Below are 60,948 nucleotides of genomic sequence, written 5' to 3'. Positions count from 1 at the left end.
AGAATTCCTACTTTCATTGGCTTAGAATTATGGGAGTTGCATTCGGAGTGATAGGTTGGACAAGACACTTCTAGCTTACTGCTCAGGTAGAGAACCACCTAAATCCACTCTCTTCCCTTTTTTGATGACTTGAGAGTTCAAATGTTAGTGGAGACAAACCAAAGTCAGAGTGAGTGACCATTTAAATGTTGGATGCGATAATTTGGTTTTCCATCCTTTTCATATTTAATGTAAGGATATGCTGTTTAAAAATACACATTTTAAAAAACTTTTCACATTTGCTTTAACTAATTGACAAGGCAAGGACCATACTTTAAAAAATCAGGAAAGTTGTATGATTGCTGCTGTGGTAGACCTAAAAAGGAACAGGCAGGCAAGGGGGTTGAAATGCTTTTTTAAATGCAATTGTCCACACTGTTTTTATTGTATCTTTCTGAATGTAACAATCATAAAGAGTGTGTTTGCGTGATGTTTTAATCCTGGTTTCTGCTGGATTCTTGCCTCTGAAGAGATTCTACATGGGGTTTTGGGGTCCTGACATGAATTCTGAGAGTATCAAAGGATGCAGGATGAAGTAAGCAATAAATGTAAGTTTCTGGTTCATTCCATGGGAGGCAGATCTGCTCTTTAAAAAAAAAAAAAAAGTTGCTGTTTCAGAGGGGATGGATCCCCCATGTGATCTATTTGGCATTCCTATACCATTCCGTAAATTAATCTCCATGTTGTTTTGGCTCACATTCATGGTATAAAACACATTGACCAGGATTATGTTCCACTGGCTGAACTGACACTTTTCTCTTAAAATCTATTAAGCGCCTTTGTCAATGCCATCAAATATAAGTCATATTCCCACAATATCTTCAACTTGGGCCAACAAAGATCAACTGCAGCTTTCTACAGCATGGCACAAACAAACCATTGAGATTTGCCAATAAAGGAGAATAATCGTAATTCAGGGTTGAAATGGTGATTTGGTGATTTTCTTGCACGTTTCATTACCCAACTAGATAACATCAGTGTTAATCATCATCATGGCTAGTATGGATGATGTTACCTAGTTTGGGTAATGAAACGTCTGCAAGAAAAACTCAGAGAGCACCAAGGACTCCTCATGTTATGGCTTAATGTGGAAGTCTGATTCACAAAACTTGCTATAACAACCATTAAGGCTGGACCACAAACAACATTTTTCACCAAAATCTAGCATGTTGTGGGAACCTCACAGTGTCCTAGTATAGTTAGGACTCTTATGAAGAATTGAGAATCATATTACTTTTAGGCAGGCTAAAACTTTGCCCAACTGCAACTCCAAATGTTGACATTTTAGCCAAAAGCAGCCTTGACTTTGATTAATCTTCAAAACCAACATGAATCAGGAATTTTAAGCCAGTTTTCTAGCTCCAAACACAAGTCCTTCTTTGGAATAAACCAAGGGATTAATCGTCTATATTGCAGGTTTCTGCACCAGTTCAGCTGTGAATGGGTGGAGTAGATAGCTATTCACCTGGCCAGATGAAGTCAATTGCTTTCCCCAACCTTAATAAAGCGGTATTTCAGACAAGGAGGGCTGGAAAAAAGACGCAGGTTGCAGTTTAGGGCGCTTCTCCACCATGGCGTGGCCTCTGTCCAGAGCTCTCCTCTTGTTCTTCCTCCTAGGACACACCGCTGGGGCTGGCCGGAGCGACACGTGCCGGCTTGGGCCCTACGGGACGCCGCTGCTGGACGCCTCCGAGGAGTGTTCCTTACACCGAGCTCCAAGGTCCTCCACGAGCCCAGGAAAGACACGCGCTGCCAATCCGCCGGCGAAGGAAGGCAGCCGGTTCTGGATTCGCCTCTACGCCTCTGCGCAAGAAGTTAACCATTTTCCCACCGACCCACCAGGTCAGGAGGAGTATGGTCTACGGCGGTTGGGGAAGGGGCAGTGAGTAACGGAATAGCTGCAACCGGCCTCCTTGCTGCCTTTCGCTGCGCCGTCTTTTGACTGCGCAAAGTGCGCAAAGCTGTTTGAAGTGTTTGCTGCTGGGCCCGCGTTCTCCACCGCCGGATGAGGACACGCGTGGAGAACGTGGAGCTTTCGTGGAGTAAGTTTTCGGAACTGGCGTGGCACAAATGGTCAGCCTTCCGAGTCCACCGTCTTCCATTGCTGCGTTGAGCTAAGAATAGTGTTGGATGACCTTCTGCATACCATCACCTACGCTGTTTATAAAGTCCCTCTTTAAAAAAAAAAAGTTCTGTTAAATGTATTTAAGTACCGGTACTTAGTTTTTAGTTTGTAATCCCAAGTTATAAGGTAGCTAATCAAACTTATGAGGTACTGTTTTCCTTGCCCCTGCAACTTTGCCGTTATTCCTAAAGGCGATTGGGTCTGTGAATGTATGAGTATAGCAGGACTTATTCACATGTTCTTTTTTTCTCAATTAGATGCTGCGGTTCCTCTTATGGAAGGTGAGCAATGCAACAAATGGGTGCCCGGAAAGGCAAGTCCCATTGAGACCTTCCGCTGCCCCCCACAAGACAACCAAAAGGAGATGTTTTGCTGTGGCACCTGCACAGCCTCCTACTGCTGCTCATCCACAAAGGAGCGCCTAGACCAGGAAAGCTGTCCCCAGGTTAAGACAGAGGACCAAGAGCCTGAAGATTCTGTTGGTCCCGCAGTTCAGAAGCTCAGTAAGATAGTGGCATCCATCTCTCATTTTGGGGGCCATTTGTATATTGACTGTCAAACGGGGGTGTCTTCAACATAGACAATCTATCCCATGTGTGAGTGTAAGCCTTGGCTTACTCCAAAATAAAATTGGTGGTGTAACTTAATATTCTCAAACTTGGCACGTTTGACTTCGCCTCCTAGAATTCCTCAGTCTGCCATGCTTGTTGGAGAATTCTTGGAGTTGGTCAACATATCACAAAATTGCAAGCTTTTGAGGAACACTGGGTTAAGTAAAAAATCCATAGCAGGAGACTAGATATAACTAGATAATTGCCTAAAGCTAAGCAAGGCTGGACCAGGTTAATACTTGGATGAGAGATGGCTAGGAATTGAGAATAACAAATTGTGAAGAAACATGAAAGTGAAGCTCAAATTCTATATCATTCCCAAGAAAAATCATAAAAGTGTGTTCATAGGTATGCAGGTACATTAGTCAATCAAACTACCTCTTCCTAATATATATGCAAATACAGGTTGTCTTCAACTTATGACCACAATTGAGCCCAAAATTTATGTTAAGAAATGTAAGTGATTTTTGCCCCATTTTATGACTTTTCTTACTACATTTGTTAAGTGAATCACTGCAGTTCTTAAATTAGTAACATGGTTAAGTGAATCTGGCTTCCCCATTGACTTTGCTTGTCAGAAGTTTGCAAAAAAGGGATCGCATGACCCCAGGACACTGCAACAGTTGCCAAGCATCCAAATGTGAATCATGTGATCATGGGGATGCAACAATGGTCATAAGTGTGAAAAATGATCATAAGTCACTTTTTCAGTGCTGTTGTAACTTTGAATTAAATGAACTAAATTGAGGACTACCTGTACCTCTCTAGCAGTTGGCTGGCAAAGCCATCTTTACTGAATGTCCTGTTTGCAAAGCACATCATGGTTGTGCTTACCCTAATTATACTAAGCAGTCTCATTTGTGCAGCAGTGAATAGCTTAATTAAGTATTTTGGTAGCTAATTCTGCTGTTCTTGCCCAGAGATGGTTGTTGATTTGTATCTTTAGTCAGAATATGGATTAACCAAATTAAACCTGTTGTATGAGTGTAGCTGCTGCCTCTCAAACCAATATTGGAGTCTTTGGTATGCATCCAACCTGCACATTTTATGCATCTTGTAATTGCAGACCTAGGCAATTGTTTTATTTTAAATTTATTGGCTGCTCAACTTGGGGTAGCATATAAAACTAGAAAAAAAGTTAAAATATAAAGCAGGCAGCCAAGCTGAAATAATTTGGTAAATAACAAATTCAACAACAAAATAAGGGGAGGGGGGTTAAACTTCTAATCAACAAAGCATGACTGGTAACCATGGATAATTGTTAAGCAGATAATTTTGGATAGTTGTTTTAAAAGGTAACATGTTTATTGCTTAGCCTTAGTACCACTCAGAATCCAGGCAGGCCTTTGTGTTGTAACTAAATCCATGACTACTAAGGCTTTGATCTTCTGCAGATGTTGACTCTGGCTGGTAAATAACTTTTAGTGGCCAGAATCATATATCAAACTAAACTATCATGGTTGGCAATCTGGGAACCTAGCTTGTTACAGCTTATACATTGTGGCTTAGCATGTTATCCCCTTGTGAATTCAATAAGCCACAATGGCTAGGCATGAAACTCTGCAAATGGGCAAATTAATTCATGGTAGTGCAGGTTACTGGGAAGATGAAGAGGCCATAGTCTGTTATTAATGCAGAACAATTCTCTAGAAAGGGGAGGCATTTGAGCAAGGGTCTCCAAACTTACCCACTTTAAGACTTGTGGACTTCAATTCCCAAAATTCTCCAGCCAGGATGGCTGGCTGGGGAATTCTTGAAGTTGAAGTGCACATGTCTTAAAGTGGCCAGGTTTGAAGACCCCTGCATTTGAGGGTTTGCTGAAAGACTCAAAGAGGAAAAGAGTTCACGAGAGAGAGTGCATGGCACCCAAATCTTTAGGAGAACAAGTACAGGTAGGGTTCAACTTACAACCACAACTTTTGTTAAGTGAGACATTTTGTTAAGTGAGTTTTTCCCCATTTGGTAATCTTTCTTGACCATTGATTGTAAAGTGAATCACTGCAGTTAAGCTAGTAACAGGGTGGTTAAGTGAATCTGGCTTCCCCATTGACTTTGCTTGTCAGAAGGTCAAAAATGGGGATCATATGACCCCAGGACACCGTAACCATCACGAATGTGAATTTTGATCATGTGACCATGGGGATACTGCAGTGTGGTGGGAGGTTGAAAGACGGTCATAAGTCACTTTTTCCAGTGCCATTGTAACTTTGAACGATCACTAAATTGCGGCTTTGCTCCGCATATGGAAGGCTTCTCACTGGGTGGTCGAATGCATCAAGAAAGACACCAACGCAGGTTCTATCTTGGGTGAGCTGCCCCGATCAGGGTTGGGGGAACTCTTTTTATTGGGAACACACAAAAGGGGTGAGTTTCATCCAATCATTATGTTACATGCGTAGGAATGTTAGTGGATGCATCGCATCTCCCAATAACAATGCCATGGTAAATTTAAACTAGCAAACCAAACTGCATTTCAGTTAACTGCCCTTGTGACGTGTTTTATGGTCTTGTTCCTGGTGTCTGTTTTCAGCCTACGTGAGACCTGGCATGCACCGGAACCATTGAGGTTGATCACGTGAGGCTTGGCACACAATGGAATTGGCCCATTACAGCATCTCCTCTGTTTTAGTTTTATATGGAGGAAATTCTTCTGGATCTTCATCACTACCCATGCAAAAACTTGTGCGAGCGCACGCATCGGGGTCTTCTGAGGGTATGACTTTGTACAGAGGTTCTTTTTCCCAGAGGGCATTAACCTGTGCAATGGCTCGCTTTTCAGCTAATAAAGACAGACTATTGGAGATGGTACGAACAAATATTGGTAACACACATGGAAGAATAACGCATCCTGCAGCAATCATACCTATGAGAGCTACTATGGCTTGTAATCCTGGTAGTTTAGAGAACCAAGAACTAAAAATATTCTTAAAATCAATACCTTGCCATACTTGATTAGGATTGTAGGTTAATTGTCGCATCTCAGTTGTTAATTGTGCTACTACTTTGCCAACTTTGTCAATTTGAAGACAACAGTTCGTAAGATTGAACCTATGTATCATACACAGGGATGCCCAGTTCTTGCTTAATGGAGATCGGTAGGAGGAAAAAGGAAGGTCTTATCCACCCCAATACACATGACCCTTGCCAATCTGCTGGAGGGGACGGATAGGCTAGGTTACCACAAATCCAATACATGTTATTTGGAGCTGTCCAAATTTGAGAGGATGTTGTGTCATAGAGATAAGGTAGGAGGGAGGTGTTGAATTTGGCAGGTGTGGTGGTAGCATTGTCAGGTGCTGTCCAAGTCTGGTAGGAGTTATCCCATGTACCTAAGCAAAGGAGGTATCCTACTGGAGTGGATCCATTTCGGGAAAAACAGTTTCTACAAATTAAGTTAGTGGTAATTGTCCAGATAAGTGGATCGGAAACTATTCTAGCTGTTATGTTTCCTACAGAAGACATGTTATTAAACAGAGATGGCGAGGCTTCTAAGGCTTGCCATGGCCATTGTTCTCCTGTGGTGGTTCCCCCACAGACAAAACAATTGGTTACTGCAAGTTGTTTTGCAATTTTTTCTGCCATATCCATGAACAAGTTTTTTGCAATAATGCTGGTATCAGGGGCTTTTTCTAATTTCCTTAAATTATTATATACTGACCAGCCTAATGATGTTTCCTTGCCTTCATAAATTATTTCAGTTTTATGGTAATGTAAGTATTTGGGTCTATTCCTGTGCCATCAATCCCTATACCATAAGTTTCCAAGGCAGGGTGTTGCCTGGAGATAGTGATTTCTACCTTATTGTCTGTGGTAGACCCTGATATTCGTTTGAAATGTGACAGATGATTGCAACCTGAGTACCCTCCCCCGGTATAATCACAGACACAAGACCAACCCGAGCACTCAACGGAACCTCCACAAGGGGTCCAGTGGTTGGGGTTCCCCATGGCCCAGTTAATGGGCGCATGACACAAGTATTTATGATTGTGGGAGTACGTTGATTTCCAGTCATCCGACCCGCATGAATGTCCCCCTGGTTTAGAACAAGCAACACAAACATCAAAGATTAAAACAATTGGGTTAGTACCGTCCTTGAGCACGGTGGTGTGGTTTAGGTAATAAAGTTTTCCTTCCCCTTCAGGATCGGATCTGCCAGAGGTTTTTGGAAGTCCCGCCCATAAGGTGACGTTGAGACGTACAGCTGCCTTGGGATCGTAGCAGATGGTTTTTGAGTTCATTTTGCATAAATGGTACATGGTCCCATTGTTTTGGCAAGTTTTTCCCGTAGGAAGGCACTTCTGCGGTTGTTGGGTATGGTAAATGAGGGTTAGTTGAGTGGAGCCTGCCTGCGTGGTTTTGGTCAGGCAGGGGGTGCAACCATCTAATGCGCTGGCAGAGTTCTGCGATCTCTTAATCCGATGTAGAAAAGGGGTGGCCTGAGCATAAATGTCAGGCTGACTTGCAAATTGTCTGTGATAATGACGAGGTGAACGGGGTCTAAGGACTGTCCAGGATTCATAAATGTTGCTTATGGAATCATAGAGGCGTCGACCGGAGCAATAATAGGTGGTGGCAGTAGGGTGAAGTATGAGGAGTGTAGTTCGAGGGGGATGTTCAAAAGTGTTGATCTGGAAGGAAGCATTGCTGGAGATGTGGGGCCACGGCTTAGGGAGCGTTGACCATCTGAGATAGGGGGGAAAGATGTCCCCAGATGCGGTGCAGGTCAGCAGGAGGGGAGTACCTGGCGTGAAGTATGTCACTCGAGATGGAATGGAGACCTTGGAGGCATGTGCGGCAAGAAGGAGGAAGAGGGTCGGCAAGGCAACGGGACGAATCATGTTGATATGTCTGCAGGTGGTGACTTTTCTACCTTGGGGTGGTATGGTCTGATGTGCCGTCCAGGAACCCACAGGACATGATCTGGAAGCTGAATGGCTGCGTAGCCACGACCCCAGGTGAGGAGAGCAGCAGGACCCTTCCAAGTAGGGTCTGGCAGTTGGCGGTAGTATACCTGTGGTTTGGGAGAATCAGGGGAGGGGAGGAAAAATGTCGCTCCGCTGCTGTCATAGCAGGGGTGCCAGAGAGGTTGAGGAAGTTGAGTGTATAAAGACAGAGATTAAGGGTGTCTTGCATCGCCGGGAGGCCAAGGGTTCTTTTCCCTTTGATCAAATGTCGTTCTAACGCTGTTTTTAGCGTTAAGTTAGTTCTCTCTGCCAGGGCTTGTCCCTGGCTGTTATAAGGAATACCAAATTTGTGGGTAATTTGCCACTTAGCGCAAAATTCTGACATAGCTGTGCTAGTGTATGCAGGACCATTATCTGTTTTTATTTCATTTGGGCGTCCCAACGATGCAAAAGTGCGAATGCAATGATTGATGACATGTTTGGAGGCTTCTCCTCTTTGCGGAGTTGCCATTATGAACCCTGAATAAGTATCAATTGTAACATGTAGATACTTCCAGGGGGCAAATGAGGGAAATTGAGTAATGTCCATTTGCCATATTTCGCAGGCTTTCAACCCGCGGGGATTTACCCCTAAGGGAATGGAATGGGCTTGTTGACTACAGGTGGGGCACTGCTGTCTAATGGCTGAGGCTTCGGCCATAGTGAGGTTGAAATGTTTCATGAGAGCTTTGGTGTTTTGATGGAAATAAGAATGACTCTCCCAAGGAGTCAATGTGTGTGATGTCATGATGCCTGCAGCCGCTTGATCAGCCACATCATTGCCTTCCTGGAGGATTCCTGGGAAAGGTTGGTGGCTACGAATGTGTGCTACAACGAAAGGATGTTGACGCTGTGCAACAAGGTGTTGTAATGTAACAAAAAGAGAGATGAGGTTTTTATCAATAGCAGGAGAGAGGTAAGAGTCATGGATAGTAGAGACTATTTGAGTAACATATAGGCTGTCTAAAATCAAGTTGATGGGTTCGTTAAAATTCTGGAAGACTAATATGGTTGCAGCAAGCTCAGCCCTTTGTGGTGATGTTTGCACAGGGGTGGTTTTAGTGTGCCACACCCCATTCCTTTGCCATAGCGCATGCTCCTCTTTCCCTACTGCCATCAGCAAAAATTGTCAAGGCGTTGACCAAAGGCCTTTGCTGATGGGAGAGGAGAAAGAAATGGGTATTGTCCGAATGATTTGAAAACGTGGATCAGCGGGCGGGTGGCAGGAAACTAGTCCAGGCCAGTCAGCTAAGGCAAACTGGATTTCTTGGGAGTTCTGGAATAGAGGTTCCCATATTTGCAGTGAAAAAGGAATGAAAAGTGTGGAGACATCTATTCCCATAAGTAATTTTGCACGACTCCTACCTTTTATGATCAATTGAGCCAATTGAGCTGATTTGGAAGTGATGGAGCATCGTGGCGTATGGGAAAGATGGATCCACTCTATGATGTGGAGTTTTTGGTCCTTTTGAGTTACTGCCGCGGTCATAAGCCTCGGGGTGGCCAAAATGACCATATCTAAAGGAATATTGGCAGCAGCTCTGTCTACCCATATTTTTCGGATATTCTCTTCTATGAGAGTTATTGCTTGAAACTGAGGTTGCTGCAAGGATATTATGTCAGCAGGCTTTTTCCCCCAGGTAAGGGCTTCAAACAATGGAGAAAGAATATCAGTGGTTAAAGACAGGAAAGGTCGGGCCCAGTTTATGGTACCCAGATATTGCTGAAGTTGAACCAAGGTGGGTTGAGAAGGTAGAGACAAAGAGGGAAGTGAAGGATAGGCAGTAGCAGAAAGCATTTTATAGCCCAGATATGCGTATGGAGTTAGTACTTGCACCTTTTCAGGTGCTATGTACAAACCTCCTTCTGCAAGAACGGCTTTCAGGAAAGAGAATGAAGTGAACACCGTACCCGGTGGCCCAGGAGCTGCAACAAGGATATCATCCATGTAGTGATACACCAGAAATTGTGGAAAAGCTGAACGATAGGGTAGCAAGACATTGTTGACATAGTGTTGACACATGGTGGGACTATTAAGCATGCCTTGAGGTAGGACTTTCCACTGAAAGCGGGAGGAGGGAGAGGAGTTGTTTAAACGAGGTAGTGTAAAAGCGAATAAGGCACGATCTTGTTCATGCAGAGGGATAGAAAAAAAACAGTCTTTTAAATCAATGACCATTAAATCAAATTTCTCAGGGATGATGTTGGGATTTGGCAGACCACATTGTAATGCCCCCATTGGTTTTATAATTGCATTCACGGCTCTCAAATCACATAATAGCCTGAATTTTCCTGACTTTTTCTTTATAACAAATATGGGGGTGTTATATGGACTGACAGATGGTTCAACGTGCCCTTTGACAATTTGGTCCTGAACAAGTGAGTGCAGGGCCTCTAGTTTGTCTATAGTGAGGGGCCATTGATCTACCCACACAGGTTCTGTGGTTTTTAATTGCAACCGTAGTGGATTTCTAGCAAAAGATTCCATTAATCAATAATGAGTCTAGCATTAAGTTGAGACATAAGATCACGGCCCCACAGGTTAGTATGCAGTGGAAGGACCAAAGGTTGGAGGTAGGCAGTGCGAGAAATATCAGAAGAACTCACCGGTAGCCAGTGTTTGCTACGGTGGGCGTGCTGAACTCCTCCCACTCCCCGAACGGCTGGGGCAGTTTCCAAAGGCCAATCGTCCGGCCACTCAGCCGTTCGGATGACACTTACATCAGCTCCAGTATCTAAGAGACCCGAGAAGACTTTGTTATGGATTGTAAATTGTAACACAGGCCTGGCTTGTTCTACTGTCTGATGGACAGTAAATGCCCATGCATCATCTGTTTTAACAGGTACTGGAATAGCGGTTGCTACTAATTCTCCCTTGCTAATTTTTGTGGGAGTATTTCCAATTACTGCCATGGCTACTGAGGAAAAGTCATCGGAGTCTCTCAAAAACGGAGAAGCAATGATTCCCCTTGCCATGAGGTCTCGGATGGGATAGATTATGAGGGGTGTCATGGCAGGGGGGATCGTTTTCAGGCATGTGGGGAGAAAGTAAACAGTGCCTGGGATGTCAATTTCCATATCTTCGGAGGCAATTAGGTGGAAAGATATGGAGTCAGCCTTGGGAGTGGGGCTGGCTGATCGCCCCTCCTCTAGTTTCCCTGTGGCTGAGAATTGTTGTTGCGACACTGACTTGCCCAGTGGTACCCTTTCTTGCACCTGGGGCATATTGTCTTAGGCTTGGTGTTGTTTTGTGTATTGTCTCTGGCTCTGCATTGTGCCTTAAAATGGCCAGGTTTCCCACAATTGAAGCAGTTTCCGGCCGGCCTGTTCTGAGAGTTTGCTTGCTGCAAAGCCATAGCCAGATGCTCCATATTGTAGGAGACAGTCCCCACGATTCTGCAAGCCTTTAGATAGTCCGAGAGGGAAGCCCCCCCTCGGGCAGATAGAGGCTGCAGAATCCTTTTGCAATCCTCATTAGCATTTTCAACAGCCAGTTTTAACAGAAGCTCCCTACGGGCCTCTACATTAGAGATTTGCCTATGAATGGCTTTCTGAAGTTCCTCTACGAACTCGGCATACGGCTGATTTGAGCCTTGAATAACTTTTGAAAAGATCCTACGATGCCAGAGGTAGGATCATCAACTTTGTCAAGGGCTCTGATTGCAATAATACTGGCAAAGGTAAGGGTACGTTGTGGGAGTGTCGCCTGAGTTGCTAAGTCCCTAAATTGACCCATACCACAAATGTGATCTGCTCTCGCGACCCTACCATGATCGAGGGCAAATTTTTCAGCTTCGGTGCGAAAGTCTGATTCCCAAACAACGTACTGTGGTCCTGTCAGTATCATGCGAAAAAGATCCTTCCAATCTTAGGGTAACATGAAAAAGGAGGTGCTGATGGTGTTAATGAAGCCTCTGACATATGGTGCCTGGATGCCGTACATGGCCACGGCTTGTTTTAAATCTCTAATTAATTTCATGGATAAAGGTTCAAGTCTAGGCACCATATTTCCGGCTTCATCCCCTTCATATTCAACGGGACAGAGAGAGAGCTCCTCTAGAGTAAGAGAGCCTTCTCTGCGTCCCTGCATCATGGCTTGTGCGAATGCTCCCATGGGTGTCTGATCCCTCGCTGGATTTGAGTTAGGAGAACTCGTGGGTTCAGGAGCAGTGGGGGGGGGAGTTTCTAATGGGAAAGCGTCCTTTGTTTTGGTTTCAGCTGTATAGGGAGGAGGAGGATCCCCCTCAGAGGAGGGGGTCTTGGTCAGCGCTGAGCCATGGATTGTTAAGCATTCCATGACTGTCCTCCATGTGGTCAGAATTTTTGGTGGAGCCCTGGGATTGCTATGAAAATAGTCACCCAAACGCTGCCATGTGGAAACTTTCAAGGACCCTTTATCCGGATAAGCCGGGCATTGCGTGTGAATGTAAGTCAAAAGGGTAATAAGGTCCTTCTTAGTTGGAATCAGGAGCGTTTTGCCCTGACTCCCAAGAATACGAATTGAACTCCTCGTTAATTCCCCTAATTCCTGCAAATGTGCCATCTGCTCTTTGGAGAATTTTCCGCCCATACTCACCTGAAGGGAGGATGTCTTCTTTGCTGAAGATTCCTGGGGAGGGATCCGTGACACGAGACGGCTTCCCTGAGTTGCAACTGGCTCGTCCGGCCGGGTGAGATAGGCAGTCGAAGAGAGACGCACCCGTTTCTTTTAGCGGATCACGTCGGGGTCACCAAATGCGGCTTTGCTCCGCATATGGAAGGCTTCTCACTGGGTGGTCGAATGCATCAAGAAAGACACCAACGCAGGTTCTATCTTGGGTGAGCTGCCCCGATCAGGGTTGGGGGAACTCTTTTTATTGGGAACACACAAAAGGGGTGAGTTTCATCCAATCATTATGTTACATGCGTAGGAATGTTAGTGGATGCATCGCATCTCCCAATAACAATGCCATGGTAAATTTAAACTAGCAAACCAAACTGCATTTCAGTTAACTGCCCTTGTGACGTGTTTTATGGTCTTGTTCCTGGTGTCTGTTTTCAGCCTACGTGAGACCTGGCATGCACCGGAACCATTGAGGTTGCTCACGTGAGGCTTGGCACACAGTGGAATTGGCCCATTACAGCACTAAATGAACTGTTGTAAGTTGAGGACTCCCTGTAACAACCAGCTCCTTATTTTTCAGGTACCTTCAGCATCCTTGAGTTCATCTTTTTAGCAGTTGCGCTCAGCACAACTTTCACTGTGTTGTTCTGTGTTCTGCGCTGTTGGATCCAATGCATGGATGACCGGGTGGCGCAAAGGGTGGCCAATGCCCAGCTGGACTTGGTCCATGAGATTCCTGCCGCACCTGCCGCACCTGCCGCTGACAATCCTCAGCCTGGATGGGCTGCAGCTTCTGATCCTCCATCCTCTGTGCCCGAAGAATCCCAGAGCTCCTCTGAGTTGCCCGTGGCTGTGGCCCACGCACCTTGGGGCTCTGGAAGTGGCACCCATGAAGTGACCAAGCCACCAGTATTTGTCCTAGGAGGGCCACCGGGGGTTGTACCTGGAGAAGAGAAAGAGGAAGAGGAGACATTTTTTTAACCAGGGACTTGTTAGGGAGGAGAAATTAAGCAAGCTCCAAGCTCAGCCCTGAGCATTGGTGTCATTAACTTTTTTAGCATTAAGAATTGAACTAATCTTTTTTAATATCTTCTTTTTAGCAGGTGCTGCTCTGTTAGCTTAGACATGTCTTTCACTTGTGTGCCACCCATTCCCTGCCCCACATGGCCTTTGGTTTACATGGATTATCTTGCTTCTTCCCCTCCCTTCACACCACTGGGGCCCTATCTGAGATATTTGAATTGCTCTCTTTAATCTTTCCTTTGGAGATTGGGGTTAGAAGATACAGAGTTCTCCCAGCCATGACACTCAAAGGGGTAGTGAGACCTTGTTTTAGCCAACATGATTTTAAATGCTCTGTAAAAGGAACAGCTGATAGGTAAGAATACTTTTCCCCTTAGTTCTTTCTCAAAACATGTGGTTTGCATGCAAGTGGAGGAGAGGAAAAAAAATCTCTTTGCTGAAACTTTTATCAAACATCTATAGAAACTACCTTCTGCACCCTAGCTAAGACTATGGCTCCCAAAATTCCTAGTTTCATTGGCTTAAGAATATTGGGAATTGCACTCCCCATGCGTACTCAGAGCAACAGGTTGGATGAGATACTTCTAGCTTAGGGATCAGGTAGAGAAACCCCCAATCTCTTCCCTACCCACCACAAACGCATGCATTTTGATGACTTGAGAGAGTTCAAATGCAAGTGGAGACACAAAGCCAGAGAAAGTGGCTATTTAAAACACTCTGTGGGTGATTTTGCTTTATTTACATTTGGTGAGGGGGTATGCATTTTAGAAAACACAAATGTCTTTTGTTTCACTTTTCTCATTTGATTTAGCCACTATTGATAAGACAAAGAGTGTTCCCTTTTAAATAGGAAGGGCTGTGTGACTTTTGCTGTGTTTTAGCAAAAGAAGAATAGACGAGGGGCATGAAATGCTTTTATAATGCAACTATCAACTGCAAACTCCTTGTACTGTCAAAGTTTTTATTGTATCTCTCTGACTGTAACAATCATCAATAAAGAATATGTAGTTGTGTGATGTTTTAATCCTGCTTTCTGATGCATTCTTGAATCACTAAAGAGGCTCCCCCACACATAACTTGGCGTTTTTAGGTCCTGCCATGAATTCTTCTAAGAGCATCAAAGTATTCAGGATGAAGTAAGCAACAGATATAAGTTTCTAGTTCATAATGTGAATGGCACTTGTGCTTTTTTCTTAAATGTTGCCCTTTCAGAGGATGCGGGCTTTCTGTTTTTCCTGTGGGAATCCCTGCCACAGGCACATTCAGGAATTCAAACCTCCAGATCCTCCAAAAAGTACTTACGACATGAACCAAATCGCTTAAAAAAATCCTTGCCCTTCGAAGTTCTATAACATGTTTTCTTTTTTATTAATTTGTATAATGTTTATATGTTTGATCTTTTTATCTTTTTTGGTTATCTTGGTGTATTCTCATTATGTTATTTTTCATTTTATTATTCTATTTTGCTTCTGGTTATATTCCTTTCATTTTCTTCCTTTTTATTATTATAACCTACCAAGAGTTCCACAGCCAGATAGGCAGCAATAACTTTAACAAACTAGCAAGCTGCCCATAGTCTCCTTAGCAGGAAGGTGGGTGGGATATAAATGAGTTTTAGTTAAGTATTTGTCAGATTTACACTTAGGGTCCACAATAGCTTGCATGGGAAGATGTCTTCATTACACTGTTCTGACACAACAGTCGTGTGATGTAGGCTGGGCTGACCCGCTCATAGTTGCCTAGTGAATTTCCATAGCTGAGGGTAGATTTGAACCTTCATCCTGTGAGCAACTGTACCACTTTGGCTACCCTGCCTATCTCTAAAGCGCTACCTACAAGACAAAAAAATCATCTTAGGAAAGAAAGAAAAAACTAAACCAAGACCAACATGCTGATTCCTGTCCCAGCTGCAGGAAAATAAGGGGCTGCGTTCTTAGCAGGAATGCAGGAGAAAACTCTAAAAGGTAAAAATTATGCTATATACTGTAGTTACTTTTTTTCTTTAAGAAAGGCACCTAAAACCAATCTTGATAAGTGAACTGCAGAATGATCATAATGTAAAGTCAGATTGTCCTGACACTTCTAATGCATCTCCAGCCTCTTGAACAGCAGAAAAGTACAGGAATCCTTTTTTAAGCCCTGGGAAAAATATATTTGAAGGACCTTCAAGTTCTGCTCAGTTGTTGTTCCGCTGAGTTATTTTCCCCCCAGTTGTCTGGCCCAATGTTTCTCAACTGTAAGATAGATAGGGCTTAACTCCCAGAATTCCCCAGTAAACATTTACCTTCCTCTTCTTTGTGGCAGCCCCTCAAATACTGGAGCATTGCTCTATCACCCCTAGTCCCTTTCTTCTTTAGACTAGACATACTCAGTTCTTGCAACCGTTCTTCATGTTTTAGCCTTCTTTCCATAATCATTTTTGTTTCTCTTTTCAGAGTCTCAACATCTTTTTTATAATGGTAACTAAACTGTTGTCAGGTGAGGACTACCTATTCCTTGCTCTCTTCCCATCTTCCCTTCTTTTTTGTTCCTCGTTTCCTATCTCCTTTCCTGACCCTTTCTTGGAGCCGCTTTTGCTGGCAGAGGGCTGCAGGAGGCCATTCAGGCCAAAAATGGGGCTGGCAGAGGGCCACACATGGCCCTCCCAAGCTCCATTTTTGCTGGCAGAGGCACCGTGGGCCAGTCCTTCGCTGTTTCCATGGCTGCCCCGTGGGCCAGAATTAAGCACCCTGTGGGCTGGCTTCAGCCCGCAGGCCTTGTTTGACACCCCTGGTCTAGAGAGTTAATTCAGCCTCATTTCTACTGCTGTTTTCCTAGTTTGTCTCTTAAATTAAATTCTGCTGGTGAACTACAACTGCAATATCTTTGGTCAGCTGCACAATTGAATTCTTTATTGTCATTGTATGTATATACACAGTATACATATACAACCAAATTCACATAACATCCAGAGACCAGACTCAACATGAACACACACACAGCAATCCTCAAACACCTCCCCACCCGCCAAAATTCCCCGCCCCCTAAAAACACACAAGCATCCACACAACTGACCAAGTAATCCTGTCCAACTGCTCACTGATGGTGGTCCTTAAGTTCATTGTTAAGTGCAATTATAGGTCTGGGATAAAAACTGTCCAGGAAACGTCTGGTCCGAAGTTTTAATGGTTCTGTATCTTCTGCCAGAAGGCAACAGTTCACAAAGATTGTGAGTAGCATGGGAAGAGTCTCTGAGAATGTTGTGCAACTTCCTCAAACAGCGAGATGCAAAGATGTCGTCCAGGGCTGGTAGCTGGAGCCCAACGATATTCTGGGCAGTTTTAATGATTCTCTGTAGAGCTTTTTTGTCCTCTACAGAGCTGCTCCCATACCATGCAAGAATGCCGTAGGTCAGGACACCCTCAATGGTGGTGCAGTAGTAGGACAGAAGCAGATGCTGAGATAGATTTATCTTCCTGAGCATTCTCAAGAAGTACAGCCTCTTCTGTGCCTTCTTTACAATGGGGCTGAGAGTCAAGAAAATGTGTAATTAGCTATCTTTTCTCCAGAGATATTTTTACAGATCTGGTGGCAGCAAAGAGGGTTGTGGTTTTGGGGTACCTTTCCAAGCCTACGTCCCCCACATACGTTGGACTTCATCCCTCATAATGCCCAGGCAGGGGATCATAGGTGTCCAAGCCAAACACACAAGGATGTGGGTATAGAAAGGGCAGCTTAGAAGTAGGAAGAGATATGAAAATTTAAGGGCTGTTCTGTCAAGTTTAGCTCTGGGGGTGTGAATTTTGTTTCTTTGCACAAGGCATCTGCAGAAAGTCCAGACACAACACAGGATCAAAATCTAGATAATCGTTAGAGGGCAGCAGAGACATTTTTTCCTCCATTTTGCTGCCCTCTGGTGGCTGTTTGGAGGCCTACTTTGCTCCAAAACCTCTTTGTTGGCGATAAAGTAACTTCTTTAAGTAAATTCTTTATTAGAGAAATAATAGATTTTATAGAATTTTGCATAAAAGGATTTGTGGATTGATGATTAGAAAAAGGATAATTAGGACTGCAGAAAAAACAATTAGTACTACCAACCTGCCTTCCATTGAGGACCTGTATGCTGCACGAGTCAAAAAGAGGGCTGTGAAAACATTTACAGACCCCTCACATCCCGGACATAAACTGTTTCAACTCCTTCCCTCAAAACGACGCTATAGAGCACCGCACACCAGAACAACTAGACACAAGAACAGTTTTTTCCCGAATGCCATCACTCGGCTAAACAAATAATTCCCTCAACACTGTTCAACTATTTACAAAGTGTACACTATTATTACTATTAATTTTCTCATCACTCCTTATCACCTCACACTTGTGACTGCAACTTTGTTGCTAGTATTCTAACAATTTTATTGACTGTTTCCTAGTATGATTTGATTGCTTATTTGTACCCTAAGACTATTGTTAAGTGTTGTACCTGATGATTCTTAACTCTCAACAAATGTATCTTTTCTTAAGTATACAGAGAGCATTTGCACCAAGACAAATTCCTTGTGGGTCCAATCTCACTTGGCCCAATAAAAAAATTCTAATTCTAATTCTAAAAAACTTTGGATAATGGAAAAGAGTTGAACTTTCTTTTGTAATCATAGAACTTCTACGGTTGTTCTACTTTCTTGTCCAATTGCAGAAATTGCAAAGATAAATGCTTTGGATCCCAGATGGCATATCAAATGAATAAGAAGATTAGGAACTTTCTTGCTTGCTAATGTAGCACAGCCAACATCGGTTCTTTTTTTTTTCTTTTTCTTTTTGTGAATGGAGCTTCTTTGCTTGCACAAAAGTTCAAGATGGGGGGCGGAGAGGGAGTCAAAAGTCACTCTTTCAAGAAAAGCGTGTAAGAAAAGTGCTTCTTAGAATTTGCAAAAGTCCTTCCAGGAATACAAGCTACAATATCCCTTCTGACCACCAAACTTTCATCTCCCGGCTCAGTACTTTTTCTAAGGAATGTAATTCAGTCTCCGCGCCCCCCCCCCCCCCGCAAACCAGATGTGATGTAATGGTTGGCCGAGGGAATTGTGGGAATTGAAGTGCTGCAACGTTCTGGGCGGACCCGATTGAGAAGATGAGATCTCGGCGGAACTCTAGGGCGACAGGAGCGCGAGAGGAAGGGACAGGCGAGCTGAAACTCCCGTCGGCGCTTGGCGGTCGCCACGGCAACGCGAACGGCCTCAGCCGCGCGGGGAAGCCCGCGCTCGAGTTGGGATCGGATCCAAATATTTTCTTTAGGGTGAAAAGCCCCTGGAGGGGGCGTGGGGGGATGGACATCGTATCCTGCCTCTGTGGATGGACGACGCAACGACCTCTTCCTTTCCCTCATTTTGGAAAAAGTTTGGATCCTGTTGAAGGTGGGTGGGATTTCGTTCCTTGCGGTCTTCTTGACCGACCTCGCAGAGTTGTTGTGTAAATATGAACCTTTGCTGCTCTGCGCAGAATAGCAGGCATAAAACAAGCTAGAATTTGAACAAATGAAGTGCCCACAGGTTCCCCTGTCGCTTAACAACACAACAGCCCTGCAAGGTAGGCTGCTGACCTTTCTGCCATTGCAAGAAAGGTCAGCAGGAGAATGTCTCTGGAAAATTATTTGCTGCGCATTTGCTAGATTTGCAGGGCACCCTCTCTACACAACAACCCTGTGAGGTAGGCCAGGCTTGGTGATAATAATTCTCCCAAGAGGCTCCCCATGAGGTCCCGTGGCTGAGAGTGGATTTGAACCAGGAACTCTCGTACCAGGATACCTCACCAACTTTTTCTATGAAAATGAATTGATTTTAGGGAAGCTTACTCTAAGAGAAATGGACATCAGATCATAATCTGGAAACTGACCAAGGAAAGATTCAACCTGGAAATAAGGAGAAACTTTCTGACAGTGAGAACAATCAACCGATGGAACAGAAGTTGCCTTCGGAAGTTTTGGGAGCTTCATCCCTGGAGGTTTTCAAGAAGAGACTGGACTGCCACCTGTCAGAAATGGTGTGGGGTCTCCCGCTTGGGCAATGGGTTGGACTAGACTTACAAAGTCCCTTCCAACTCTGTTATTCTAATTCTTCTTTAGAGAAAAGTAACTTTTACACTTAGGCAATGGCACCATAGAGAAAAATAAGGGTTTGCCCTTAGGCAAGGAAAACCAACTGTACAAGTACAGATTAGATGAAACCTGGTTCAAAAGCAGCAACTGTGAGCAGAAGCAAGTGGTAGAATGGGTTGCCTCCAAAGGTTTTGGGTGCTTCATTACTGGAGGCTTTTAAGAAGAAATGGGACAGCCACTTTTCTGAGGTGGCATAGGTCTCCTGCTTGACCAAGAGGTTGGACTAGAAGACTGGGAGCTTCATCCCTCGAGACTTTCGAGAAGAGACTGGACTGCTGTTTGTCAGAAATGGTGTAGGGTCTCCCGCTTGGCGGGGGGTTGGACTAGATGATCTATAAAGCCCCTTCCAGCTCTGACTATCTTTTATCTTAGCTGGGTGGGACATTGCCATGGTACTTGCTCATGGCTTAATGCATTTCCTTTTCTGCAACATCTCCTTGTCAGGTAGGCCTGCTGTTGGTTTATTTAATGTGGCATGAAAAATGAGTACAGGTAGTCCTTGACTTAGAGCCACAATTGAGCCCAGTTGCTAAGCAAGACAGTTGTCGGGTAGTTTTGCCCCATTTTATGACCTTTCTTACCACAGTTATTAAATGAATCACTGTAGTTGTTAAGTTAGTAATACAATTGTTAAGGGAATCTGGCTTCCTCATTGACTTTGCTTATCAGAAGGTCACAAAAAGTGATCACATGACCCTGGAACACCGCAACTGTCACAAATATGAACCAGTTGCCACCTGAATTTTGATCATGTAACCATAGGGATGCTGCAACAGTCGTGTGAAAAACAATCATAAGTCACTTTTTTGGTGCTGTAGCTTCGAACAGTCACTAAACAAATGGTTGTAAGTTGAGGACTACCTGAAATTTATATTCCTGAGACTGAGCCTTGCTGCCTGGGGAATTCTGGGAATTGAAATCCACCCATCTGAAAGTTACCAAGTTTGAGAAATATTGCTCGACTATGCAAAGATTGGACATAAGATGAATCTCAACATAACTGAGTTATACTTTGAGGATGCCTGGTGTGATCCAATAAAGAAACTTTGTATGGAAGCCTTTGTAGAGTTTATCTAACTGTCTTTATATTCAGCCAGCAATTTAAAGACAGAACAACTGGGAAATGGTACATAAGTCTAAGTGCTATTGCTATTGCAAGTATGATGGTTGTTAAGTGAATCTGGCTTCCCCGTTGACTTTGCTTGTCAGAAGGTTGCAAAGAGGCATCAGGGGACCCCGGGAATCCATCATAAATACCAACCAGTTGCCAAGCATCTGAATTTTGAGCACATGACCATGGGAATGCTGTGGTTGTCATACATGTGAAAAATCATCATAAATCCCTTTTTTCAATGCTCAGCTGTTGCAACTTTGAACAGTCACTAAAGTGCTATTGTAAATAGGACTATCTGTATTTTGTGATTCCTCTTCCCCCTTTAACAATTTGTATTTATTTGACTTTCTCTAACTCCTTCCTATGCAAGGATTTTAAAAAATAAAACATCTTGAAATCCTGGCCGTTATTTTGGGAGAATTATTAACTGTTGGAATCATAAACTCTATACAATGCAGTCTGGCCCTCTGTCATATTAAGGTATGGATGAATTATGCAAAGCCTCTCTTCCAATGTTTTTTCTTTTCCTGCTTCGTATTTAAGGTTGGCAGAACCTCAACTGTGGTAAAGTTAGGAAATATCTTTATCCATTCTCTTTTAATGGAGAATCTAAATGGTAAATTTGCCAACATGTTGCCTGGAAGACATTTGTATCCTGTGGGGTGAAACAGGAAAATGGCTGATCATTTTCTGTTAATTTCCCCTTCAATTGCTTCACATGGTGGGGCAGCCACAGCCTAATTGCTGCTACCCTCAATGAGAAGTAATAAAAGGGATACAGCTGGCAAACAGGAAAGTTTTAATTAACTTAGAGATTTCTGCTGCTTCTGACCGATTTCTAAATACAGCAGGAGCTTGACCATTGAAAAGAACATTCTGAATAATACAGCATTATATTAAGTGCTGTGTAGAACCAGCTTTTAATTTTACTTCCAGCTGTTTGCAGAAAGCCATGGCTAAGCAAAGCCCAACAACTCTAATCTAGAAACCCCTGTAATTTACACTAATTTAAACGGTGCTCTCTGATCTTATAAATCTCTGTGGTGGCTTTTAATAAGCAATAATCACTTGTGTTTTGTAAGTTTATATGCTGTCTTTCCACTGTTGTCCATAAACCATTCTGTCAGAAAGTAGTGATCTGTACCTAGAGCAGAATTTCACACTTTAGCGACTTTATGATGCATAGACTTCAACTCCCACAATTCCCCAGCCAGCTTGGGATTCCGGGAGTTGAAGTCCACGCATCCTAAAGTTGCCAGGGTTGAGAACTAGTGACCTAGAGAATTTTGGCCTGGTTTAGATATTGGGCTGACTCATATTTGGGGTTTCTTTGGATTAGGCATGGTTATGTTATAGAATCTAGGTTTCAGGAACAGTATTGGAAAGCAGTTGTGAGTATGCCAACACTTTGGGGATTGCAAGTAGTCCTTGATTTACAACCGTTCAAAGTTATAACAGCAGTAAAAGAAGTGACTTATCGCTGTTTTTCACACTAATGGTTGTTGCAGCATCCCCATGGTCACCTGCTCAAAATTTAGATGCTTGGCAACTGACTCATTTTATATATAGTTGCTATGTCCCAGGATAATGTCATCACTTTTTGCAGCCAATGCAAATCAGAGTCGGAGAAGCCAGATTCACTCAACATCTGGATTAGTATCTTAACAACCACAGTGATTCGCTTAACAACTGTGGCAAGAAAGGTTGTAAAATGAGACAAAGTGCACTTAACTGTCTCAACAATAGAAATTGTGAATTCAATTGTGGTCATAAGTTGAGGACTACCAGTATTTTTCAGTTTCCGTGTTCTTTTTTATTCTGTTTTTTTAAATTCTATTAATTAATCCATACTACTTGCAGAACTGTTAAAGTCAGTTTGGGGTCATGATTAAGGCACTGGACTATACATTGGAGGGGCTGCGAGTTCTAGTCCAGCATTAGGTATGAAGTCAGCTGAGTGACCTTGGGCCAATCCCTCTTAGCCCTGAGAAGAAGAAAATGGCGAGCAACTTCCGAAATCTTGCCAATAAAATTGCAGGGACTTGTCTAGGCAGCTGCTAGGAGTCAAACAAAAGCATGTACAGGTATGCTTGCGTGCACATACACACATACACAAAGGAAAACTAGCTTGCTAAAAAGCAAAGACTGTCTTTTATTTTTAAACCATTTAAGTTGCAAATTCAGAAGAAATGTCCTCCCACTTTAAGCACTGTGACTGTTTTACCATTGTTAAGTATGTATCTTGCCTTTTTCATACAATGCAAAATGACATTCATAATGCTCCTACCTCCTATTTTTCACACCTGGCCAGCTTTCGTTGCCTAAAGGAGGACTAGAACTCACAGCTTCCTGGTTTTTACTGCACCACTTGTTTATACTAAGCTGGATCACCAAATGGAGCCTGGAGGCATTCCCAGAAAATAAATTTGGGAGAATTTCTCTAGATTAAGTATGCCCTCTTGTTCAGGAAAAAGCTCCAAGGAAAAGAACATTTTATCAGGCATAAGGAGATGGTATTTCTTTCTGATAAATGTGTGTTTTTTTGATACTTGTTTTCTGAGTATCTGAACCTGTACATAGAGTCCTTGACTTATGACTGTAACTGGGACCAGAATTTCCATTGTAAGCAAAATGGTTGTTAAGTGAGTCACACCAAATTTATGACCTTGTTTGTTAAGCAAATCTGACATTGATTTTGTCTATCAAAAGCTGGCTGGTAAGATTTCAAATGGCAATTACATGACCAGGATAGTACAACTATTGTAAAAATACATGCCAGGTGTCCAAATCTTGATCATGTGACCATAGGGATACTGCAATATAGGTGCAAGGTCCGGTTGTAAGTCACTTTATTCAGTGGTGTTGTAACTTTGAATGGTCGATAAATGATTGTAAGTTGAGGATTACCTACTCAAGAGCTGGGTCTGTGATGTAGCATTACTACTGAACTAGCCCCAGGTGGTTTGTTCTGCAAATCTTGAAATCCTGGCTTAGTTGAAAACACAAATTTAGCTCTTATTTTGAGAATCAAAACTTCATTTTGCAATCATATGGACTTGTCTACTGAAGCCGCTGAGATTTCCTTCAGTTTAGGAAATTTTGTTTGCAAGCAAACCTCTAATCTAGGTGCTACAGGGTTATTTTAATATTCTTGCTGGAGAGAGGAAGGAGCATTAAAAGAGAATGAGCAGAAAAGGGAGATGTTCAAGACCACCACTGGGAAGGAAAGAATGGACAACAAGATGCAAATCTTAAAGGGCTAAACCCAGTGTTTCTCAACTGGCTGGGGAATTCCGGGAGTTGAAGTCCAACCTTCAAGTTGCAAAGGTTGAGAAACACTGGAGAAGTCCCTAGGCCGCCCCTTGCCCATCCCTGAAGTTGTATGTATGTCCTACATCATGCATTGTCTTTAGTACTTAATGTTGGATCAGTTTGCCAGTGACCCTGAACAGCAGTTTAATGTTACAAGGATTACAAAGTGAGCCTTCGGCTTGTTCATTTCTCCTTAATCCAATTAATTTTAATTGTGCACACTTGAAAAATATGTGTACCATAAATTATCGTTCTGAGTTGGCTTCTTGCCGTTTGCTCATGGTTGATCCTGACGTAAGCCATCTTCACAATAATAGTGTATTGATTAGCCAGGGGGTCTCCTCAGAATACAAAATATAGGTAGTCTTCAACTTGTGACACAGCTGAGCACAAAATTTCCATGGTTAAGCAAGAAAGTTGTTAAGGGACTTTTGGCCCATGATACGACTGTTTTTTGCTATAGTTGTTAAGTGAATCACTACAATTGTTATATGAGTCATGTGTTCATTAAATGAATCTGGCTTCCTCCATTGACTTGCTTGTTAGAAGCCAGCTGGGAAGGTTACAAATGGTGATCACACGGCCCCAGGACAGTGCAACCTGTCAGCTTTGGAAGCCATATTAACACCAGAAGCTTCCACGCTGTCACATTCCTGTGCCTGGGAAATTAGGAGGGGGGGATTTTTAGAGTGTTTGTAGTTAGACATAATAGCATTCTTCTTTTCGATCAAGGTCATGTTATTCCTACACCTGGGGGAGGAGTGGTTGAAGGGATGTCTCAAGTTGGGACAGATGGTGATTGGAGCATGTGATGGGTGCAGGGATTGGGTTTTGATTTTGATCTACTGAGGGAAACCCCGGAACTCTCAGAGCCAAAAATCCAAATAGCTATTACAAAAAAAAAGTAAACTGATGAGGAGGGGTAGCACAGCTTAGAAAGAATAAAAAGAGCACGCTGCACTTTGTTTAATTATCCAAGGCTCTTATTATAACTCTCTTCTCCAAAGACTTATCACCTAAGGGCCTAATTTCAAACAGGCCACTTGGGCCTATGCCTCCACTCCACCCACCTGGGTCCAGGGCACCTCCCGGTCCAGACTGAAATCTACCTTTACTCCCACTGCAGCAGGCCTTCGATCCCTTGACCCTCCCATTAGTGACAGGCCTAGGGAGATTCAGGATGTTGTCTCTATTGCCATCAGGCAGGGGTTGGCTGAAGGATTCCAGCAAATCCTTCGGCCCTTAGAAAGGGCTCACTCCCTTTCCCCTTCGCAACCTCAGGGCCCCTTGCCCCTTCAGAGAGGATTTCATCCACCCCAGGAGCATAGGGCCCTCTCCACCCACTTAGAATGGGAGGATTATGGGGAGGACGATTGTGCTGACCCTTCTGTGCACAGTCACTCCCCTCACTCAGATCGGGAAGAGGGGGAGATCTGGGACCCTAACCTCTCAGAGGAGGAAGAATCTCGCCCAGATCAATCTCCCTCAGCAACAGTCTTCAAACCAGCCTTATTCAAACCATTCCTACATAAGGCTCTGGTTACAGCCAAGCTGTCCCCTGAGGAAGTGGCCGCCGAACCACAAGGGGAACCCTCTGGGCAAGGAGACCCCCTTTTCTCCAAGCCGGTATTTTACACGGAGGTCTTATCCTCACCTCTGTTGTTTCTTGACCTGGTCAGGGAACAGTGTGCTTCCCTGACTGCAGGTCCTCGCCCTTCGTCTCACAATAGACGATTTTACAATGTGGGCCCATCACCAGCCAATGCTCTAGCAGTGCCCCCTGTGGACACGCCGGTCGTGGCCTCATTCTCCTCCTCTGGCACCCCCACTGAGCCAGAGGACATACTTAAGCCCGAGGACAAACGGTCCGAACAGACACTCAAATGCAACCACCAAGCAGCTGCGTGGACTGTCCGGGCTTCGACCGCTGCATCATTTTTCACGAGGGCCTCGCTCCACTGGCTGCACCAATTACAAGGCCGGACCCCGGCATCTGACTTCAGGTCTCACCAGGACCTCCACAAAATAATAGCAGCAGCGGAATTTACGGCAGATGCCACCCTTAATTCCACCATGGTTGCAGCCAGAGCCATGGCCTCCTCGGTGGCAGAGAGAAGGCTCTTATGGCTTCAGAATTGGCAGGCGGAGTCGTGACGGAAGTGGAAATTGGCTTCGGCTCCCTGTACAGGTGAAAGGCTCTTTGGCAATGCACTAGAGCCACATCTCATCAAGACCAGGGACAAATGGAAAATTCTTTCCTCATCAGGAAAGAAAACTGACTATCGCCCTGCTCCATACCGTCCCCCGACATTTCGGCCCAAGACTACCCCCCGTTTTTCCCAGCCACAGAGGGCATATTCCCAGCGACAAGATCAACGCCCAGACACACCCGGCAGACAACAACCTTCTGCGGGTAAACAGCCCTTTTGTGGGGGAGGGAGTCGTTCCTTCCGTCACTCTAAGTAATCCCTCATTCTCTCCACCCATCAGAGGTTGGTTAGCTTACTTCGCCTCCAGATGGGAGGAGTCAACGACGAACACCTGGGTACTCAACACTGTACGGTCAGGACTGCAGTTGGAATTTCTCTCGCCACCCCCAGAGAATTTTGTGTTCTGTCCCATTTCGTGGAACAGTTCAAAAAGGGCCCTTATGGAATCAGCCATTCAACATCTAGTTGACATAAGGGCCATTCAAGCTGTCCCGGAACATCAATGTGGACGGGGATTTTATTACCAACTTTTCATGATCCCTAAGACCTTGGAGGGTTGGCGAGCCATCCTTGACCTCAAATTTTTGAATGAGTTTATCCCATACAGGCACTTCAAAATGCAGACCCTGCATTCTATTTCAGAGAGCATTCAGAGGACGATCTCTCCTTCCTTGACCTTACGGAGGCCTACCTCCATATACCCATTTGGCCTCACCATCACCGGTTTCTCCGTTTCTGTTACCAGCACCATCACTTCCAGTATCGAGCCCTCCCCTTCGGGCTCTCTTCAGCTCCAAGGGTCTTCACGAAGATCCTAGCAGCATTGGTGGCTTCGCTTCGGTCTGTTCCAGTGAGGATCCAATGCTACCTGGACGACATTTTGATACAGTCCTCCACCCACTCTGCCCATCGAGACCTGCAAATTACACTTTGCTGCCTTCAGGACCACGGCTTTTCCATCAACACCAGGAAGAGCCATCTTACTCCTACAATCAGATTGCTTCACCTGGGGGCTGTCATCGACACAACCCTGTGCCAAGTCTTTCTGTCTCCAGACCAGGGGAAAAGCCTCACCGAGATCATCCGTCGAGTTCGACATCAACACACTGTTCCCCTGGCACTGCTGTCCAAATTATTGGGGAAGATGTTCTCATGCATCGGGATCGTCCCGTGGGCATGGCTTCACTCCCGATCTCTACAATGGTTCCTGCTCCCTTTTCAACGAGCAGGAACCAGCCACACATCGATCAGGGTCCAACTCACTCCACAGGCCCTGCGTTCCTTCAAGTGGTGGCTCTCCCCAGCCCTCCGGAAGGGACATCCCATTCAAGGAGCCGTTACTCACCATGGACACCAGTCTTCTGGGTTGGGGGGCCCATATGGAGGGCTAGATAGCTCAGGGTATTTGGTCCCAGATAGACAAAAACTGCCCCATAAACTGGCTAGAGCTCAGGGCCATATCTCTAGCACTGAGGCACTTCAGGGCCACGGTAACTGGATCCCATGTACTAGTTGTCAGCCTTCAAGATTTTTCTCCCTTTGCTTTGCATCTTTTGGCTGTCATAAGTAACGGGGGGAGGAGGAGGGAATGGTTATGGGAAGTGAGCTGGAGGTGTTACAAACCAGCACTGTATAAGCTGGGGGGGTACATTCTTGCTTAGGTTTCTATCCTATGCTATGCACAGCTGCAACCCTTTATCAAACCTCATGGGCAGAAGCCTCATCACCACCTGGAGATGCCCATATGATGATATACAAAACTTTTAATTGGATGAGCCAATTGAACTATTGGGGGTGGGAACGTTGCCATTACTTTGTATATGTGATTTACGCGCCCATTTTCTCAGATTCAGAATTCTTTTGTTGCTACCACTTGATTTCCAGTAAAAGATATCTTTTCTCTGATTAAAAGAGTCTTAAGTATTTCTTTCTTGGATTTTGAATGGAGCACCAGTTGACACTAGTGTTGACGGACCAGACCGCAAAGGCGCACGTCAACAGGCAAGGGGGGACAAGGTCCAGGGCCCTCATGAGGGAGGCCAAACATTTGGGGCTGTGGGCGGAGAGACATTTGTTGTCGATAACAACAGATCACATCTCGGGAGTCGACAACTCCCAAGCCGACTGGTTAAGCCGGAGCTTGGTCAACCATGCAGAATGGCACCTCCACCCATCCCTTTTCAGAGACCTTTGCCTGAGGTTTGGGACCCCGGAAGTGGATCTCTTCACTCCCCAAAACGTCCAAGTAAACAGATTTTTCACCAGGTTTCTTTGTCAGGGAGCAGAGGGAACCAATGCTCTTCAGTGCAGATGGCCCAGGGGTCTCCTCTACGCCTTTCCCCCTCTTCCCATCATTCCGGCAGCCATTCGAAAGATGTTGGAGGAACGGGCAGAACTAATTCTCCTGGCCCCCTATTGGCCACGGAGGCCCTGATTTACAGACCTGGTGAACCTGTCTGTAGCCTCTCCCTGGAGGATTCCAGCCCACACGATCTCCCTCCATCAGGGAGCCTTGCTCCATCCGGATCCCCAGTGGTTCAAACTGATCATGTGGCGCTTAAGCGGCAACAGTTGAGAGAGGCTAAACTCCTGGAGAAAGTTATTCTCACCATCCAGGCGTCTCTCAAACCATCCACGATGCACATCTACGATGCCACCTAGAGGGTTTTTTTTGTCAATGGTGTCGTAAGGAGGGTCTTTCACCCACCTCAGCTCAACTGGCAGAGGTTCTACGTTTCCTTCAAGAGGGCCTAGAGAAGGGACTAGCCCCTAATACCTTACAACGCCAAGTAGCGGCCCTTTCCTCAGTGCTATCCTGAGACTCATTTCCTTCCTTGTCTCAACATCCTTCTGTCAGGAGAGTTTTAAAAGGGGCTTCTCACCTTCATCCCCAGTAGTACACAGGTATCCTTCATGGGACCTTTCTAAGGTGCTTCAGGCCCTGATGGAACCACCATTTGAACTCCTTAGGACAGTGTCTCTGCAATTCTTGACATTAAAGGCGTTTTTTCTGGTATCAATAACATTGGCTAGAAGGGTGTCAGAACTGGCTGCCCTCTCAGTCAGGCAGGATCTATGCACCTTTCATGATAATAGAGTTGTTCTCCGTCTAGATCCCACCTTTATCCCAAAGGTCAATACCTGGTTCCACAGGTTCCAGGATATTGTGTTGCCAGATTTCTGCCCCCTTCCGCACCACAACTTAGAGCACATGTGGCACACCTTAGATGTTAGGAGAGCGCTTAGAATTTACCTCAAGCGCATTTCCACCTTTAGGAAAACTGAAGCTATGATTGTCTCCTTTCCCCCATCTCACTTGGAGAACAAGGCCTCTCCTCCCACCTTAAGCAGGTGGGTCAGGGCAGGCATTGCACAGGCCTACAAGGCTATCGCTCTTCTGGTGCCTCAAGGGCTGACTGCGCACTCTACCAGAAGCACCGCGACTTCAACTGCCTGGGCCAACCAGGCGTCCCTGGAAAAGATTTGCAGAGCGGCCACATGGGCATCCCCGTCACCCTTCATCAGACATTACCTTTGCCTCTGCGAGTGTGGCCTTCAGCAGTCAGGTACTTCGCGAGTGGTTCCACAATTGGAGCGATCACCGGACGAGGACCCTCCTGTGGACATGCAGGCTTTGGTATGTCCCATCTTGGGCTCTTGCAGCCGCATGGAGGAGAATGGGCGTTAGTATAATTACCTGAGAACGCCCTTTATATCTATGTTGCTTGAGAGCCCAGCCCCTCCCTTGTTTTGTCTGGATTCTGGTAAGCAATATTAGCGTTCTAGATTCTGTTTTGCTTTCAGAGATACTCATACAGTCTGTCAGGTATCTTCGCCAAAGCTGGGGACACTCCCAGGGGCTGGCCTTTTATATACAAGAACAGACTCAGCTTAATGACATCATCAGGAGGAGTCTAACCCATCCTGGGCTCTCTAGCAGCATAGATAGAAAGGGCGTTCTCAGGTAATTATACCAACGCCCATTCCAACTTCTCGCAAAAGAAAAAGATCTCGCAAAGTTGCAATTGGTTGAGTGAATTTTTTTCCTTTCATTTCCCTGCACACGATGTCAAGAAATGCAAAGGAGATGGAAATCAGATAGGCAAAGATAGGCTTGGGAGAAGCGACGGCATCTGTGCGGACAATTTATAGCAATGCAGCTTTGGTCTTTAAGGTGTCACAAAAATTGTCACAAAATCCCCCACCTTTTTTTTTCTTGCTCTGCAGACTGAAATGGCTGGGCATTTGGAGTTTAATTGGATAATTTAATGAATAGAATAGAAACTGTTGATTTAGTCATCTGACCATGTCAAAGGGTAACTTAAATGAAAGATAGCAAAAATATATTACTCTCCCCCTCCTGCTTTGGATGTTGGTTTTAAATTTTGGGATTGTGCTATTCCTGTTGCTGGTTTTTAGATAACTTGCTGCAAAGTTACTCTCGTCTTGGGTGCAGATAGTGGACAGGTTGGTCGTTATTTTTAATCTCATGCTTCTACGTTTATAATTAATTTTGCCCTGGTTATTTTTAGTTAAAGGGTGTGATGACCAGCTGGGGAAATGAGTCGGGGACATCTGTTGTGGAGCAGATGGGGCCAAACTGAAACTGCAGCATGTCTCTTCCCAACTACTCAGAGGATACGTTTACCTCCATGACCGAAGAAGAAGAAGAGAATGAGAGGCAGTACGAGGATGACTCGTTTGAATCCTATGACTCAGCGGATGAGTTGGAAGAGCCAGCAGCCTCTGATCTGACCGAGAGCGCTTGGCAATCCCCATGCCAAAAGGATGAAGGTCGGTTAGGATCCACAGGGATCTGGTTCAGTTCCTTCTACAGGCTTACAACTGGGAAGGGGAGGGAGACTTAGGCCAGCAAAAGTAGGAAAAAAAGTACAAGGGGAGAAAAAGGCAAAAGAGAAACTTGCCAACTTTGCATTGAATAGCAAATTAAAACTTTTTTTTATTTTGCTAATTCAGAACATCTAGCAGTATTAAAGAAATATTAATTATATTTAAGTCATTATTAATATAAAATATATTAAGAATTATTAAATGTATTAAATTAATTATACAATTTAAATTAAAATAGCTAATTAAAAATTAGACAATATTACAGAAATAAAGAAACATGTGCCAGGCAAAAGAAGGAAATGTTTGTGTGTAGCAATTGGCAATGGGGCAGTCAATTTGTAGAGCATCAGGGAGATCGGGTAGCACTGTAAGATATCATAAGGGAAGATCATTTTTAATGTTTTATGTTTTTTAAATGTTTTAATTGTATAATTAGTGACAGCTGTGGACAAAGGACACTCTTGCTTTGGCCAAAGATGACATTAATCAAGAAGAAAATCCCAAATGGTGGGAAATCGTAACAGGAGAAGATGACAACCCTTGCACTCTTATAAGATTGTGTGCTTAGAGTACCCTTTAACCAGGGCTTGTCAGGCCTGAGCCCCCAAAACAACAGAGTGAGATCCACTTGAGTCTGGTTCTTTATTTGCCTATATCCATTCGACAGAATCTTGTCAGACTAAATGTATAAGCTTCTAATGTAACATATACACCATGAAAGATTCTAGGATGTGGCTACCCTGAACCTTTTCCTTCTTCCCATTCCAGTTCAGGACTATGCAGTCTTGGGCCTCATTCTGGAACGTGCTGCCTCCTTCAGAGTTTCGCATGTATGAATCCATTTGTCATTTGGTTGATCTCTGTGTTTTTTCCTCCCTCCCTCCCTCCCTCCCTCCCTCCCTCCCTCCCTTCCTTCCTGTTAGAATTGTTAGATTCTGCATATGTAGGAGAGTCTTTAACTAGAAAATGGATCAGTCTTCTGAAAGGCAACAGAACTATTGTTGAGAGATCCAAACCTTCCATAGAATCAGATACTGGTAAGTAATTTTCAGGTCTGAAACGTCTTAGCCAAATAACTCTCATGGTAATGGTGATACCTATTTAGTGGCATTAGACACAGTGCGGTGATACTATAATGTCAGAATTTGGGGCATTCCCCCATTTTTCAGGTTTTTTTAAAAAAACGTATAGATACGATAAGCCTATCAAAGCTAAATGTAATTAGAATACTTTAGAATAGCATAGAGCTGGAAGGGATCTTGGAGGTCTTCTAGTCCAGCCCCCTGATCAAACAGGTGAACCTATACCATTTCGGACAAGTGATTGTCTAGACTCTTCTTAAAAACCTCCAGGGATGGAGCAACCACAACACCTGAAGGCAAGCCGTTCTACACTGGTTAATTGTCCTCACTATTAGGAAGTTTCTCCTCAATTCCAGGTTGCTTCTCCCTTTGGTTAGTTTCCAACCATTGTTTCTTGTCCTACCCTCTGGTGCTTTGGAGAATAATTCGACCCCCTCTTCTTTGTGGCAGCCCCTCAAATACTGGAATACTGCTATCATGTCACCTCTAATTTTTCTTTTCTTTAGAGTAGCCAGATCCCTGCAGCCATTCTTCATATGGTTTAGTCTCTAGGCCTTTGTTCATCTTAGTTGCTCTTCTCTGAACTTTTTCCAAAGTCTCAACATTTTTTTTGTAGTATGGTGACCAAAATTGATTGCACTATTATATATTATATAAGCCAGAAGCACTCCGAATGCTTCCCCTCCACCCCGTGATCATTCCGTTTCTCTGTTCTGAAATGATGGCCCAACGAAGCACAGATTTTCTAAACAAAATGCCAGTGGATTAGCATTAGCACCACTGGTGTTACTAGAAAATAGAAATTGCTAGCTGTATTTGGAAGAGGTCCAGTTGCCCAGAACAACCTCTAAAGATAAGCCTAAGAAATCTGCATACTGATAGTTTACAGAGATGGCACAAAACAGTTCCTCAGTTTGGATATTTCGGGCCATTCATAATCACCCTGGCAATCATTTTGTGAGAATGCAGGTGAGCTTGCAACTGTGTCTGTTGGCCCTAAAAGATAATTTAGCCCTGACATGATAGAAATGGGAGCTCAGCAATTAATGCAAAATATAATGACTAGGTTATTAATGGGAATTGTAGCACCACCTTCCTAAGGTTAGGATTAATTCCCTTCCATTCTTCCACAAATAGTTTCTATTTCTAAAATGTTTTCCTAGAGCTGGGTAAAAGGAACTCTTTTTTTTAAGAAAAAGTTTTAGTGTGGTTTCCTAAATTCATAGCATATATTCCCTGTGAGATTATTATATTTAAGTCATCCAGCGTGTCCTTAATCACACCAGTTGTATCTTAAAATGTACCTCTGGGCAGAACAATGCAGCAATTGCTTTGATTTGCCACTGTCTAAAAATGTATCTGTTGAATTTAATACCCGCTTGCTGGAGACTTCAGCTGTGGGAGCCTTTTACAAAATGCTTTATCTCCTTGAAAGAAGTAGGGAGAACAGTTTAATTGTTTATAAGTGCATAATTGCAGATTAGCTGCAGAAGAATTAAGACCTACACAGTAAGTTTTGGAAAAAGTCTAAATTTATTTGCCTTGAAATATTCCTCCTCAGGTAGATGCTATTAAGAATGAACTAAAATGCAAGCTTACATTAACAAAAGGGTGGGGGTTTTTTTTGCTTAGCTTTTTCCTTATTGAGATTTTTACCCTGATAAGTTGTGTGATCCCATTTGCAAAAAAACTCTTGTTATAGGATGCCAAATAAAACCAGATCAAATAAAACCAGATCACAAATCTTAGTTTTTGGCTGAGTGGTGAAGACACTCACCTCCCACTCGGAAGGTTGAGAGTTCAATCCTAGATTGTGGCAGGTGTTTCTCTCGTAGGGTGCAAATAAAAAAAACATCTGCTGCAAACTCTGCATAGGTGTCAGGAAGGGCATCCGGCCAATAAACACTCAGCTCCATCGTCGCCTCAACTCTAGCCCCCCAAATTAAGGGATTACAGTGTCACAAAAAAAGGGTCAACATTTCAGCAACCCTCCATTCCGCCCAATAACTCCGAGACAGACATATTCTCAAAAGATTCCTTTTTATTTGGATAGTAACTGGCACAACTGCGGAATCCCAAATCTGAAAGCTCCGGTCTTCCTTACAATAAGTAAAAACTACAAATCCATCGCCTGCACCCATCATCACATCACATGGCCCAATCACCATCGGTCCCAAGTTAAGACTTCCTTTCACTATTTGCAGCACAACCTGACCTTGAATCAGAAAAAGAATGTTATTATGTTTAGCTAGATATACTCCAATATATTCCCCCCTTCCCATTTTCGCAGGCTCGAGTGTGGCAGCGTGGGAGTATCGAATTTCAATATGGCTTCCAAAGCTGACAAAGTGAGAGAGAGAGAGAGAGAATATATCTAGCATCTATCTATCCTACTTTTCTGATTCTAGATGACTTTAAGCCACTGCGTATTAAACAAAACCATTAAAAACCAGATAAAGCCCTCATCAGACCATTTCCTAACTCTCCTGGATTTTAGTAGAGCTCTGATTTAAAAGCAAAGAGCTTGTACTGTGTTTTAGAACAACAACTGAAGTGATACCAAGTGCATGTGATGATGTAAGATTTTGGCTTGTCTTTCTTGGATTGAACAGTTCGATGTCTGAAATATTCAGTAGGAAAGTTGCAGGTTACATTAAAACTATTACCAGTGAAAAGAAGCCCATTAAACTTCCTGCATTTCTCTTCACTCTTACACAGTTGTCATTTACTGGTTTGTTAATTATTTTCCCTGGCCATGGATACCCGGAGAGAGGTGGCTGCCTACAAACAATTCTTCTGTTAGGAATTTGATGTCCTTAGAGAGAAGTTAATGTTGTTTTGCATTGCTGTAAAGTATGGGCACCCAGCTGACTTTCAAGCCAAGAGTAACGCTGTTCAAGACAGATAAGTAGCTGTGTTCTGTTAACATGGATTCAGCCCTCCTCCCCAATCCTGCATTTATTTATTTATTCAGTTTTTTAGATCTTGATTATATTACTTTATATACTTCCTCCTTCTTCCCCACAGCAACCCTGCAAAGTGAATTGGGCTGAGAGAGAGAATTACTGGCCCAAGTCACCCAGCTGGCTTTCATACTTAAGGTGGGACTATAAGTCTCCTGGCCCAAAGTCACCCAAATGGCTTTCAGGGCTAAGGTAGGATTAGAACTCAGTATCTCCTGGGGGTTGGCCCAAAGTTACTTATTCAGTTTTAGGCCTAAGGCAGGACTAGAACTCACTGCCCCCTTGGGGAGGGGCCCAAAGTCACCTAGCTGGCTTTTATGCCCAAGGTGGGACTAAAACTCACTGTCTCCCAATTTCTAGACCAACCCATTAACCACGACACCAAATGGCTATTCAGCAAAATAAGCTCATGCTCAGGGCACCGAAGGAAGTGGGAGCACATCCGAGTCTCCCCCCTGCCCCCAAGCTAGCATGCCCTGAACTCTTCCACTGCCACTCCCGGCTTTAATTTTCAATATTTATTTGCATTTGCATTTTCCCTTATAACAATTTTATTTAAAAAGACATTAAAAAGTGATGAAAATTTGCATGTTTCCCTATTGCCCTAGTTATAAGTAAATAATTTGCTTAAATTGCTTACTGAGATTTGATGTGTCAGACTGTGCTCCTTCTAAATCCCAAGAAAGAAATACTCAGACTCCATGATGTAGAGCAGAATTTATCTTTTACTGGGAAATGAATGGTAGCAAACAGAATCAATTCCGAAACTAAATTATTGGCGGGTAAAATGCATATACAAAGGGATAGAATTGCTCCCCCTCCAGAGATCAAATGATTCTTCCAATTAAAACTTCTGAATAGGATCATGTGGTCATCTCTAGGTGATGATGAGGCTACTGTCAGTGATCTTGACATATTTTGATAAAAGTTTGCAGTTGCGCAGAAAAAGGACAGAGGTTAGTAAGAAATGGAAAGTTACCACAAAGAATCCCCCTCCCTTTCTTTACCCAGCAAAGGAATGCAAAACACCTCCTGCCTTCTTCCCCTCCAAGATTCCCCCTCCCACCGTTTCATGACAGCCGAAAGAGAAGTAAAGAGCATAGCAACAAATAAGTCATAATTAGGGGCCAAGATATCTTGATAGGTAGGGATGATTATCTCTTGAGGCTGACATGATGCTACAAACACAATTTTTTTAAAGGTTTACATTTAATATAGCTGCAGGGGCTCAATGGACTGGAATAACATGGAATTTTTAATCACTTATTCCCTCTTCAGCACTTGGTAAGTCCAGGTCCATGCCTGGTCAGTGAAGCAATGGAAGAGCTGAGGGTCACCATTGCTGTGCTGTGTTTAGGGCAGGGGTGTCCAACCTTGGCAACTTTAAGACTTGTGGACTTCAACTCCCAGAATTCCTCAGCCAGCAAAGCTGGCTGAGGAATTCTGGGAGTTGAAGTCCACAAGTCTTAAAGTTGCCAAGGTTGGACACCCCTGGTTTAGGGCATCAGGGGGGCTTAATCGGGCCCGCCCTTCCTTCCCGCTACTTGGCTGAAATACAGACCCAGTTTCATAATACTGCTTTTTTAGCATTTCCCTTTTTTTAATTTGATCATTTTGTTAACATACAAAGCCTTGAGAGTTTTCAAAGTGAAAAGCTGAGAGGTTCACTAGCACCTGCTTCTGTTTGGTCTCCAGCTCAGTGCTTTTCAGCCTTAGCAACTTGAAGATGTGTAGACTTCAACTCCCAGAATTGAAGATTGGCATGCTCTCCCACATCCATTTTGCTTTTCTGTGTTCTGGCCTTCCTCCACCAAGGAGTTTGATGAAAAGATTTGAAGGAAGTCTTGCTGGTCCTCAAAAGTAGGATGATCAGCCATCTGAAGGGGCAAGAGGAAGTAGGTCCCACTTGCTCTATTCAGACTCATTTCTGGACCAGGTAGAATCTGTTTCCTAATAATGAATTACTTTGCCCACTATACCGGGGATTTAAAAAGCTGACTTTCTAAACACTTTTCACCTATGTTGTTTAAGCCAGAAGTATTTGATTAAAAAGGAAAAGGAAGCCTTTGACTGAAACTGCTCCAGCATCTGCATCATGGATAATTTTTGTGACACGGTTTACCGTGTTTCTATTTTCTCTTTATTATCTGCAATCAAATACTTTTTATTCTTCCAAAAGTCTAACTTTCCTTTTTGGCAAAGAGGTTATTGCTTTACTGCTGTTGAAAGAGTTGTTGTAAAGATTGCTGACCCCAAATGCACTATTCAACAAGCAATGCTAGTGTTTCAATACAGGTAATCCTTGACTTACAACAGTCCATTTAGTGGCCATTCAACATTACAGCGGCATTGAAAAAAGAAACTTATGACTGTTTTTCACACTTACGAATGTTGCCATCATGATATTCCTGGTAACTGGAAATAAGACTCTAAACGTTTTCATCCCTGGGTAGTATATGATATTTTGTTCTGTTTCTTCCCTCCCCCTCCTCCTTGATGAAGCATTACCAGGAATTCCTGAATTTTCTGAAAAAGAACTGGGGGTTCTGCAGTCTTTCTGTGCCAGCAAGATTAACCATCTCCATCACCAGAGGACCTCAGAGCCATTGAGAAGAAATAGCCGTAAGGAACAGAGGCCTGGGATGGTTTCACGGAGGCAGCCGATGGGAGGTGGCAACTTTGCTGTCCCTTCTGAGCTCGTAAACAGGCTTCATCTGAAAAGTCTCCAGGAGACGATGAAAAAGGTGCTGAGATCAGGATCTTTTTTCCTTCAAATGACTGGGAGGGTGGGGAAAAGCCAAGTGTTACTTACCATTATTCACAGACTGACAAGTATTCCTGAATTTACAACCATTTGTTTAATGACCAAAGTTAAAACAGCACTAACAAAGATGACTTATGACTGTTTTTCACACTTAAGATCATCACAACTTCTCCATGGTCACATGATCAAAATTCAGATCTTGGCAACTGGCGTGTATTTATGAGGTTGCTGTGTCCCATGATCACGTGATCACCTTTTGTAACCTTCTGACAAGCAAAGTCAACAAGGAGGTCAGGTTCACTTAATAAATGTTTTACCAACTGCAATGATTCACTTATCAACTATGGCAAGAATGGTCATAATATGAGGCAAAACTCACTTAACTGTCTTGGTTTTAACAGCATAAATTTTGGGCTTAATTGTGGTTGTATGTCAAGGATTACTTGTATAAAGGTTTGGCTGAACCTAGTAGATAGATAGATAGATAGATAGATAGATAGATAGATAGATAGATAGATAGATAGATAGACAGACAGACAGACAGACAGACAGATATTGCAAAAATCAAATTAAAATTGAATGTTTATTGTACATGCATGTTTCATGTTATATGTATAACAAGTAAGCTCTTCTGTCAGTCAAGTTATTTTTGTTAATTGTGACATGATTTTGCATAGTACAGTTTTCATATGCAGTTAAGAATCTCTAAGTGTTTCTGTTGTTAGTTTTAGCTGAAACCATAATGAAGATTTGATGTATATTTTCACTTGCAGAAGGAAGACATCTACTAATGAGGAAGCAGAGGTTGAGAAAGGGCAATTGGCCTTGAAAAGAAAGTAAAAAATAGTCTCACCATAATTTTCTAAGTCCTGCTCTTTAACTAATTAACCCTGAGGGGAAATGCTTAGTTATAGATGATGGAATGTTCTTAGAAGGTGGTATATCTTCCTTCACAGTAGCTTCTTGTTCATAGTGACAGGATAGAATCAATGAAATGAGTAATATGCACCTCTACTCTTCTCTCAATCTGAAATAATGTAAGCACTACAGCTATAATGTGATGCTTTTCCAATGTCATCTGATACATGCTTATTCAGAAGTGAACCCTATTACATTTAATGAAGCTTTCTCCTGATAAATGCATCTAAGATGGCAACCTCAATAAAGCTTTCTGCCGGAGCTCTTTACATTATCTCTTTTTAAGAAGCTGAGTTTTAAAATACTTTTTGACAGAAGGAATGAATTGCAGTTTGATGATTCCAAAAGATATGGCTAAATAAATTTATAATACTGCTGCTAGAGAAGCCATTGCAAGAGAGAAATAAAGGCTATCTCCTGGGGAAAAAATAATAGTTTCTTTATTTAGTTCATTTTGGAAGAAAGCTTATCTGGTTTTAAAGGCTGCCTTCATCGATACACTTTTGCTCTGAGATGTTAGTCATGCTCTTGTTTTTAAGGAAGACAGTGTGGTGAATGTAGTTTGGAGTCCCAGGAGAGAAGGCTGCCTCAGAGAGGGCAAAGAAGCAGCAGAGCTTGGGATGTCTGGTAGGCAGGAAGAAGGCAAACACAGCCCCGTCTCAGCAGTTCACAGAATCCATCTATAGTTATGCGGATAGCTGCTTTAGTCTGGCAAGATTCTGTCTATAGGCAAATGACAATAAAGAAACTAGTCAGAAGTAACTCAAGATATTTTTTGTTTTCGGTAACTGACAAATATTTTTAAAAATTCTGTCTCCCTTTGCCTTTAAGTTAGCTGAAAATGAAATGCACCAACCTTCACAATGCCCCTTTTGCACAAAGAAAAGAGCAGAGTTTGCAAAAGTTGAATTTCTCCGTCGAAAGAAAACCATATTGGACAATATTTTGCTTCAAGAGAAACTGGAAGACTATATGTACACCAAAGTAAGCAAAAAGCAGAATATATGTACCAAAAGTAGGTGTGTTGTGTTGTGTTGTGTTGTGCTGTGCTGTGTTGTGCTGTGCTGTGCTATGCCATGCCATGCTACATACTACATGAGCCATAGTAGTGCAGTAGTTAGAATGCAGTGTTGCAGGTTAATTCTGCTTACTGCCAACTGCCGACTGCCAACAATTTGGCAGTTCGACTTTCACCAACTCAAGTTGACTCAGCCTTCCATCCTTCAGAGGTTGGTAAAATGAGGGCCCAAATTGGGGGGGGGGCAATAGGCTGACTCTGTAAACTGCTTAGAGAAGGCCGTAAAGCACTCTGAAGCAGTATATTGCTAAGTACTATTGCTATTGCTATCTGCATATCTCCAAATTGCTACTAATATGTTAAAAGGATTCGGAATTGGATTAGATGTACTGTAGAGATATGCTGCTTTGATTTGGATTAATTTTGAATCTGTTCATATCAGCCTCATTTCTTTCTGGATTCTGTTGAATCTAATTTGCTTGGCCTCTAGTCTTTCCTTGTATTCTTTCAACATTTCTATCTAAGAAAAAAAAATTGTCAATAGAATAATGTAATCTTGGAAAGCTCTCTCGGTAGCCATCCAAGCTGTGTCTAAATGTTTTCAGATGTTTTTCTGACAAAAAGAGTTCATGAAATTCGTGTATCTGATTTTTTTTAACCTTAGGAATTAAAGTTTGGAATCAAAAGGTCCATAATACAGGTAGTCCCCAATTAACAACAGTTCATTTAGTGACCTTTGAAGTTACAATGGCACTGAAAAAAGTGACTTATGGCCGTTTTTCACATTTATGACTGTTGCAACATCCCCATGGTCATGTGATTTACATTTAGATGCTTAACAGCTGACTCACATTTATAACAGCTGTAGTGTCCTGGAATCATGTGATCCCCTTTTGCAGTCTTCTGAAAAGCAAAGTGAACAGGGAAGCCTGATTCACTTAACAACTGTGGCAAGAAAAGTGATAAAATGGGAAAACTCACTTAACAAATTTCATCATAAATTTGGGGCTCAATTGGGGTCGTAAGTTGAGGACTACTTGTATTTGCGTGAAATCAAGTCCGTAGCAATGAACGCAGTTATTTTGCAATGCAATTTTTCTTCTGACTGGTTGTCAGTTTTGTGTAATGGGTGATCCAATTGGTTAAGCCAATGTTTCTCAACCCTGGCAACTTTAAGATGGGTAGACTTCAACTCCCAGAATTCTCTAGCCAGCCAGGCTCTATGTCCATGTTCTGTATTCTATCTCATTATTCATGATCCTTTAATAACAATCAGAGCTAAATTCTTACGCATGCATTTATCAATGACTGGGAGTTTAATGGATTCTACCAACTTAAATTTTAGCACAATTTAATATTATTTGTATGTTGCCTTCATCTACAGTCTGAAGTCTTCTAATTTGTGATGCCTGTGTTTTTATATAAATATAAAACTAAACCATGTTAAAATTGCAATGGCTTGCTTCTATGTACGGTCTTTAAGCATCCAAAATATCTCAGCATTGTTAGCAACCCCAAATTTCTAGAGGCCTCCAGATTGTTGACTTTCAGTTCTTGTAACACATACACACCCCAAGCTCGGAGTTGAAATCTAATACATTTGAGGAATTACTGTAGAGACACCTTCATTATTGTGATTGAGGGTTGAAGTTAGGAGCAGATAGCTTCCCCAGTGTCATTTTTTATTCTAATGTAAGTGGAATACAAGATAGACATGTCCTAAATAAAAACCACCTCCCTTTTTTTCTGTATCCTAGCAACTAGAAGAGTGATGTCACTGACTTTTACTCTGCCAACTAATTTGTTAACAATACCTTGTTTCTTCAAAAATAAGACTCTGTCTTATATATATTTTTTGCCACCAAAAAAAGCACCAGGTCTTATTTTGGGGGGAAGTCATCCATTGACTAACCTCACTTGTGCGCGATGCCCCTGGCCTCCTTTTCACTGTCAGAGGCCTTCAGGAACTTCTTCTTCTGTGGCTGGAAAGACTTTCCTGAAGGCCTCTGCAGTCAGTAACAGAGCTCCAGATCGATCCAGAGCTTTGTTACCAGCTACAGAGGCCTTCAGGAAAGCCTTGCCGGCTGCAGAAGAAATGGGCTGGTAAGGCAGGTGTCGGAGTGTGTGAGGCCTGGCTACAACTGTCTGAAGGTAAGTAGTAGGGCAGCTCCATGCACCCCCCCCCCATAGCTTATTTTTTACCCATGCACTCTGGAGTTGTTGAGGGTCTTAATTAGGGCTTACTTTGGGGGTAGGGCTTATGTTGGGCACATGTGTAAAAATCAAGCTAGGACTTAACTTTCAGGGTCAGTCGTATTTTCAGGAAAACAGGGTAGTTGTTAGCCAGTTTTGTGTAGTGGTTAATGTGCTGGCCAAGAAACCAGGAGAATATGAATTCTAGTCTCATCTTAGGCATGAAAAGTGGCTGGTGACCTTGGACCAAGTACCAGGAGATCTAGTGCTGTCATAGGCATGAAAGCCAGCTAGGTGACTTTCAACCAATCACCGGGTGACCATGAGTTTTAGTCCCATAAAAGCTGACTGGTTGGTTTTGGGTCAATCATCAGAAGACTGAAAATTCCAGTCTCACCTTAGGCATGAATGCCAGCTGGATGACTCTGTCCAACTACTCTCAGCCAACTCACCTCACAGGACTGTTGTTGTGGGGAAAATAGGAGGAGGAAAGAGTATATGTTCTCCCACATGAGTTACTTATACAGGTAACAAAGGTGGTACAAATAGCAAATAAATAAACTAATGTATTAACAGTTGTAATGGCAAATAGTCTGAATTGGAAGTCTCTCACCGTATTTTTCTCTTCTTTTAGGATTCTCTCACACTCATTGGAGAAATACATAAAAATCTTCCTAAGCTTTCCGAAGATCCCAGCAATATATGGCAGGAACTGAATAAAAGAGGCTGGCAATAATAGCTTTTGCTTGTGGGGATATTGGAGCAAACAAAGTTAGAATCTCTACAGGCTGAGCAGTGACGGCATTAAGAATAATGACAATTTGGATTCCAGAGACAATGTTTACCCTTTGTCTCAGGAAGAGCAGAGCTGTATGTGATTATTGAACTAAATAATATATTTTCAATTAACATAAAATATTTTTTTACTGTGGGGATTTGTCATAAATATCAACCTTTTTTTGAGTAAGATTCTTTTTGGGATTTGGACACGAGCTTGCAAAGAAACTGCAGAAGTTGTAACATTGAATATATTTTTTCATCGTGCTGAAAACCTTGACAAATCTGAAGCGAAGTTAGGCCATCACTGTGACGATTCCAAAGAAGAAGCTGCAGCGTTGCTTTAGAAATGGAAATATACGTATGGATATTGAAGCAGAGAAGAGAATAAAATACTTAATGCAACCCAACTGAAATGCCTGAGTGCTTCTGAAAGCTATGGACTTGGGGGAAGTAGATTATATGGTGATGATTGTCTGTTGCTGGGTACGATTGCTGAAAATTTGAAGGCTCAGATTTGTTCCAGTATGAGGAAAGAGATGAAAGCTGAACGTTAAATAGGCATAGTTTAAGTTAACAAAACCAGACAGGCCTCTAAAAGTTCTGTGGTGAAACCCACCCATGTATGTGAAACATGACCCCATTCTTACTACAGCCCTCATCCTTTCATCCAAACTTGTGTCCTTTGGCCACACAAAAGTGCTCAGCCTTTGGGTGACTGCAGTTACAGTGACCCTGTTTCTTGCCCTGTTTGGAACTTTTGGGAACTTCAATCTAGTAAGTTCTGGTCTTCAGAGTCCCAATTAAAATTATGAGCCTTTGAAGGTTCAAAGCTCCAATCCAATTCCAGTCATATTATGGCATGGGAGAAAAGGACCAGGGGCTTTCTGGAAGGATCTCCATTGATAAAGGACTGGGCAGTAGGTGATGGAATGATGAGACCCAGGAAGCTGATGATGACCAGAGGAAACCACGTTAAGTGAGATCAATGTGCAGAATTTAAGGGTTACCCTGGCCTAGGGGACTTCTGCTGCAATGCAATTTAATGCAAATTTATGATATGTATTAAACAGTGTCATATACTTGAGTACTTCACAATTATCTCCATGGAAAAATAAAATTTGATAGCATTTTTGCAAAGTCTTCACAGGTCAGTGAGACTTTTGTGGGAACCAAGGGTGGCCTTGGGTGCTCCAGTTGGGTTTTCCTTGGCTCGATCGAGAAATTACTTGAATCAGGATAAGGAAGTTCTGAAAGAGAAGTTCATAAAAGAACCACTGCTTACCCTATTTAGTGTTGGGTTGGTTGTCCCTGTAATACCCAACTGAAACCTGCTTTCTTTCAGCATGATACAGCTAGTCCTTGACTTAGGACCACAATTGAGCCCCAAATTTAAAGTTGCTAAGTAAGTCAGTTGTCAAATGTATTTTGCCCCATTTTACGACCTTTCTTGCCATAGCTGTTAAATGAATTACTGCAGTTGTTAAGTTAGTTACACGGTTGTTGAGAATTTGGCTTCCCCATTAACACTGCTTGTCAGGAGGTCACAAAAGGGGATCATATGACACTGGGACACGGCAACTGTCATAAATATTTGCTAAGTGTCTGGATTTTGATCCTGTGATCATGGGGATGCTGCCATGGCTGTAAGCATGAAAAATGGTCATAAGTCACTTTTGTAACTTTGAATAGACACTAAATGAACTGTTGTAAGTTGAGGACTACCTGTAATTTCTTTGAATTTCCTGGGAAATTCTGTGTATTATTGAAAGCTCTCAATGATATGATCCTTCCAAGAATAGCTGCCTATTCTTCCATTTATGGTCCTTCTCGGGAGAAGGCTAAACAAAGAACAGTGGGCATATTCTGGAGGGCAAAGACCCTGGGAACCCTCTGCCCCATGCATTTCCCGTGAGACGGTCATTTTCCAGGTCCACCAAAGAGGCTAACGAAACAACTCAGAAAGATCTCTCTCAAAAAAGGCATGAAAGTTCACAGCTTCTTTGATTTATTAAATAATAAAGTTATATTGTTTTGTTCCTGCATAGAATCATCCGGATGACCCATAAATACATTTTTCAAAACCTCTCTAGCAATCAAACAGAGGCTCATAAGGCTCTTCCATGATTTCCTCTTTGTGGCATTCTTAAGAACCGTGCTCTTCTGTCCATGAGCTCTTTCAATTCCTTCAAGCAGTTTTTTTCACTTTTGTTTCTCGACCCTCCCTCCCCCAAACTGGAAACATCTTCCCCACTCTGGAAGAAAAGGTGTAAAGTCTGCTCACAGTTTCACAACTTATTGAAAAATGTGCATTACATTGGCAAATGGCAATTGCAAGCAAGCTATATACTTTAGCAGGATGGTTGCAGATTTATATATGCATGCTACCTACTTAAAACCATAAAAAACAGATAGTCATTTTTATGATATATCTCACATTCTGGTTAAAAAGGATTACTTTTAGTATGCTATCTATCAAATTATTGTCCTTAGTATGACGTCAGTAAGCCATGAAAATAGAAACATGCTATTATAAATTAGCTTAGTTAAAAGGAATTGTAAACATGGTAGGCAAGAAAAGAAGAATATAAAAAAATTAATTGATTAATCATAAGGGCTTCAGTTGATTATATTTGCATGTGACTAAGAGCACAGGCCTCCTTGGGCGTTCTCTCCACTGCCGTGAACGCAAGGCCATTGTTCTTGCCAAGGTCATGTCTCCCTTGCATATGCTTTTTAAGTTTTCATATTAAAATAGTGTTGTTTTTTAAAATCAGCCCTACTTAACTGAGGGCACCATTTTTAAAAGGTTTTACATATCATCTAACTAATTAATGGGCTCAATGGGGTATCCATCCATCAGATGTGGTCTTTACCTGCCATACTGATACCCTTGCTATACCAGAATAGCCAAAGGTGATATCTGTTTCTTTTACATCAGATCATTTTCATAGCTAGATCTGTCTATCATCTGTAAATCTCTCTATCTCTCTATCATCATCTGTCTATCTCTCTATATCTGCCTGCCTGCCCTATCTATCTATATCATCTATCTTATTATCAATCTATCTCCATATCTTTTTGATGGTTTTTCTTACTTTTGGATGACAGATTCTGGTGGCCCCTTAATAACTACCTTTGAATTTCTGTTTCAAAAATGGTTTTCTGTGTGTACCATATTTATAAATATATTGGCCATTTGAAATACAGGTCCGAAATCCCTTTGTATTATTTGTGTGTATTGTTACCTTTTTCTTTGTATTCAACCATAGGATGTCAAAAAGAAGCCTATTAATGCTCCTCTTGAACACTCTGGTGCCATTATTACAATCATAGATTTGATACTAGATTTCTACCACAGGTTGGGTTCTCTGATTCTTTTTCCATAATTCTTACAAACGTAGGGAAACAAAACAAAACAAAAATAGAAAGGTTTTTATATTAGAGTACAAATTTCATTCTCATGTAGAGGCACACCCTCCCCCCAAATGACGGAAGAATAACTAATTTTCACCCTGTAGTATTTTCCTAAGAGAGATATTTTACCTCACCTTTATCTTACCATCTGCAGTGATATCTGTAACGGTAACAAATAAAGTTGTTCCTATTGTTTTAAAAGTGAATTTCCATCAATTGAACTGAAACTTGCATGAGAAAGTATTTGTGGTGGGTATTTTATGGGATGGAAATACCACTGCCTTTGATCAGGCTGCCTTCTACTGTTTTGAAAAATTAGGACTTTCTTTGAAGTTGTTACACCAGAGGATTTATATGGATTTCAGAGTTGCGCTGCCCTTTTTTCAACAGCTCAGATTTAAGCTCTCTGATACCACTGGAAAATCTGGATAAAAGAAAAGAGGTTACTTTCAAGTTGGCTTTTCCAGAGTAGCCCTACACAAACGGTAGAGTGATGCTTTTGTATGTTTGAATATTGCTTCCTGGAGATTGTGCTAGTAAAGGTAGCTTTACAATCCAGTCATAGTATGGTCTTAAATAGAGAATGAAAAAGTAGGAAAAATCTCAATCAATGATGAGTCCATATTAGGAAAGCAATATGCTATGTTATTGAATCAATAATGTCCACAGCTATCTTCTAAGGTCTTATCTTCAGCCGTTCTTATTAATGCAGAAATATAATAGTTAACTTAGGTTGATGTCTTTGCTTGGAGTTTTGTTCCCTCTTGTTAAACAAGTCTTGATGTGATTCGGTGTCCACTGTTTTCATAGTCCTTCTGATACTCTTCATGAGCTTTCTGTAGTCTTTTGCTCCTCAGCTTCCATTTATGAAAGCAGTAGGTGGCCAGGGACATAGAGACCAGGCAGAAGAGGAGGATCAGCACCACAAGCAATGCCACGGCTGACGAAAGAGATTCCTCTGTCTTTTGGGCTTCCGCTTCTTGCGTGGCATTCAAAAAGGTCTCACGCACCTTGGCTGTTAGAAAACTGGGAACCGAAGTGTCTCTAAACTTGGCCCTCATTGGAATGTTTAGGATGGCTAACGTTTTAGGCAGAGACGTTTTCAGAGGAAGTGTGAAGAGAACACAGCTTGCTTCTAGTTGTGTCCATGAAGTTATACGGTCCACATGATACGTTTAACAGCTGGCAGTGAAAGGCATATCTTTTCAGGCTCTTTGCTCTGAACATCAATGGAAGACTGATGATCACTTTATTTATGAGTTTGTTTCACTCTGAGTTTCGTAATCAATCCTCATTCCAGAAGCTATTGCAAAGACCCCTTTTTGAGGTCCATTCAAAAATGGCTGATGCAATGAAATCCAAAAATGTTGTTTTCATTCCTAGCTTCAGCTGGTGTGTGCTGTATTCCCTTGCTTCTGCTTTTCTCTTCTAAATGGTAACCACTTTTTCACCCCAAGTCTCACAATGTGAAGAGTAAGAATTATCCAGATAGTTTGTGACTCTGGAAAAGTGATCTGGATAAAACAACAAAAACATCAAACAGGTTAGTTTATGATACAGAGCAAAGTGGCTACTTATCTGCTTAATTTAGTCTATACATTTAGTCTATACATTTCAATTAGAAAGAGATTGGAAGGTTTCCTCTGAATATAAACTTCAATCCATGAAATGAACATGTCATTCCTTAAAATTACTTGCTAGGGGAAAGTTTCAGTTGGCTGGGCTGGGCTTTAAGTTTATAAATCCAGAATCGACTTCGGAAGCACAAAGATTTAGATGTCAAAAACAAGGAACGGCCTGCAGCAACTTTGCATCAATTAAATCAATTTCCTTGAGGGGAAACAGGTCATTCAGAAATGTGAAATGAATGAATGAATTAATCCAAATAAAAAAGAGGGAAATAAAAGGGGGATATTTATTTAATACCTACTCACTGACTTTTTTTCCTGCTGCTGTTATATTTGAGGACTCCCTGGTGCTCTGAGCTTGGTTGTTTCCTTGCAGATCTTATATTACCAAACTAGGTAACATCACCAGCGCTAGGATTGACTAGCTGACTAGCACTGATGTTACCTAGTTTGGGTAATGAAATATCTGCAAGAAAAGAAACCAAGCTGAGAGAGCACCAAAGACACCTTGTTTCAACTCTGAGCTACAAATATTCTCCTTTATTGATATTGTTGCATTGTTCCCAGGGTTATTATTTCCAAGGAGATTCTCTTCAAACTTGTAGGCATGAGTGGCTAATAGAAAGACATCATGACATGATGTTTGTTATGACATCATCTCCTACTGCTTAGTCCTCCTTCTAGGACACCTATCCTGGAGCTTGATTCACACAAGAGTGCTTGTGCTTGGTTTTAACTGAGCATTTACTTACTTACTTACTTACTTACTTACTTACTAGATTTGTATTGCCACCTATTCGCCATGGTGACTCAAGGCAGCTCACAACATATAAAACCACAATTTAAAAGCAATAAAACTCATAAAATCAAATAAATTAATATAGTAAAATCCCCCCCAGTGACAGCAGATTACACAAACCATTTAATGGACTCCATCCCACTCTGGGTTCCCCAGGCCCGCTGGCAGAACCAGGTCCTCAAGCATGATGTCTGAACTGACCTAATATAGCCCTATATACCATTATGCTTGGTTCAACAAATTGTGAGGCCCCTTTTACAGGAGAAAGTAGGTGCTACTTAGGACTCTTCCAAATAAGTATAATAGCCAAAAAAGGTTGGGAACTTTTCTTTTGTCTTAAACCAAACTCATGTTTGTTTATCCCTTTAGTGTAGTCAATGAATCACTCCACTTGCTGTATGTTATCTCCCTTTGTAGAACCACAAGCCTCTGCAAACGGTGTTACTTAATTTTAATTAAAAGAGAAGGGGGGAAACTATTAGATACATCAGTAATCATATTAACTTTAATTAATGTACTGTTAACTAGAATTATGTTGAAAGTAGCTTTAGATTTAATTTTAACTCAGTTGTGACTCTTGGTGTGAAAAAGGTTGCACATCATGGACCTGTTGGCAGAATTGTTTTGCCGTGCAAAAAGTCTTGTGTGAAGGCACACAAAACCACCCGTTTCTTGATTTTACTTCTAAAGCTCCATAATTGCTTTGCAGCTTTATGAAGCTGTTGAAACAACTAATTAGAAGGATTTGCAGTACTTAATCCTTTATGCTCATTACACCAGATACAGTATCAAAAGTGTTGCTTCATTCTCAAGGTTTATCTGGTAGCTGTGCCATTGAGGTCTGTGTTGCTTGTGCTATTTCTTTCCATCAAAATGCTCTTCTTTCCATTTCTCCAATGGAGAGAATGCCTGAATTAACTTCCAAAGGAAAGGACTTGCCTTTTTTCTGCCTCCCATTTGCCAAAATCTGCATACTTATTCTTGCTAATTAATTTCCTATTTGCCTACATGCCTATTTTTGTAACCCACACAGTAACCCCTGGATGTGTTATAAAGCTGCTGATTTTTAAGATGAAGTTGAGGGAGAAGGGAAGAACATCAAAACGGGAAAAAACAATGAGGTGATTTAATATTACTGTATTTTCTATCCCCTTTTCATCATTTTTTTAAACAAATAGAAGAGGAAAATAGAAAAAAAATAGAAAACATCAGATTTGGAAAATGCTTGGAAGAAGAGGAATAGCAATGACAATAGCAATAGCACTTAGGCTGTTTCAAGATGCACAATAAGGAGGCACTGGAAGAAAGATGGGCTGCATAGTCAAGAGTCGCCAGAAGAAAGCCATTACTACGCAAATGCCACAAATTATCCTGCTTACAATACGCCAAAGAGCACAGAGACAAGCCTCAAATCTTCTGGCACAAAGTCATTTGGAGTGATGAGACCAAAATTGAGCTTTTTGGCCACAACCATAAATGCTACATTTGGAGAGGAGTCAACAAGGCCTATATGATGAAGAGTACACCATTCCTACTGTGAAACACGGAGGTGGATCACTGATGTTTTGGGGATGTATGAGCTACAAAGGCACAGGAAATTTGGTCAGAATTGATGGCAAGATGAATGCAGTAATCAAAAGATACTGGAGGAAAATTTGCATTCATTAGTCTGGAAGCTGTGCATGGGACGTACTTGGCCATTCCAACATGACAATGATCAACCTGTCAGAATAAAGTGAAGGTTCTGGAGTGGCCAACTCAGTCTCCTGACCTCAATATCATTGAGCCACTCTGGGGAGATCTCAAACGTGCAGTTCATGCAAGACAGCCCAAGATTTTGCCAGGAAGAATGGGCAGCTTTACCATCTGAGAAGATGGTAAAGACCCTCATCCACACATACCACAAAAGACTTCAAGCTGTCATTGATGTTAAAGGGGGCAATACACCGTATTAAGAACTGTGGTATGTAAACTTTTGATCAGGGTCATTTGGGTAGTTTCTGTTGTCATGATTTAAAAAGAGTAAACACAGTTGATAATAAATGTCATGCCAACTGCTAACCATGAGTGAAAGAAAAGTTTTTGTGTTATCATTCATATTCTCTGAAAAATGGCAAGAAATCATAAATTCTGCCAGAAATCATAAACTTATGAGCGCAAGTATATAAGTTTATACATAATTCACTAAATATTATTATATATAGTGCTTTACAGCCCTCCCTAAGCAGTTTACAACTCAGCATATCAATCTGTGTCCTCATTTTACCCACCTCGGAAGGATGGAAGGCTGAGTCAATCTTAAGCCGGTCAGGATTGAACTCCTGGCAGTGAACTGAATTAGCCTGCAATACTGCATTTGAACCACTGCACCACCATGACACCACAGAGTAGCCTAGTGTTGGGAAGGCATCAGTGTGAAAGTGAACAGCAAAGATGATTAGGAATCTAGAGGCTAAATCAAAGAATAAATGGTTGAGGGAACTAGGTAGGTCTAGCCTACTGAAGAGAAGGATGGAGAGTGGACATGATAGCTGTCTTGAGGGACTGTCACAAAGAAGATGGGATCAACCTAATCTTCAAAGCACCTGAGGGCAAGGCAAGAAGTAATGGATGGAAGCTGATCAAAGAGAGATCCAACCTGGAATTAAGGAGAAGTTCCTGAGAGAGAGAGCTTACTTCCTTGGGTTGTGGGCATTCCATCACTGGAGATTTTCAAAAAAAAAGGCTGAAGAACCATTTCATCGGGATGGTGTAAGGACTCCTGCCTTGACCACTGCAGTGCATTAGATAGAAGACCTCCATGGTTGCTTCCAGCCCTGTGATTCTTATGTTTTATGCAAGACCTTATGTATGTTTCAAACAGAACCTCCTAATCAGAACAGGCTCCTTGCTTGAGGAGATCTTGGAAAAGAAAAAAATATAGAATATTTCTTTTATAGAAATATAAAAGAAAAGAGGCCAGGCTCCATCCATATGGATGGAGGCATCCCTTGAAATACTCCAAGACATAGAATTCGACCCCAAAACAAACTGGCCCTTTTTCTGTTTTCCTTTGTCCTCACCAGTTTTACTAATCATTGGTGTACTTAAACAGTTTTAGAGCCTTTGGTAGAATGTCCTAATTTATTCATTTATTTATCAAATTTATAGGCTGTCAACCTCACTGTTGAGCAATTCTGGGTGGCTTAAAACTTTAAATAGCAGCAAAATAGCAACTTAAACATTAGAAAAAACATCAAAAGTTATGAAAAGCCAGGTAAGAAATGTAATGCATCTTATGGGATGGTGTCACAAGGTACAAACAAACCCAATTGTTTAGAGTTGTCCACATTGAAAGATGGAGACTAGACTGCCCTCAACCTCTGATGGAGCCCACTTAACATTGCTAATCTACCAGCAAATTTGCCAGTCTCACAGATGTCTTTTTTGTAATTGGCATTACTAGTGGGTAGGGGGTGTTTAGCACTGAAGACCCAATGCTAAAAAGCCATGTTGGGAGTGGATGGGTGGTCCTACCCATCTGTTGATACTTCCTTGAGGAAACTACACCAGGAGTATCCAGTCTTAGGAATTTTAAGAACTGTGGACTTCAACTCCCAGAATTCCCCAGTCAGCATGGATGACTAGGGAATTCTGAGAGTTGAAGTCAACAAGTCTTGAAATTGCCAAGGTTGGACAGCCTTGTTTTACACATGAAGCCCACAGGAAAATACACATTTGAATTAAGAAGGCTCTCATAGGGTGCCCTTTGCCTAAAGTAGCTTCTGATGCTCACTCCATCAAAACCTCCCTCTCTATGGTGCCTTGCCCATTCTGGAGAAGTTTAAATCCTGGAATAACCAAAAGACCTAAATTGTGGACTGGGGACCAAAATTCTCTTTTGGATAGCCTCAGATTAAGAGAAACAGATTCCACATTTGACAGGCAGGTGTTTTTCTTGATGCTGGTGATCAAGTAGCAGGTTTTGTTTTATGGTTTTTCAGGGATCTGAAAGAAATCTCTGGCTAGGTTGTAATTATACACTTTTTAATCATACTTGTAAATTGGCTTAGCTGTTGGATATCACATTAATTGTATGTACACTTCATTCGTGTGCTTTGGGCTTTCTTTAGTTTTATGTTTAGTTCATTAGTTTAATTAGTTGCACCTAGTGGTTATAACAATAAACATCAGTCACTCGATGTAGATAAATGAAATCAGGAACAAAAGGAGGGAAAATAACAGAACAAGAAGAAAAAAAGGGAGACAAAGATAAGAAAAAGTCTCAAGACAACATGAATGATCAATGAGGTATGTATTGTAGTGAAGGATTTAGAGAGGGAAATATTTGCTTTCTCATACTGATTGTTGGAAAGTGAATATTAAAAGGAAGATATTTAATGCCATCTTTAAATACCAGATAAATCCACAACACATTTGTTTCCATCTCTTCCTGTGCAGGCTGACGTAAAAATGACACTTCTCCATGGTATTTAGGAAACATTTTCCTGATTACCTAACTTCCTTTTAATTGCAAGAGGACAAATATTCAAAGATACATTTGCAGGTTCTGTGCGCCCATCTGTATTTTCAGGTGTTTCGGGATCTGCCTGCTGCTTCCATTGTATTCAGTTGCTGCATCTTTCCATAAAAGGTTCATCATTGTGATTACTGATAATAACAACCATGAACAGAATCTGGTTCGGTAAATTAACTGAGCATCTAAAGAAGTGTTCCAATTAAAATTGGTGGGGAAAGCTGCAGATGAACAGTGCATAGTCAGTAAGAAACAATGGAGTGGGGAGGAAAGGTTGATCTCTTTGCAATGTTGGGTTTTGTGCAATATGCCAGTAGTAGGTTTTGTGTGGTGTCAGAGGCTGAACCGAACTTGCAAAGCTTATGAGGAGATCACATTTGGTTAGTAGAGATTATGGACAAGGGTAAGCCCAAATAGTTTATACCAAGGATGATCATATTTGATTCAATTTTAGGCTTAATTATCATCAATCAGTTATATGATTATTCTTCATTTAATAATTCCTTGTTTTGACATTTAGGTAGAATGTGAAGAATACTTGGTTTTCTGTAATGCAGTAATGATGAAGTCTTTTTTCTTTTGAAAAATGAAATATCCCAGAAAACACTCAACAGATTTTGTAAAAAAGGAACAAAGTGAACACCAGCATTTTTCTTAAACTCAGCCTATAGAGCCGTATTCCCCAAGCTGGGTCCTTCAGAGACATTGTGATTACAGCTGTCAACAATTTTTCAGTCAACTTGGCTAATTAATTTGTAGTGCCAACTAATATGTGGATTGCTAAATTTGGGGAGTTGATTATTAACCACAAACAATATTAGTTATGTTATTTGGTGCTTTACTTATCTTTCCATTTCTCAATTCATTTTCATTTTTAATTTTCTAGGGCAGTGTTTCTCAACCTTCCTAATATTAAGACCTGTGGTCTTCAACTCCCAGAATTCCCTAGCCAGCACAAAGATACTGTTCTAGGATGTTGTTCCTTCTTATCTATCTGATTCAATCTAAAACAAACACAAATTTTTTTTCAGCAACTCCACAGAGGTCTAAAAAGATAAGACTGATGATAAATAATGATGACACGATTAAAACTTCTTTCCTCCTGTATCTTTTTTGCACTATTCAAAGATGCAATGTATTTGTTATTCACTGGTAAGCTAACAATTCTAGTTTAAGCTAAGTCCAAATATTCCAATTTAAAAGAGCTATAAATAATTCCAAATCTTGATGGAAATATGAGTACAGTATCCTCAAAATTTTCCAAGCCATTTGAAAAACACCAGACTGCACTTTATGTTGACAATAGAAGCATTTTACTACTCAGATTCAACAACTTGTCAGAGAAGATTTTAAAATGCATGATAACTGCACATTCATTCCTCATAATATACTTTAAATGCTATGGGAGAAGCCTGCAATGTTTGATCAGTGTATATAATGAAAAACTATATTAATTAACAAAATATCTTTTATTCTGCTAGTAAAACAACCCAATGCTTAGCTTTCCTAATTTTTGATTCTATTAAATAAAATACCTATCTGTTCTCCGTCAAAATACATTGAATGTAAAATGTTACTTGTTATCTCTAATTCTTTCCAAACTCTTCATAATTTCAGTGCCCTGCATTCTGAAATTCCAAACTGTTTTTCAATCCCTTGTCAATCATGTTTTTAAGAATCCTTTTTCAGACTGATGGAATTAAGCTAGGCATTCAATTACCAATTATCATATTAAACAAGAGGAAAACCTTCTACGCACCAATTCCACCCGTGCTTTTTACAATTTTGTAAACAACAAACTAAGAGACTCAAGGTCCATCCCACCCCTGATAGGACCTAATGGTAAAGACTGCAACGACGACACCATCAAAGCAAACCTCTTTAACACATTCTTTGGCTCAGTATTTGGAAACAGCAATGGATCAAGCCCAGTATTTCCTAGTCGAACCACAGACAACTACCATGATCTAATGCATATCGATTTTACAGAAGACATTGTTGAAAAAGCACTGTGCAATCTAAAACCATATCTATCTATTGGACCGGACAGAATATGTGCCTACTTCTTAAAAAAGCTATCCACTGCCATAGCTGAACCTCTAAGCATAATCTTTGAAAAATCTTAAAGGACCAGCTCCCTGCCAAAACTATGGTCACAAGCCACGGTCATCCCCATCTTCAAAAAGGGAGACCCCAGCCTAGTTGAAAATTATAGACCAATCTCCTTATGCTGCATCACCTGTAAAGTCATGGAATCAATTATTAACCAATCCATTATCTTCCACTTAGAAACAAACAACCTACTCTCCAATAAACAATTTGGTTTCAGAAAAAAACTATCCTGTAATCTGCAACTCTTACACTGCAAAAACATATGGACTACACAACTCGATCAGGGCAAAGCAATAGACGCAATCTACACAGACTTCTGTAAAGCCTTTGATTCAGTGGTACACGACAAACAAACTACTAAAACTAAAATCTTATGGTATCTCTGGACAACTGCATAACTGGATAGAAGCATTCCTGTCAAACAGACAACAAATGGTCAAAATTGGGAGTGTCCTATCAAATTCTGTACCTGTCAACAGTGGTGTCCCCCAAGGCAGTGTTCTAGGACCAACTCTTTTCATACTCTACATAAATGACCTCTGTGATCATATTAAGAGCAATTGCATTCTTTTCGCTGATGATGTAAAGCTGTTCAATACCACAGACAATACTGCTACCCTTCAAAAAGATCTTGACTATGTATCAGAATGGTCAAACAAATAGCAACTTGAAATCTCAACAAATAAATGCTCTGTCTTACATATTGGTAAAAAAAAATCAGAAAATAAAATACAAGCTGAATAGTCAAGACTTGTTGATGATCCAAGGACCTTGGAATACTCATCTCTAATGATCTAACTAGAGCTTACTGTAACTACATAGCCAAAAAGGCATTAAGAGTTGTCAACCTAATCCTACGTAGCTTTTTCTACTAACTAGAGCATACAAAACATTTGCTAGACCAATACTCGAATACAGTTCATCAGTCTGGAACCCACATTACGTATCTGATATTAGCACAATTGAGAAAGTCCAGAAATATTTCACAAGAAGAGTTCTCCACTCCTCTACTTGTTGTAGAATAGCTTATGCCACCAGACTTGAAATTCTAGACCTAGAAAACCTTGAATTACGCCGTCTTCGGTCTGATTTAAGCATGGTATATAAAATCATACATTGCAATGTCCTACCTGTCAATGAATACTTCAGCTTCAACCATAACAACACAAGAGCAAACAATAGATACAAACTCACGGTTAATCGCACCAAACTTGACTGCAGGAAATATGACTTCAGCAACAGAGTGGTCAATGTCTGGAATACTCTACCTGACTGTGGTTACTTCCCCAAACCCCAAAAACTTTAACCTTAGACTTTCTACTATTGACCTCACCCCTTTCCTAAGAGGTCTGTAGGGGGCATGCATAAGCATACCAACGTGCCTACCGTCCCTGTCCTATTGTTTATTTTTCTTATATGTACCCATTTTGTGTATATATACCTATTATCTTGTAAACGATTGACAAATCAAATAAATAAATAAATAAAAATAAATTCAACAAACTAAACTGTTCACCCAACAAGATCAATAGACAGATCAATAGAGTCAAATTGATTCCTGGAGAAGATAGACTACAAAAACAACAACAGCATCTATAGTTTGCAGCTCAAATTACTCAAGCAAATATTCATTAGCTCTAATGCAACCTGGTCAAAGACACTTCTCTTTTTGAGGTCCTGGGTGGCCAAATCCATAGATGCATACAGACAACTGCTGAGCTGAACCTAACCCACCCAACCTGAAACAGATTCTTACAAGCAACAACAGAGCAATAATACTCACATGGGAACCAGATCCTGCAACAGATCCAGATGCATCTTTTGCCCCATGTCTACATCCACAGAATCATCATGGGACCTCAACAACTTTACACAAAAAATTAGAGATGACTTCACAAGTTCTTTCTCTAAGGTGTTGCATGCTATCATTGGCCAACAATACCCTTCCAGATGTTATGTTGGACAAACAGACTGACTTTGCCCCAAAGAATTAATGGACATTTGAAGTTTGTCCTCAGGACTCAAAGTGAGGCAAAGCAATATGAGAGGATTCTGATCTTCCAAGGCCCTCCATTACAGATCTCAAGGTGGCTGTTTTGGCACAAAGAAATATTAACAGCTCCATTGAGTAAGAGAGAACAAAATTTACATATATGAAAAGATTTCAAGCCATTTCAGAAGTTCTCAGTGAGCACAATGAGTTCTTAATGCATTACAATTGCTAGTTGATAAAGACACTGGCATAGTTGCATTGGCATAATCATCCTGTTATTGTGTGCCAGACGTATGGTCTGCTCAACCAGGATCTCAAGCCAACATTATTATTGGGATACGATGAACTTAAAAAAATTGACTGGCCTATGCAATTCAATTCAGGGCCTGAAAATGGACTTCTGTAGAACTAGGTCTTCTGCTTATAGTCCAACATACCACACATTACTTTGGCACTCATCCTTTCTCACACCACTCAGTAATCCCATGCAACAGAATTTAGAAATATATACAGTGTTTTTCAATCTCAACAACTTTAAGATGTGTGGACTTCACCTTCCAGAATTCCTCAGCCAGCCAGAATACTGATCTACATTTCTTAGTATCCATGGTGTTGGCTGGTTTTTCTGTAAGTTCTATTTTAGTGATATCTCAATAGTTAGTTACATGGTCCCCAACCTTTCTAAGCATATTGATCAAGAAAAGAGGTTATTTGGCCCTTCTCTATAGCAGAAGCTGCTTCTCTCCTGTGCTTTAATGCAGGGGTTGCCAACCTTTTGGACCTCAGGGACCACCAAACTCATAATTTTAAATCCCAGGGACCACTTACCAGTTCTGCGGGCATGCCCTAATTTGTGGGTGTGGCTTAGTGGTCATGTGACTGGCTGGGCATGGCTTGTATGTAATATTATAAATATTTTTATAAATATTGATTTTTTTATAAAAAAGGAGCAACTTTTACCCAAAATCAGGCAAAGCAGGCAGGCAGATTGAGTTGCTCACAGAATCACAGATTCATTCAGAGATCTGTGTATCTGCCATCAGCTAGCTCAGACTGTCACATAAAATTTGCTTGCAAGCAAACTCATAAAATTTGCTAGCAAGCAAACTCACAAAATTAACTCACAACACACCATGTATGTAAATATTGAATTTTTTATAAAATTCAAGAGCAACTTTTACCGAAAATCAGGCAAAGCAGGCAGGCAGATTGAGTTGCTCACAGAATCATTCAGTGATCTATCTATCTGTCATCGGCTAGCTCAGTCTCTCAAATTTGCTTGCCGTGAGTCTGCACTGAATGATAGAACCTTTAGTCCTAAGGGAGGTTCGGCTGTGCTTAAAAGCAAAGCCGAAAATCTAAAGACTAGCTAGAAAGCAAGAAATCCAACCATTTCCGGCTTCCTAGCTAATATAAATCTCCTGGCACAGCAGAACAGATGATAGCTGGAAAAAGGAAAAATAGCAATTTAGCAGGCAAGTTTGCCGGGTAAGGAGTGAGTGGGCGGGGAGGGTTCCTGCAGGCCATGTGGGCTGCACAGCCTGGATCAATTGCTTTGGGGGAGGGTGCTCTGGGGTGAGATTTCTCTGCGGCCCACCAAAATTTGGTGACTGCTGCTTTATGGTATGATGACCAGGGACAATCAGGATTAGTGAAAATGAACACTGTATTCAGGTTCCTAAATTGCAGGAATACTAAAAGCCCTTTTCCATCTTGTCTCTCAACTGCATTAGCTTCAGCCATAGAAAAAAATTGGGATATCCAATTGTGAATATTTAGCATACCTTAGAGCTCCTCCAAGAAGCTGAGAATATTCTGAAAACTTGGAGACATTAATGCCAGCTCTGGAAGAAGCATATTTTCTTGCAGTAGGTAGTGTGATTCACAATAAAATAAAGTGAAAATGGCTTGGGTCATCTGGTTTTCAGTTTGAGAATAGAAGGGGAATTACAACAAAATCTTGCAGTCTGGGAACCTCTTGTGGTTCAGCTTCCAAACATCACCACCTTGTGCAGTTTTAAAGGATACAGATCATTGCATCCAAAAGAAATTGCATAGCCATATTTATACATCATCATAGGGAAAAAAGTTTATAAAGTAATGCCAAGATACTTTAGCACCCTCAATTCTTTTTTTTAATATGCATCTTTTATTCCTCTACTTAAAACAATTCAAGTAGTGACTGTTTGATGTTACAATGGCATTGAAAAAAATTGACATTACCATTTTTCACAATTACAATTGCAGCATTCCTAAAGTCATCTGATCAAGATTCAGGTGCTTGGCAAATGGTTCATATTTATGGTGGTTTTCAGTGTCCCAGGATCATGTGATAGTATTTTGTGACCTTCTGACAAGCAAAGTGAACAGGGAAGCCAGATTCTTAATAACTGCATTGATTCCCATAACAACTGTGGCAAGAAAGATTTTAAAATGGGGCAAAACTCACTTAATACTTGTCTTGCTTAGCAACAGAAATTTTGTAATGATTTGTGGTCATAAGTTGAGAACTATCTGTGTATCATTTTCTGCCTCCTTCTGGAAACCTTGTTATTGCTTGAATTCATGGATAGATTAGGTCCTTCTTGAAGAATGTTGAAGCCTGTAGCCTGTACATTTCTGCTATGGAATTGGGCATGTTGACCAGATTGGCAGATGGGAAGCCACGGTTATCTTAAATAATGTTGAATAAGTTACAATTGGCTGGTTTCATGCCAACCATGGTTTATAAAAGGCATAGGCTGCCATAAAACTAACCCCAAAGCAGACAAACCACATTGTATTTTATCATGAGGTACGAATCTATCTTTTCTATTTGTAAAGAAGACAGAAAGAGCAACGGGCAATACACTTATATGCAGTTGGGGATAGAATTGTATAAAGCTCAAGGCCAATTTTAAAAAAAGTAGACACAAGAATGAAAGAAATAAATGGTTTAACAGTACATTAATATGTCCCTTCTCATCCCTTTATTTACCTTTCCTTCCTTCCTTCCTTCCTTCCTTCCTTCCTTCCTTCCTTCCTTCCTTCCTTCCTGCCTGCCTGCCTGCCTGCCTGCCTGCCTGCCTGCCTGCCTGCCTGCCTGCCTGCCTTCCTTCCTGCCTGCTTTCCAGTTAGCAATTCTCAGAGACTACCTGGAAAAGTCCCTGCAGTTTTGCTAAGAATTTTCAGAAGTGTTTGTCATTTCTTTCTTCCTAGGGCTGAGAGAAAATGACTGGCCCAAGGTCACCCACCTGGCATTTTACCCAATCTGGGACTAGAATTCCAACTCTCCCGGTTTCTAGCTTTGCAAGCTCAGCTAAGAGAAGCAGACTGAAGTCTCATGTAGAACTTCCACCACTTGGCAGAGATAATTGTACATAAGATGGGTCCAGTGTCTTACAAGCTATTTTGTAGTTATTTTTTCTTCTGAGTCTTGTGTAAGAATGCTTTTAAATGAGAGCATCAGCTACTTATGCAGTCTCGGTGATGAATACTCTTACGTATGTAAGAGATCAAGTGCAAAGTTGATAAAAAAAATCAAGGACTTCTCTTCAGGGTAAGTCAAGGCATAGCCACCCTATTATATCGATTGACAGCCCAGAATATGACCTCTGGACATATTTATAGTCTTTCTGTCTTGACTTTTCATTTTCTTGCACATATATGACATAGTTGCTTTACTGGCCCCAGTATATGGACCTCTTACTGCAAATAAGGGCATTGGGTACAGATTTGCAAATGTACAATTGCTGCACGGATACAGGTTTTCTTCGAACCTTTTCTGACATTGCCTCATGGAGTGAACACAAATGTGGTTAGCTGTGG

At 41.7% G+C, this 60,948-nt stretch overlaps 1 protein-coding gene across 3 annotated transcripts; it reads left to right on the top strand.

The window, feature by feature from the left end:
- The first annotated feature begins 18,456 nt into the window (after positions 1 to 18,456).
- On the top strand, positions 18,457 to 43,819 carry C10H8orf48 (chromosome 10 C8orf48 homolog). 3 transcript variants are annotated; one of them, XM_087971948.1, is made up of 7 exons: positions 18,457 to 18,734; positions 30,643 to 30,904; positions 31,885 to 31,998; positions 37,509 to 37,750; positions 39,520 to 39,672; positions 42,534 to 42,620; positions 43,530 to 43,819. In XM_087971948.1, the coding sequence occupies exons 2-7, from the start codon at positions 30,724 to 30,726 to the stop codon at positions 43,602 to 43,604; spliced, it is 852 nt and encodes a 283-aa protein (XP_087828074.1). In that variant the 5' UTR covers positions 18,457 to 18,734; positions 30,643 to 30,723; the 3' UTR covers positions 43,605 to 43,819. The 3 variants fall into 3 exon arrangements, with proteins under 3 accessions (XP_087828074.1, XP_087828076.1, XP_087828075.1); XM_087971950.1 differs by having other exon boundaries at positions 31,894 to 31,998; positions 39,524 to 39,672; positions 42,534 to 43,819; XM_087971949.1 differs by having other exon boundaries at positions 39,524 to 39,672; positions 42,534 to 43,819.
- The last annotated feature ends 17,129 nt before the right edge of the window (positions 43,820 to 60,948 follow it).

This window comes from Notechis scutatus, chromosome 10 (genome assembly GCF_049901735.1).
Source record: "Notechis scutatus isolate UNSWTSFEM ecotype Mainland chromosome 10, rNotScu1.2, whole genome shotgun sequence".
NCBI lineage: Eukaryota > Metazoa > Chordata > Lepidosauria > Squamata > Elapidae > Notechis > Notechis scutatus.
Note: the sequence above shows the minus strand (reverse complement) of the source record. Positions and strands in the feature narration are given on the sequence as shown.

Bases quoted from the DNA above. Each gene is read 5' to 3' on its own strand.
- C10H8orf48 (XM_087971948.1), top strand. From the start codon at position 30,724: ATGTCTCTTCCCAACTACTCAGAGGATACGTTTACCTCCATGACCGAA. The intron at 30,905-31,884 runs GTCGGTTAGGAT...CCTTCCTGTTAG, and splicing joins CCCATGCCAAAAGGATGAAG to AATTGTTAGATTCTGCATAT. The intron at 31,999-37,508 runs GTAAGTAATTTT...TCCTTGATGAAG, and splicing joins TTCCATAGAATCAGATACTG to CATTACCAGGAATTCCTGAA.